The following is a 72,089-nucleotide window of genomic DNA, read 5'->3' on the forward strand; positions in this document are numbered from 1 at the left end:
CGCTCTCGCTCTGCCGATGCTGTGTTCTCTTACGATCCGCACGTCGCTCACCGTAGTCTTAGCATGTCTTAGTCTAGAACCAGTTGCGATTCCACCCCCGCTACAAGCTGCTGCGTTTCACACATATTCGTATAAAATTATACATAAAACCGAAAATTCATGGAACATATTTATTGGAAAAACAGTAGCATACAACGTACAGGTTCTAGGAGCCGATGTAAACTAAACGATGTAAACTTTTGTATCTGGTCGGCGCGGTGTGGGCATGGAGGCCATTTTACTACCAATTTAGAGCTCTGGCAAATTGTCGAGATAAGAATTTATAAAAAAAATCGCGTACGAGTAGGGAAAGGATACTACGAAACGGGACAGATCAGCATATATACGTACACGAAGAAGATCACCAGTCAGATCTTTGTTGGCTGCGGTATCGCCCATTGGCGAGAACGCCCACCCTACCATGATCCTTTAGGGCCACCTAATCATCGTCAGGATCCCTCCAACAAAGATTTCGGTGGGTCAAACGGGGCCGCATGGTTCCGAAATAATCTATTTAGCCTTGTTTAATTTCGAAACTAAGTTTATTTAAGCAATCCATAATTATTTTTTAATTGCCTATATGCGGGGGGAAAAGAGTATCATATGGGCGAGGTAGGGTATAATGATCTTAATTCTATAAAAATGATTATGAGAATGCATATATAGGTGCAAGAGTTAGGTTACGTATTCATCATAGGAACAAGAAAACTTTAAACTTCATTACTTTAACTTGGTCAGTTCAAAACCACGGTATATGGAAAGTCGCTCAAAGGCATGAGTAATACGTCTATAAAAACCATGATCATGGTTGAAGGCCAAGGAATAGTTACCGCACATTCATTTCTTTTTCAGATGGCTTACTTGTTTCATGATAATCACTTACGAGACTTTGCCTCCCACGCAGAAAGATCTTTCGTTGTGTGTTGGATGAGGTGATTTGATGGGTGGATGAGGATGATGATGTGTGTGATTTAACATAAGACTAAATCCGAGGCGGGGTTCCAACTCGAGGTCTGTATGTGGCACAAGATTATACCGGGCGCAGGTAACATCAGCTGTCAGCTAACATCAGCTGCCAGTGGTCAATGACCACGGTCCATCTACTGCGTGAGGTTATGTACCCTGGTACGCAGGGATCGATCGTGGGGCGACTGGTGGATTTGAAGAGTCACTCAGCTCATCGCCATGGGCCAAACTTGTCCAGGTGAAGTGTACAGATCACACCGATCTGGTTTATTGGAGGAGCAATTCCATACCCTCGGCTACCGCCTCAGCCCCGCGTCGAACGGTGGGGTTCAACCGGGGGTACGTTACTACGCGCACGTGACTAATACAGGTCTCCGGGAATACCCAATCCGTAACTTCTAGACCAGCGTTTCAATACGTAGGTACTAGTGGTGCTAATCCTATTCGGAAAGCACAGAACATTTTTCAACGGGTCGCTGTAGCTTGGTGGATAACTACCTAAACAGAATTGCACCACTATTTGTTCCAGTCCCACCTGAACGATAGGCGGCCAGGGCCGAGGGCGACGCGCCATCTAGCGGAAGTCCAGGGAGGCTCGATGGTGTATAGCGGCATCGGGGGAAGCTGGAGCCGGTACTGTGGATGTAAGAAAGAAAATAGGATTAGTTATATGTATTAGTAAAGATAAAAAGAAATAAATAGGAGTGAAAAGAATTAGAAAACGTGGAGTGGATTATGGAATTCGTAGAGCGTGGACGGAAGAGAAACGTCGAATCAGCACCGTTGAAATTTTTTGCGTTAAATATAAAGTTTGAAGTGAGTAAAGAAAAAAGGCGGGTGAGCAAATAGATGTTAATGCAGGAAATTTTACACATAGCCGTCACGGAATATAGCCACCAGAACCGGGCCAGAAGGTTTCCTGGATAGGAACACGGGAGGTCGAGAGTCGGCTGCAGAGAAGAAGCCTCCGGAGGAACCTGAGTGAGTTCGTTCCAAGTGTCGTGTGTGTGAGCCGAAAAGCGCGGGACGTGAGAAGGGGGCGAGAAAGAGGACGACGTTGGTGCCAGTGTGATCGTAACCAAATTGCACGTTCGTTGCAGCGCCTTCCAGTGCGTGCCACACGTTTGATCTCGTGCATCACGAAAAAACCCTGAAACCCTACACACACACACACACACACACGTATACACGAACATATAGGTGTATGTGAACGGAAAGTGAACAGACGTGTTTCTAGTGTACCTCCAGTGATCATCAGGAAAAAACAAGCCTTAGACCCTCCTGAAAAAGGTAAACAAGTAAGCGCGTGGATTACATTAGGAAGGGGTACGTACCGAGCCTGGCCCAAGCGTGAAGGGCAATCCCACAGCGCAGAAACCAGGTGAAATCGGGTGCTCCAGCCAGGGCTGAGGGGCGGAGGGGAAATCCAGTCCCGCTATCTCTCGCTCTCTCCCCACTGGGACCACAAAAACAAAGTTTTTTCGCGCGAACTTCACTCCACATCGTTCTTCCATTCTCGGCGACTCGAGCAGCTGATCGATATAGCAGCAGTGTTAGATAGTGCGCAAACTATCAGCTGTACTATCGGCTACACAAATCTTGTAGCAACCAGCCGCCGACAAGCATAAAACCAAAAACAAAGAAGAAGAGGGAAAAAACAAAAAAGTCGGAAAGGTGCATACTTCCAGGCGGAAATTATTTGTTCTGGTAAGGAGTAAGCGATACCTGCCTACATCTAGGCCAAAATTAGCTAGCACAAGTCTAGGTAGGGGAAAGGGCTGAAGGTCGCGGATCCGACTATTTTCCAACCCCTCCGCCTAGGCGGCGCCCCGGAAAAAGGGGCTCTGGGGACCGAAAAAGGGGCGGTATATCCACCATCGACCAGAAGCCAAGGGAAACCTGTGGCCAGCGCGGGATCCCCTATCGCCTGGCCTGTTAAAGCAAGCGGCATGGAGGTAGGAAACCCCTTTGGAAAAAGCGCAGCGATGGCAAGATCGCCCCCTCAGCCAAAAGCCACGCCATTGGCACAGCAGCTGGCCTGATCGCTTAGCAGCCCTACCACGGCACCAAAGTCCCTGGCGGACGCGGTACGCCAAATAGGGTTGATCTTGAAGCACCTCTCGACCCTGTTCACCGGCCAGAGGCACATCAACCAGCGGATGAGAGACAGCCTAACACAGCTTGTGGCACCTGCAGGAGATGGCAGCCGACCTCACCAGCCAAGATAATGGTAAGGTCCCCGAGCGCAAAGAGGCAGACACGCAGACGTCGCCAATAGCGGCAAGTAGGAACGGCAGAGGGCTCGGCACCCTGGAGAGGAGTCAAGCGACACCAAAACGTGCAAGGGAACCAACAGCAGGACAGAGGCAGACACCGCCGAAGAAGTTTAGGCCACGGGAGCGAACGGACCGCGAACTTGAAACCCAACGGTCCCCAATTGGGAGCAGTTCGGTAGGAACTAGAAAAAAACAGACCACGAAAAAAACGCGACCAGACGCTGTAGTGATAGCGAGCGTAGGAAACATCACTTACGCGGAATTATTAAAATCAGTGAAAGGAGATGCAACGCTGAGCCATGTGAGCGGTGATGTGGAAAGCATCAGGAAGACAGCTAAGGGAGATCTGCTGCTGCGCCTCAAAAAAGCCCCGAGTCACAGCGCGGAGGAGGTCAAATCGGCGGTCGGAAATGCACTGGGGGCCAAGGCAGTGGTACGGGCTCTGACCGAACAAACAAGGCTCGAGTTAATGGATCTAGACGAGATAACAACGAAGGCAGAGATATTGGAAGCATTGAAGCGTGCCACAAGGGAAACCGAAATCCCCGAGGAAGCGGTAAGGTCCTTAAGAGCCACCAGAAGCGGGATGCAGATAGCCACCCTATCCCTCCATGCAGTCGCCGCCAACAAACTCGCTGCAATGGGGAAGATAAGGGTCGGCTGGGTAAACTGCCGTATCAAACAAATGGTGTCGCCAAAACGATGCTACAAGTGTTTGGAGTTCGGGCACATCTCGGTAAACTGCACCGGAGAAAAGGGCCACAGAGGAGCGTGCTTTAGATGTGGAGGCAGAGACCATGAGGCCAGAAATTGCAGCAAGGACCCACACTGCATACTCTGCGCTCAAAAAACGGGTAGCCGCACGGACCATGCCTCAGGAAGTTTTAAGTGTCCAGCGTACCGCGAGGCAGTTAGAAACCTCAAATGTTAAGGATCATCCAACTGAACCTTAACCATTGCAGGGTGGCCCAAGACCTTCTCACCCAATCCGTTACAGAGCTCAACACGGACCTGGCACTGCTGAGCGAGCCCTACAAGACCGTGAGATCCAACACGTGGGTTATGGATCAATCGGGGAAAGCGGCAATCTGGATGTGCGGCAAACCGGCAAAACAGCATCTAGACGAAGTTAAAAGATCCAAAGGATACGTACGAGGGAGGCTGAAAGACCTATGGGTATACAGCTGTTACCTACCACCCAGCTGGTCACTCGAAGAGTTCAGCGACACAATCGATAACTTGGCAGATGACATCAGAGCACACTCGCCGTCGCTAGAAGCTGGGGACTTCAACGCCTGGGCAACGGAATGGGAGTCAGCAACAACGAATGCTAGGGGCCGTGTCCTAGTGGAGGCTTTTGCCTCCCTGGACATAGTCCTAAAAAACGCTGGTTCCAACCCAACATTCAGCAGAGCAGGTACCACATCCATCATAGACCTCACCTACATAAGTACTCGACTTGCAGCGAGCACGTTATGGCAGATCAGCGAACAGTACAACGCTATCCTCTGCAGTATCCAGACCAGAAGAGCCACCCAGAGTATCGCTACGAGGGGGCACTACAAAGAAAACACGCTGAACACACCAGCCTTCAGGGCAGCCCTAGCAGGACTAGCCGAGGTGGAAGGCGAAGACGATCTAGTGGCACAAGTCATGGGACAACTCGAAAGGGCGTGCAAAGCTAGCATGGAGCGCAGCAAACCATTTAAAGGCCATAGGCCGGTATACTGGTGGAACCAGGCAATTGAGGAGGCCCGCCACGCATGCATAGGCGCCAGAAGAGCATACCACAGATCCCGCGGAACAGCAGACTTTCAGGCTCTCAAGGAAATCTACACCCGAAGAAGGAAGGCACTGAAGAAGGAAATCAAAAACAGTAAAAAACGAAGTTTCCTAGATCTCTGTGACGAAGCCGAAAACGATCTCTGGGGTACGGCCTACAAGGTGGTCATGAAGAAGACCGGCGCATTCAAGCACGCGGCACCAACGGGAGCGGAAAAAATAGAGGCAATCGTCAAGCACCTATTCCCAGCGCAGGACACGCAGGTAGACAGGATCACGAGTACGGGACACCAAGTACCCCCAGTGACCCCGCATGAGTTGGCAGAACTAGTAAAGAGAGTGCCAAACTGCAAGGCACCAGGACCAGACGGCATCCCAAATCGGGCCCTCAAGCTGGCTATTAGCCTGCACCCGACGATCTTTGCGCAGACCTATACCAAATGCCTCACCGATGGGTGCTTTCCTGGAAGATGGAAGAAGCAAAAGCTGGTGCTGATACCAAAACCTGGGAAAGACACGGAGGACCCATCGGCATACAGGCCTATCTGCCTCCTGGACGGCGCAGGTAAGATGCTGGAAAGCGTAATCAGCGCAAGGTTAACGGAGGCAATCGAGGCCGCTGGTGGACTCTCCGACAGCCAGTACGGCTTTAGGAAGGCTCGCTCAACCTTGGATGCGCTAGACAAGGTGTGCGGCACTGCCAGAAAGGCCTTGGAAGGCACACGATGGCTCGGCGGGGCCAAAAAATACTGTCTGGTGGCAACACTGGACGTGAAAAACGCATTTAACTCGGCATCCTGGAGCAGGATAATGTCCTCCCTGCGCACACTCGAAATCCCCGGATATCTACAGGCGATGGTCAGTGACTACCTGGATAACAGATGGCTGATTTACGACACGGAAGATGGCCCTCGGTCATACTCCATCACGGGAGGGGTCCCACAAGGATCCGTACTGGGACCTCTACTGTGGAATACCATGTATGATGGAATTCTTCGCCTCAACTTCCAACAAGGAGTCGAAATCGTGGGATTCGCAGACGATGTCGCGGTGACGGTCACGAAGAAAACCCTGGCGGAGACCGAGAGCTGTATGAACGAGGCAATCGGAACCATAAGCGACTGGCTAGACCTGGCAGGGCTCAAGCTAGCCGAGCACAAGACGGAAGCGGTTCTCATCAGCAGCAGGAAACAGGTGGAGACGGCGAGGATAACCGTCGGAGGAGCCTCAATTACCTCAAAACGAGCGATTAGATACCTGGGAGTTATGCTGGACACCAGGCTGTCGTTTAGAGAGCACCTGCAGCAGACACACCAGAAGGCACGCGGCGTAGTCATGGCGGTTTCACGCATGATGCTGAACCACAGAGGCCCAAAGTCAACGAGTAGGAGACTGTTATTTAACGTGGCCAAGTCATCCATACTATACGCAGCGCCAATATGGGCCCAGGCCACGAGGACCAGGAGCTACACTAGGGGCATTGAGTCGGACTTCAGACTCGGAGCCCTGCGGGTGACCTCGGCGTTCCGTACTGTCTCCACAGAGGCAATAATGGTAATAAGCGGCATACCACCAGTAGAGCTCGCAGCGAGGGAAGCCAGCGAAATCCACAAGGGAAGAAAGGCCGCCAACACACAGGCAGACGCTAGAACGGTTAAGACCAGGGCGAGGGCTGAATGTCTCGAGAGCTGGCAACTCAGATGGGATAATGCTGAAACCGGCCGTTGGACCCACCGACTAATCCCCAACATTGCAGCATGGATGAATCGGCGGCATGGAGAACTTACGTTCTCGCTGACACAAGGTCTCAGCGGCCACGGGTGCTTTAAAGAGTACCTCCACCGCTTTGGCCACGAGGAAGACGGGCTGTGCAGCTGCTGCGGAAAAATAGAAAACGCTGAGCATGTCCTGACCGCATGCGCCAGATTCTCAGAGGCCCGCAGGCGAGCAGAAGGCACCCTAGGGGTGCCCATTACAGTGGAAAGTTTGGTACCTAGGATGCTGGAAAACCAAGCAAATTGGACGGCGATATGCAGTCTTGCATCAGAAATCGCTTCGGAATTGTGGCGGCTTGAACGCACACGAAACGAGCGGCCGTAATAGGCTAGCCAGCCTTGCGAAGCAATGCTTCACGGCAGTCCCGCAAGTCTGGTCCATATATATAGTGACATATCCATAATTCCCCACATCCCATACACATTATGTTTATGTACCATTCATCCACCCCATCCACACAAGTAACAAGACCCCACTCAAGAATCAATAACTGTTTCTTCCCATACTCCAAGCTAGGGCCCCCCATAATATAAACAATGGACCACATTGTTTCATCACATTGTTTCAGAATCACGCCACTCTAGACAAATCGATTCTTTAGAATCACGCCACTCATGAGGACCAATCAAAGCTAGACATAAAACCAAGGAGTATCACTTTCCTAGCTCCGTCATGTAATGCAACACCGATCGCCAGCAGTGGATGCCTTTCATCAAAGCCGACGCATCCCCAAATATCGATCCAGGCACGAAGATGCAGCCGAGGAAAGCAACGCCCGAAGCCAGAGTCGGGAGTTCCAAGAGAAGGGCTCATGGAAACTAGCCAGCAGCAGAGAGATCAGTTCCGTTTGAGACAAGCAGACCCAAAGTCAAGTCGGGGAATTCATTTAAATCTTGTGACATAAAGATATTTAAGTTGTAAAATAAAAGTCTTTTTTAAAAAACTTAAAATCGAGTTGCGGATATTTAACTGGCGCAGTCGGTAGGATTTCGATTAAAATTAACTCCTATATTTCGGTAATGGTCAGCTTGTGTAATTTCTAATTACTGTGATCACGTAATCCCGGAATCGTTAATAAAATTGTGAAATCCGCCAAAGAACCTATGTGTTACGAGCACATACGATTTGCAAAACTAAAATTAAGTGAACTGAAGTAAGCGGAGATAGTGATCCACCAAGAACAGTGAAACACTAAATACAAAATCAAAAAACTTACAAGTGAACCAAAATAAAGTTAAAAACTACTGAAAACAAAACAAAACCCAATCAACACCAACAACATGGCGTTACCACCACTATCATTGAGCGAAATCCACTTGAACCAGGCACTGCTGTCGATCATCCAAATACCTGCCTATGACGGTTCATCTGGACAGCTAAGCTCATTTATCAAACGAATCGAATATGTATGCGGATTATATCCAACTGAAGATCTTCGCCAACAAAGGATCCTATTTGGAGCGACCGAGATCCAACTGTCAGGAGAGGCACAACGCATATCGCAAATGATACAACCCAACACGTGGCTCGAACTGAAGACGGCGCTGATCAACGAGTTCAAAAATCACACACCATATGAAGAACTCTTACGACAACTATACACCACCAGATTCAACGGCAGTCTTCGTAAGTTTATAGAAGAATTAGAGATAAAAGCATTATTAATAAACAATAAGCTAAACTTAGAAAACATACCAGAAAATAATGTCATTTATAAAAATGCTTTGAATAACACAATTAAAGATTTCATTACTCGAAAACTTCCTGACAGAATGTTCATGACCTTAGCAAGAAAAGATATTACTACATTGTCTAATCTTAAGAAGGCAGCACAAGAAGAAGGATTATACGAAACTAGTATAAAAGATTCAGGTACAAATAAAGATCAATCGAAATCATCTCAATCAAATCGAAAGAATTTTTGAAATTATTATCCAAATTATAATACTACTAACTATCACAATCAAACTCAGAATTCATCTGGAACAGGTCAAACTAATCGAATAAATCAAAATCAAAATTCCCAAAATTCTGGATTATATAATGAGTTCAAAAATTCTTTCAATCAAGGTAGGGCTCAGAATCCATTCAATCAGCAAATATCTCAAAACCAAGCTAGTGGGAGTAAACCCAACCAACCTACTAAAAGATCGAGGGAGAGCCAAAGTGGCCAAATGAAGATGGACGTAAATTTTCATCAAGCCGCCTCGGAAGAAACCGAGGAGGACCCTATATAAACATTACCATTAATAAAAGAACATTAAGGTGTATCGCTGACTCGGGATCATCGATCAACATTATGAAAGAAAATTATACAGATTCCGAGATAAAAGACGATAACCTTACAGTCCATAGCATCAATGGACCTGTCCGTTTAACCAAAAGTATAATGAGGAATGCGAACAAAACATGTCCTTCCGAACAAAAGTTCTACATACATAACTTTTCCGAGAACTATGATATTTTATTAGGAAGAGAATACTTGATGGCAAGTAAAGCCATCATCGATTACAGAAATGACACTGTAACATTAGGAGCTAGGTCGTACCCAATCATTCAGGGTGGAGAAGCTATTGAAGCCGGCAAGACCGCACAGAAGTGCATAGATCCCTCTACAAAAGAAGAGAAGATCGCACATAAGTGCCTTGACCCATCTCCAGAGGGAGATCAATACTTCGCTTCCGCTCTAGACAGTGAATTAAGGGAATGTAATCAATTAAGATTAGATCGTTTAAACGACGAAGAAAGCGAGGCATTAAAGAAGGTCTTATATGAGTTTAAAGATGTGCAGTACAGAGAAGGTGACAATTTGACTTTCACAAGTACAATCAAGCACGAGATCAAAACTCAACATGAAGACCCGGTCTACAGACGACCATACAAATATGCCCAGATACATGATCAGGAGTTAAACCAGCAAATCAAAGATATGATCAGGCAGGGAGTAATTCGAAAGTCGAATTCTCCTTACTGCTCGCCCATATCTAGATTCCGAAGAAGATAGATGCTTCAGGAAAGCAAAAATATCGAATGGTAGTAGACTATAGAAGTCTAAATGAAATAACAGTTAAGGACAAATTCCCAACTCCACGAATGGATGAAATCCTAGACAAACTAGGTAAATGTCAGTATTTTACGACAATCGATTTATCAAAAGGTTTCCATCAAATACCCATGGAACCTAGCTCAATCCCCAAAACTGCGTTCTCCACTAAGCATGGACATTACGAGTTTACTCGTATGCCCTTTGGGCTAACCACTGCCCCAGCTACCTTCCAAAGATGTATGAACAATCTGCTAGAAGAGTTAATCTTCAAAGATTGCTTTGTATACTTAGATGACATCATTATATTTTCCACTTCATTGCAAAAACACTTGTTGTCACTAAGGAGAGTATTTGGAAAGTTGAGAGACGCCAACTTGAAGCTACAAATGGATAAATGTGAATTCATGAAAAAGGAAACTGAATTCCTAGGTCATGTAGTCACTACTGAAGGAATAGTACCAAATCCAGGCAAAATCTCTGCCATTGTCAAATTTCCAATACCAGAAACGACTAAACAAATAAAGTCATTCTTAGGTCTGTGCGGGTTCTACAGGAAATTCATTCCTAATTTTGCAAACATAGCAAAACCCATGACACTCAAACTAAAGAAAGGAGCTGTCATAGACCCCAAGGAAGAAAAGTACGTCGAGGCATTTGAGAGACTAAAAGTACTCATCACCTCAGACCCTATCCTTGCGTTCCCAGACTTTGACAAATGTTCACGGTAACAACCGACGCTAGTAACATAGCATTGGGAGCGGTTTTGTCACAAGAACACAAACCGATCTGCTACGCTAGCAGAACCCTAAATGAACATGAAATAAACTATTCAGCCATCGAAAAGGAATTATTAGCGATCGTATGGGCAACCAAGTATTTCCGTTCATACCTGTTCGGTAGAACATTCGAGATACAAAGCGATCATAAACCCTTGATTTGGTTGAACAACCTCAAGGAGCCAAATATGAAATTACAAAGGTGGAAAATAAAACTGAATGTGTTTGATTTTAGAATGAAATATCTACCAGGCAAAGAAAATCATGTAGCTGATGCCTTATCAAGGGTAAAGATTAATGAAAATCTCCTTAGAGAAGCTTCCAATAGCGTTGGTGCAACTGTACATAGCGCACAGGAAGACAATCTAAATCACATTGCTATCACGGAAAGACCAATTAACTATTACAATCGGCAAATTGAGCTAATAAAAGGCAATGAAGATAAGGTAGAAACAATTCGTTATTTTCACAAGCTAATCACCAAGATCACGTATAAGGAAATGACTAACACCTTAGCGAAGGATATAATAAAGGAATATCTATGCACCAAAAAGAGCGCATTATATTTCCATAACGAAATAGATTTTCCTCCATTCCAAAAAGCCTATTTAGAAATCATTAATTCTAACAATATAACCAAAGCTATTAAATCAAGCACGAAACTCCTAGATATTCAGAATTACGCTGAATTTAAAGAAACCATATTAAAGAATCATAAAGGCTTACTCCATCCAGGGATAGAGAAAACCGTCAATTGGTTTAGGGGAAAATACTATTACCCGGATTATCAAAAACTAATCCAAAACATCATAAACGAATGTCCTACTTGTAATATTGCCAAAACAGAGCATAGAAATACGAAGTTGGCATTCGAAACTACACCGGAAATACTGAACATCAGAGAGAAATACGTCATAGATTTCTATATGGTTGGTAACCAACCTATCATGTATTGACGTATACTCGAAGTTTGCCACTCTTGTAGAAGTAAAAAGTCGTGACTGGTTAGAAGCAAAAAGAGCCATCATGAAAGTTTTTAATGAGATGGGCAAACCAATTGAAATGAAAGCCGATAAAGATTCAGCTTTTATGTGCACAGCATTGCAAGAATGGCTGAATGCGGAAAACGTCAAAATTGAGATCACTTCCAGCAAAAATGGAATATCTGACGTAGAAAGATTTCATAAAACAGTAAATGAAAAATTAAGAATAATATCTAGCGAGGATAACCCAGAAGATAGATTCACGAAGTTTGAATTAATTCTTTATACTTATAATCATAAAACCAAACATAATACCACAAATAGGACACCAGCTGATATATTCATTTATGCAGGCTCACCTGATTATGACACCCAACTAAATAAAGTGAATAAAATCACTCAATTAAATAAAAACCGCATAGAGTATGAAGTAGATACCCGCTATAAACTATCACCTCTAGTTAAGTCTAAGGTAACAAATCCTTTCAAAAGGACGGTCGAAATTAGACAGGTAGACGAAAAACATTATGAAGAAAAGAATAGGGGTAGGAAAATAACTCATTATAAATCAAAATTCAAGAAAAAGAAGAAATCAAATAGAAGCAAATATAATAATTCCAGAGAAACCGAGGAAGTTAATGGAATCGGCGATCTTCAACACAATTAAAATCCTCATCTTCCTCATAATTACCATCGTAATGGCACAGGGCAAAAACATAGAAATAAATCCTATAAAATCCCAAAACGGATATATGATATTCAAAACTGTATCGATTAACATACCTATCAATTACGAATACCATTATCTAACTGTTAATGTAACTAAAACCGAAGAACTATACCAAAATTTGTTATTGTAAGCCACTAAATTCCAGGACATGATCCAACTAAAATATCTAGTAGACAAATTGCAAAGAGAAATGAACGGGCTAAATATAACCAAAATAAATAAAAGAGGCCTTATCAATATAGTAGGAACAGCCTACAAATATCTCTTTGGAACACTAGATCAGGAAGATAAAGTCGATTTGGAACAAAAAATAGAAAATTTAGCCAGCCACAGCATTCAAATGAATGAACTAAAATTAGTAATAGATGCAGTAAATAGCGGAATAAACGTTATAAACAAACTAAATGAAGAAAAAGACAGGAATCAACAAATAGAAATTGTTATATTCAATCTACAACATTTCACAGAATATATCGAAGATATAGAACTAGGTATGCAATTAACCAGGCTCGGTATATTTAATCAAAAATTATTAAAACAAGACTACCTGGAACAAAAAAATTCTGTAAATTCGATACTAACGAAATTTTAATAATTTCCAACATTCCCAAAGACATTACAAAAGTACCAATCTATAAAATCGTTCCGTATCCAGACGAATTAAATAACATGTTAACAGATATGACACACGACAAGTACTACATACAAAATGAAGAAGTATTTGTTAAAGAAACTAAACTGAAAACCAATGACAATTGTATAAAAGGAATTTTAATGCAAACTCCCTCTAAATGTCCATATTCAAAAACTTTTCAAAACTTTCAAATAAACTTTATAGAACCCAATATACTAATCACATGGAATCTTCCAAAAACAACGCTAAACCAGAATTGTGTAAACCAAGAAATCATAGCGGAAGGAAATACCATTATAAAAATCTACAACTGTTCAATCCAATTAAATGAATTTACAAAATCAAACACAATGTTAGATTTTGCCCAGAACGTTTATGTCAACAACAACATAACTAAAATAAAACCACTGTAGTATGTCCAAACTAATGAAATAATTATGCAATACACCAAATATAGTAACCTATTACAAATAAGTCTACTAATTTCATTTGTCATAATTATATTAGTACTACTAAGTTATGTAGCTGTTAAATTTAAGAAAACTTCTAAAAGAGTCACGGTTAAATGTATTAACCCTATAATAGAAGCAGAAGAGGAACCAACCTCAGCCACCGCACTTGACACCCCGTCACTATACCCGAGGGTAATCGCCTAGGGACAGGCTAATAACAAACGTTGGGGGAGTGACATCCATAATTCCCCACATCCCATACACATTATGTTTATGTACCATTCATCCACCCCATCCACACAAGTAACAGGACCCCACTCAAGAATCAATAACTGTTTCTTCCCATACTCCAAGCTAGGGCCCCCCATAATATAAACAATGGACCACATTGTTTCATCAACATTAGAATCACGCCACTCTCGAGAAATCGATTCTTTAGAATCACGCCACTCATGAGGACCAATCAAAGCTAGACATAAAACCAAGGAGTATCACATTCCTAGCTCCGTCATGTAATGCAACACCGATCGCCAGCAGTGGATGCCTTTCATCAAAGCCGACGCATCCCCAAATATCGATCCAGGCACGTACGCCACCGACACGAAGATGCAGCCGAGGAAAGCAACGCCCGAAGCCAGAGTCGGGAGTTCCAAGAGAAGGGCTCATGGAAACTAGCCAGCAGCAGAGAGATCAGTTCCGTTTGAGACAAGCAGACCCAAAGTCAAGTCGGGGAATTCATTTAAATCTTGTGACATAAAGATATTTAAGTTGTAAAATAAAAGTCTTTTTTAAAAAACTTAAAACCGAGTTGCGGATATTTAACTATATATATGCTATATATTTTTATGTTTAACATTTATATTCTTTACTTTTTATATATATATATCATATTTTTACTATGAATAAAAAAAAAAAAAAAAAACAAATAAAAAAAATACACGAACATCTATAAATTTAGGGCTGACCGGCCACGGACAGCGATCGCCCCCGTCGCTTGAACGCACACAAAAATAACATAATCCACACGCCAACACCTTCCACATTAAATGTTATTTTGTTCCTTGTGTTGTCCTTTATATGGTATTTAGTATTTATTCTTAGCTTATGCAGTTTAATGTAACATCTTGGCCCTCTACCATTCACGAACCGAAAACTGCAATCAGCTGTTGCAGTTGCAGAAGATTAACCCTTAGTGGGTGACACGGGGTTCCGTTAGTCCACCGTATTTGGTCGGGCGATTTGTGGTAATCTAATTATTGTCTATTGCTTATGTCCCGGGGACCCTTAACAAGAGCTCTTGGTAGGTTAGTCTCCATAGCGGCCTAAATTAAATCAAGAAAAGGTGGATCCACTCATCTACACATGATCCACTACCTATGGGTGAGGGAATCCCTGGCGGTTGAACAAAATTTCAGCAGATATTTCTCTATTTACCAAGGTGTCGAACGTTGTGGTGTTTTTGTTGTTAGTGATAATTTTGCGTATATATAGTTATTTATGAGAAAGATGAAGTTGGCAATCGATTATTATTGAAGCTATACATTGAAAAATGATGCAGTAAATTAAAATAGAGGGAGGAAGCGTGGCGTAAGCTATGGATTAGGCCAGCCGAAGCCGTTCCTGAAGAGGGTGGCCCAAATAAACGTTGTGTTTGGGCACAGGTAGGGCGGGCGCGCGAAGTGATAACACCCAAACTTCACCCACTTGACAGCCGTCTGTTTATTGTTTTCTTTGACTTTGAATTTGTTGTTAGGTTCGATGTCCTGAGAGGTAATAAGTCTCCATCTTTGTCTACATTTGGCGGGCAAGGGGCACCACCCAGCCCTGGGGTTCGACAGCTAGCCGGCGTTGCCCTCTGGGAAACAAGCAAAATGTAACAAATGGCGCACAATCATTTTCCGAATTCACATGCATCTGGACTGACGCAGGTTCGGAAGGTATTTTAACAAATGTCACTCGGAATAGTAAAGGCAGATGCGTAGAAAAAAAAAAAAAAGAGAAGACGACAGCTTGCAAAGTGCAGTTCAGCTGTCCCGGCAGAAGTCGCTGCTGCAGGCTTAAGGTGACCGTAAAGCTGGTCCTTAATGGCGCGGAGTGATTGATGCTAGGGAATGATAGACGGTGGCAGTTAACGTAATAGAAGATGAAATATGTGATAGGGACATACGAATTACAGTTGAGCATTTTGTCACTATTCGATGTCGCAAGTGAACGTAAGTTAGAGTAAGTCATGTTGGTAAATGTTCATTGTAGTTTCTCACCTGTTTGTTGAAAAAAAGCCGCTTTCGTGTTTTGGACCTGTGGTCGGTCTGCCGACATGTGGTGAGGAATAGGTGGCCCGGGAGTCGTAAAGACAACCCGCGATGCATCTGTTGTCGTCATGGCAGGTCGGTATGATGGATGACACGAGTAAATCACAAGCAAAGTGAGCTCATGCACCGTGAGGCTTCTCGTTTATCGGCCATCGCTTAGAGCAATGACTAGAGTAGGTGACAGGCCACACAAGTGGTGTTCGTAATTTTAGATATCCGAAGAAGAAGAAGAATTGTTAGGACATTTTTTTGTTAGGTTTTGTGTTGTGTTGAATGTGTTTGATGTTTGAGCGTATTAGTTGTCGACCGAATATACATATATGTTATTATTTATTTATTTATTTAAATATTTAATTGCATATATATCGTTAACAGCACAAGTTGGCGCCATATTTATATCGGTATTTATTTATCTGAGTATTTATTGGCCCGAAGCGGTGTGTTATTTATTTTTGCTAGTTATTTATTTGGGTATTTATTTATATATATGTCTATATATTTATATTAGTTTAAGAGAGATTTTTTTGTTTTGTATATTAGTGTTGCTCGGCACAGATGCCACAAGGGGGTAGTCGACCGTATCATACGCGATCACGCGTAAACGAAACAGTGAACCAGGTAGGAGAAGCGCCCGGAGCGATTTTCAATCAAGATTGGGAGGATATCACACGAGTGTGGATAAAAAATTTGGTTGCTCTAGCTTTTATAGTCTCTAAAATGTAGGAACTCATATTTTGCAATAGGCAAAACAGACCATGAAACCTGTGTGTTAGAGAGAGACAGAGCGAGAAAGAATGAAATTGTTTTCTTGATTCTGGCTATAATAATTGTACGAACTGGTTCAGATTTTGCACTCTAGAAGATGTAGTCATCCTCTGCGTTTTCTGTTTTCTCGTATCTTTGAAATTGTGGATGCCACAGATTTTCGCTCTTTGTGGGGGTGGAAGTGGGCGGGGCATAGTTTTGAAATATACTTGTTGCAGTGACATATCACAGAGGTCCGGATATAGAATGTCGTTGCTCTAGTCTTTGAGCACTAGGCGCTGATAGGGACGGACAGACGGACGGACGGACAGACAGACAGGGCTCAATGGACTCGGCTATTGATGCTGATCAAGAATATATATACTTTATGGGGTCGGAAACGATTCCTTCTGGACGTTACACACATCCACTTTTACCACAAATCTAATATACCCCAATACTCATTTTGAGTATCGGGTATAATAGCGTATCAGCGAGATGTTGCCTACAGGAAATGGAAGCGATATGAAACGGACTACTTCCGTTTAAGGTAAAAAGACTTAAGAGCAAATGTAAAAAAAGTATAAGATCTGCTAAGCGTAGTAACTATAAATCTAAGTTCGAAAATTTCTCTACCATTAAGAAAAGATGGAATGAAATTAATAGTATAGGATTAGGCAAATGCAAACAGACGACTGAGCTGATTATAAATGTAGAAGAACTTAAAAAAAAGTTCTCAATAATTGATGTACCTGAAGCGACAAGTAACACGTACCTGAATAGCATTCCACTTGGTGATAATAGTTTTAGCTTTGTTTGTGTCCATCAATGTGATGTCCTTGCATGTATACTTAATGTGACGTCCAATGCTGAAAGTCTCGATAACATCAGCCCGAAATTTGTGAACATTGTACTTCCTAAGATTTTGTCACTTATATCTTTCACGTCCTCGTTTCCAACTGTATAGAAAAAATTTTACCGATCCGAAAACTTAACAATAACTTTAAGCCCATTTCAATACTTCCGTTCCTCTCAAAAGTTCTAGACAATCTCTTGAAAACTACCTGACTAACTACTCGCTATTAAATCATAAGCAGTCAGGTTTTCAAAAAAAATTAAGTTTTATAAGCGCTGTAACGGATATTGTCGAAGATATTCGACAGCAACTTGATAAGAACTCGTTTACGTATTTAACACTTTTAACACTCGACCACAGTAAGGCGTTCGACTCAGTTATTCATAATATTCTTTGTGCAAAACTGACCAACTTACCCAACTTCTCAGGGACTGCAGTCAATTCTGTGAAATCGTACCTAACAAATAGATTGCAGGCAGTAGTATCCGGCACATATCCTTCCACTTTTAGGGTTCTTATACGGGGAGTCCCTCAGGGAACAGTTCTAGGCCCCTTATTGTTTCTTGCTTGACTGTGAAGTACATTTATATGCTGATGACGTCCAAATTTAGTCCTGTTAATGAAATAAATCTTTGTGGCAATATGTCTAACAAAATGCTTTCCCTAATCGAGAAATGGGCAAAAGAGGAAAATCTAAAACCTAAAAAATCAAAATGTATTGTTATTGCCAAATAACTGATTGATACAAAAAAACTCGAGAATGTATACATAGGAAATACTCCTTGTTGAGTCCAGGAACGTGAGAATTGCGGATAAAACACAATCGCTAATCTTCATAGGTACTTGGGCGTTGGTTGCGTTTTATTTCCTATTTGCAAAAGGAGGTTAATACATTTTATTCTTATATGTAGGTAATATATCTACGCACACTTCGTCTTTTCTCCCCGCTCTTTTTTCGACTGCTCAAACTAATGTGACCTTCTTGTCTTTTCATATTGTGACCATTTTTCTTCTTGTCTTTTCATAGTGTGGCCATTTTTCTTCTCTCTTTTTTCTTTATGTAGGGTATCTGTGCCCTTGCTTAAAACTAAGTATATATAAGCTAATTTTTCTCAACAACATCCCCACCACCGTGAATCAAGCACGTGATTCACAATATGTCTAGCTTTGCCAGCATACAGGTTGGGCGGTGTAGAACTCCAGCCGTCGTCTTTACAGTGGCTGAGCGAACCTGTCCGTCGCGTCCAGGCGTGACTGCTAGAATAACTCCCTTTTTCCATTGAGATCGATGAAGATTCTTATCACAGATAAGAACAATGTCCATTTCAGCGAGTGGTGGCACTGGGTGATGCCACTTTGTCCGTCTGCATAGGTCTGGTAGGTACTCATTGAGCCACTTATTCCAAAATGAGTGTGAGATCTGCTGAGCGATGCGCCATTCCTTTCGAGTTGGCTGGTACTTCTCCTCTTGTGGATGTGGTGTCTGACTAGAATTGGGAGAACCTAAAAGAAAGTGATTAGGGGTTATCGGATCGTCTGTGGGGTTATCCAGAGCAATGTGTGTAAGTGGTCTGGAAATTACTATGTTTTCAGCGTTACACATAAGGCTATACAGTATGTCTTCTTTCAGGTTTTTGTCATGCTGTGCGTGTCCTATGGCCCTCTTCACACTTCGTACCAATCTTTCCCAGCACCCACCTGCATGGGGGTTTAGCGGGTAATTAAACAGCCATTCGATCTGCTTGGTTGACAACTCGTTCGCTATTCTAATGTGATCGAGGTCCTGTAATTCTCTTTTCAATTCACGCTCAGCTCCCACCAAATTAGTACCATTGTCAGATCGGATTCTTACTGGTCTTCCGCGCCGCGCCATGAAGTTATGCAATACTCGAAGACACGTATCTGTTGTCAGGCCCCTGGCCATTTCCAAATGAATTGCTCTTATTGTAAGGCATGTAAATATGCATATCCAGCGTTTCTCGGTACTCCTTCCTCTTACAACCAGAAACGGTCCCATATAGTCGATTCCAACATATGAGAATGGGCGTACGTACAGAGAGAGTCTGTCCTTAGGAAGTTCTCCCGTTAATGGCGTTTTTGGTGAAGCTGCTATAATTGTGTTTTCATTCTGGTGTTTCCATAGCTCGTGATAATGTCGCACGATCAACTTTGTAACGTGATGCCCTTGGGGCATTTATATTGGACGCCTGGTTTCTTCTCCAACCGAACATGCGTTATTAATACGCCCATTCATGCGAATCACTCCTCTTCCGTGTATGATCGGAGACAACTTCCACAGCTTGCTGTTCCTTTCGATGGACTGTCCAGTCAATAGCGCCACCCGCTCATCATGAAATGCAACATCCTGTACATTGCGGATCACTATGAGTACAGCTTCTTCAATTTCAGCTACATCAAGGTAAACTTTTCGTTTGTTCTTACGATCACACATCCTGTAGACGCAAGCGACAACTCGCATCAGCCTTGTAAATGAGGAGAACCTTTCCAGCAACTCCCTGAATACGATATTGACAGATCCATCTGAAGCCATCTCATTGATTGATAACGTAAACTTGCTTCTTAGTTCCAGTTCCGTGTCACCAACGTCTGAAGTTCCTAGATTCCATTGACTTGCGTCCTCTTGAAGGAATTGAGGGCCTCTCAACCAGGAGGTTTCTCGAGCTCCAGATCTGAGTTTGGTGCCAAAGTCTGCCGGGTTATCCTCAGTAGGCACCCAATGCCAATCTTCCAACCTTGTGGCTTCAAGTATCTCGTCAATTCTGTGTCCTACATATGGCTTATATTTTCTGTGATCTGATTTAATCCATGCTAAGACAGTCTTGGAGTCGGACCACATGTGGACACATTTTGGGTTGACGTCGTGACCCTCAAGAATACATTTCCTGAGACGAGTTCCTAGCACTGCCGCCTGTAGCTCGAGCCTGGGTATGGTCGATAGTTTCATTAGGGCGCACTTGGTCTTTCCCCTTATAAATGCGGACTTCCATCCAGATTTCGTACGTATGCGCCAGTATCAAACTGCTGCATAAAATGACTCACTCGCATCGCAAAATATGTGTAGTTCAATTGGTTCCCCAAAGAACTCTTCAGCGTAACATCGGTGTATCCTTATCTTGCATGCTTGGCTTAGGCTGCGCAACCAACAATTCCATTGCTTTATATCGTCGCCCTCAATTGGCTGGTCCCACTCCGTTCGCTTTTGCCATATTGACTGCAGAAGCAGTTTAGCGATCAGGGAATATTCAGCTAGAATTCCAAATGGGTCAAACACAGACATAACCACTTGCAATACTTCTCGCTTAGACGGTATTCTTGATTCTGAAAAGATTGATGCGTCAATTTTGTTAAACGAAAGTGAGAACCCAAATTCGTCGCTGCGTGTACACCAGTACATTCCCAGGACCTTTTGATAATGCGAAGATTCATCCCTATCAAGAGTTATGGGTTCAGCTACTTGTTCGTTACCAAAAACCTTGTTGAAGAATTTCGAATTGGACACAAACTTTCTCAGTTCGAATCCTCCCTTTTTGTGAATGTCAACTATCTCCTTCACGACTCTCACAGCCGATTCTTCGGATGAAAAACAATGCACCAAATCGTCCACATAATGGTTTTTAATAATGGCATTCACCGCATCTGGATACGATTCCTTAAATTCAAGTGCGTTTCTATTTTTCACGTATTGAGCAGAGGCCGGTGAACATTTGGCTCCAAAGGTCATGACCTGCATTTCATACTCCTTCATCTCGTCGCCTGGATTCTTCCTCCATAGTATGCGTTGGGCACATCGATCCTCCTTTCGTATTATGACTTGGTGGAACATTTCTGCTATGTCAGCACAGACTCCAATCGGTTTCTGTCTGAACCTCGTAAGAATGTCCGTTAAGGATTGATACCCGTCGGGGCCAGTCATGAGCATGGAGTTTAACGACACTCCATCGACTTCTGCAGCCGCGTCGAAAACAATTCTCAACTTGCCGGGCTTGTTAGGATTTAAGACCCCAAAATGAGGCAGGAACCATTCTTTTTTCTTGTCCACTTCCAGTTCATTGCTTGTGAGATGCCGAATGTATGACTTTTCTTCGTATGCTTCCATCAGGTCGCAGTATTTTTTGTAATACTCTGGATCATGTATAAATTTTCTTTCCAAAGACAATTGTCTCTTTATTGCCATTTTCTTGCTGTCAGGCAAGACGACGTCATCCACTTTCCATAGTAATCCCGTTTCAAAACGGTCACCAATACGTTTTGTCGTGGTTGATAGCAATCGGTTCGATCTCTCAGTTTCTCGACCTTCTACGTGGTTCTTCACAATCCGCACATCCATTTCCGAATTCGTTATGTAGTCTCGCACCAACTGTTCAATGTGCTCGTCATTGTGTTTAACCAGATGTACGGCCTTTACATTACTCATGGGTCCTGATTCTCCGCGACATTTTCCATACGCAACCCATCCCAGATTGGTTAATGCAATGGCTGGCCCAACGTATCTCATAGATCTCATTTGCTTTGGAGCTATCAAATGTAGGTTATCTAGTCCGATTAGTATTTCAGGTCTACCATTTCTATAGCCTTTCACAGGAATACTCTTTATGTGTGGGTATTGCGAACTTAGCTCAGACATGTTTACGGATTGCTTCGGCAGCCGTAAATCCTTAATAGTCCTTACTCCGTTTAGTGCATAGACCTTGCCTCCACGTTCATCAGATATTCCAATATTAAATCGGCTGACCAATTCCGTTGATGTCTTTTCTCCAAACCATTGCAATGTCAGACTTTCTGTGGGTCCATGTTAAATAAACTCGGCTGCCAGGCTTTCATTTATAAAGGCTACTGCCGTCATCCAAAAAGGCGTGGCACCTTACTATTTTATTTTTAGCATGAAGATTAACAGGCAATATCTTAAACAAAATCATTGAGCTAGCCTCCACCATTCACAGTAATAGTTCTATATGTTTTTTTCTTTAATTATTTTTATTTGCTTTATTTTTTAACGAATTTTGATTTCGATTTTAAATATCTCAGCCACACTTACTCAGTATTATTTTATTTTAATTGGGTCGCGATCACCAAAATGCTTGAATAAAATATTACAAAGCTCACTGACATGGTTTTCTGCGTTAGTTTCCTTTAATAATTTATTAACTCCTTTGTGGACGTCGATGTGGGAAACGAGGGATTACCGTTCTGCTTGTTGCTTTTTTATACCCGATACTCAAAATTAGTATAGGGATATATTACATTTGTGGTGAAAATGGATGTGTGTAACGTCCATCGTCGGTCGTTTCCCACCCCATAAAGTATAAATATTCTTGATCAGCATTAATAGCAGAGTCGATTGAGCCCTGTCTGTGTGTCCGTCCCTATGAGCGCCTAGTGCTATGAGTGATCAAAGACTATAAGATATATAAGACTGTGATATGCCACTGTTACAAGTATATTTCAAAATATCGTCCCGCCCTTTTCCGTCCCCACAAAGGACGCAAATCTGTGGCATCAACAATTTCAAAGATACGAGAAAACCAAAAGCGCACAATCATAGAAAATGACTAAAATTTTTAGAATGCAGAATCTGAACCAGATTGTATTATTATTATAGCCAGAAGAAAGAAAACATGGTCGGCTCTGCCAATTGCTAAAAGTGAGTTTCTAGATATCAGAGACCATAAAAGCTAGAGCAACCAAAGCTCATTATGGCTGATCTTCCGAAGGAACCATCTCATGCCTTTGACATCACAGGCGTGGACTTTTGTGGGCCGTTTTTCTGCAAGCCAGAGGCACGCAACAAGGCTCCAATCAAGTGCTACGTCTGCGTCTTGATTTGTTTTGCTACCAAGGCTGTTTTTCTGGAGCTGATAAAGTTCTTATCTACAGTTGGACTAAAGCACTTCATATGTTCCAGACAAATGGGGCGTTAAATTTGGTCACACAACGCAAAACACAACGGTAAAGCGTCTAGTCATTAGCGATGACCATCAGAAGGCGCTGCTGGAATGGCCCTCGTGGTTCGCTGAGCCTGACGTCACGCAGCTAAACTTCGACCGCCTGGATGGCTGGCAGCGCGTATCGTACCTGCAGCAGCTTTTCTGGTCCCGGTGGAAGGAGCAGCAGCGCTCAAAGTGGTGCATCCCGCGTCGCTGTGCTGAATCATCATCACGAATCACCAAGCGCGCCTTCAACAAGCTGTGTCTTACAGATGCTGTTGAAAGTCAGGCCTTCAACGGGGAGAGTATATCGGGTCAAGCAGCATAATTATTGCCAGTTGCCAGGTGCGGCTCAAAGGGAATGCATTTGTTGTTGGTTGTCATTTGCAATGCCCACTGTAAAAATCATTTGTTATCGCATATCGTCGGCGACTGGCCCGAACATACTCCCTCCGTTGGGAGCTAGTCTCTCAACAGATTCCTTAAGGGGCAGCAAACATAGCCGACTGACCGCCCTCCTGATGTTTCCTGAGGATGTCTTCAAGCCAGCGACGCGACACACTCCGTCCTTGCCCATAACGACATCGACCACTCTAGCCAGTGGCCAACGCATTGGAGGAAGATTTTCGTCCTTCACCAGAACGAGATCGTTTTTACAGATGTTTTGCGCGGAGGTACGCCACTTCGCACGCTCTTGCAAAAGAGTGAGATACCCTTCGCGCCAACGTCTCCAAAATATTTGTTGTAGTTGGGTGACCCGCTGCCAGCCATCCAGACGATTGTAGTTCAGCTTCGTCAGCTCAGGCTCGAGGATTTGCTCATGGGGGCCGCCTAGAAGCAGATGAGCAGGAGTCAAAACGTCTAAATCATCAGGATTTTCTGAAAGCGAGAGTAAAGGGCGAGAGTTAAAAATTGAGTAGAGAAAAGGTCCACAGTAATCTACTCCAGTGACTTCAAAAGCTCGAGATCCTTCCAAACGTTCCTTAGGTAGGTCTCCCATGATGCGTTCAACCATGCGCGGCCTAGGCCTGAAGCATCTCACACACTTGCTGACGACCCTTGTCACTGCTTTAATACCTCCAATGGACCAATATTCCAGCCGAATTTTGGATAGCAGGGCGCGAGGTCCGGCATGGAGGTTCCTTTCGTGAAAATGTCTTATCAGCGCAAAAGTAATGGAATGTCCCTTTGGCATAATCAGTGGGTGCTGAGCGTCAAATCCTAGCGATGAGTTGCGAAGACGACCTCCAATTCTAAGTAGTCCAGAATGATCGGTGAACGGGTTGAGCGAACTAATAAAACTGGTCTTCATGACTTGACCATTGCGTCGAATCTCCTTTATGTCCATTCACAGTTGAATATGTCGAATCAGAAGATTCGTTTCTTGCCGAATATCAGAAACGGTGAGTCCTGGATGCCTAAAACGATCTATAAATTCATCAAGTCCACATTGGTGATGTCGTCTACATTTTTGACTACGATGGCCGTACTTTAGGCAATTGAAGCATAATTTTCTTTCCCTTACATGCTGCCATTTTTTCTCAAGTTCTAACTGGGCAAATGAGTTACAGTTTTCCAAGTCGTGTTTCCCATTGCAGGCGGAGCACGCCTTCATGGTTACAAGTCCGATGTCGTTTGCATGGAATAGTCTCGACTTTTCCTTCTTTGGCTTGAACGTCGCCTGATCGTCAACTAATCCTGTGTCTTGCACCTCTTCGGCCAATCCCTGAAGCCATAGACTAAAATGACGGATCGATTTTTCATTTCCGAGTTGCTTGGAATGGTGTGCCCACTCCAGTCTCTGTTGCACTGGCAACTTTAAGATTAACTCCTCCATTAATGTTGGGTTTTTTAACTGCTGATGCGCGTTAGCTGCTTCTAAGAATGAAGCCAAGTTTTGTACTTTCATTTTTAACTCTACTAATTGTTCCAATCTCCCTTCGCGAATGCTCGGAAATTCTCTAACGCGACTAATCTGGCTTTTTACGAGTTTCTCCGGTCTACCAAAATTTTGTTTAAGGGTCTCTAAAATATTTGAAACGTTAGAACTGTGAATAAGCAAACATTCGACGGTCTCCCTAGCCTTGCCCTTTATTGCCTTTTGGAGGCGTAACAAATTTTGCCTGTCACTGTATCCGTACTCTGCAGTGGTCATAGTGAAAGCTTTGTTGAACATTGGCCACTCTTCGGGAGCACCATTAAACTCCGGTAGATCGTAAAATTTTCTTTGCGTTTCCTGAGAAGGAACCGGTTGCCTTGGTGATGAGACTGAGTCTGATATCACTGAGGGCTCAGCCGTGGTTGATTGTGGTCCTGGCTCGCCAGTTGTCCTTCCTCTAATACCAAGGGATCGCAGAAGTATATTAGTTTTTTCCATTTGAATTTGATTCATCCGCAGAACTTCCATTTGGAACTGCTGCATTTGCTTTGCATTGGCCCGCTGACCTTCTTGCATTTGGCGCCACATCTCCATCATAACGTTAACAACGCCATGTGATTGGGCTTCTTTTGATGTGCCGGCCCCGGCCCCCTCCATATTTGAGGCTTCACCTTGCGCGGATTCTCTTTCCACTTTTCCCATCTCAACGTTGTCCTCGTCCCCACGTGCGCACCCACGTTGGCCTCCGTGTTCTGCAATGTTTATTATCCACCCACGAGCGAGATGACCGTCTCCTTGTGGGTTCCGTCGCTTCTCCAATGTCCAGTATATTTCAGTGCTTGCACCACGAGTCTCTGCCCGTCTTCATACAAACTCCAAGAACTCTAGCGTCATTGGCTTCCATGAATCGAAATAAAAGATGTTGAGTCCAGGAACGTGAGAATTGCGGATAAAACATAATCGCTTATCTTCATAGGTACTTGGGCGTTGGTTGCGTTTTAATTCCTATTTGCAAAAGGAGGTTAATACATTTTATTCTTCTATGTAGGTAATATATCTACGCACACTTCGTCTTTTCTCCCCGCTCTTTTTTCGACTGCTCAAACTAATGTGACCTTCTTGTCTTTTCATATTGTGACCATTTTTCTTCTTGTCTTTTCATAGTGTGGCCATTTTTCTTCTCTCTTTTTTCTTTATGTAGGGTATCTGTGCCCTTGCTTAAAACTAAGTATATAAATTAAATAGCTGCGGTAGCGGATTGCGTTTTTAAAAAGTTTTTATTTAACTTCTAAGTTTACAGATATAGATTTAAGTTGAGGGTCACAAAGGATTCCGGACAAAGGGTTTGCGCGATCTTAGTTTTTAGCTCGACTTTTCGGTGTCGCTTCTGGATCAAGACTGACTTGAACTTTTTGATCTTTGCATCGTCGATCCCTTTCGGGAATAGTTTTTCTATAAACATTTCAATTGATTTCGCCATCCCGAGTATTGGATTTCGTCATCCAAAGAGAGAACTGTAAAATGCCTAAAGTGCAGGATCTGCAGAAAGCCGGGTGTGAGATTGTTTATGAGAAGCCGGGTGTGGGCAAACATTGGTTTTCCATTTAGGCGAGTGTCAAAGATTGGGATTGTGGCGGGAGCCATTGAGATTGTACATCTTAGAAATCAATTAGGCGGAGGCCCAAGATTGAAATTGTTTTCGTTTTGGAAAGCCAAAGATTGTTTACAACTCGTATAAGAGCTCAATAGAATTGGGTACGTTAACTCCCCCCATTCTTAAATGTTTCGTCCCGATACATTTTGAAGTTCTGATAGAGCTCTAATTTCTTCTGACAGTATTTGAATGCTGCTTTCCACTATTTCTTCTGACGGTATTCTTATTGATTTAATAAGTACAAATTTGGTTAGTTTATAGCCGAAGTAAAATAACATTATCAATATCAAAATGATTAAAAATAATGTTGTTAATGGTAAGGCCGTATTAACTAATGTTATAAGGGGATTTAAAATATTAACATTATCAAAAGAAAATTGCTTAGCATTCGATTGTATATAATCAACTAATTCAAAATCGCTATATCTATGATGCGATATATATCTTAGAATTTTACCCTTATCATTTATGTGGGTTATATTATTTATTAAAATTGTGTTGTTGAATATAAGGAGATACGAACCTAACAAAGTAGTATTGTCTACGATATTTTTGCCTGAAACTAATATGGCACCATCCTGAATGATGTCTATTTCTTTGTTTTTTTCCCTTTTTTTAGTGCAGTTGGCTTTAAAGCCATTAAGTAAATTGGTGAAACAGGTCTTCTTTAAATTTATTTGTGCGTAATTGTTAAAAGTTTCACTTTTAAAATTATTCATTAAATAGTATTTCTCCTTACATTCACAAACTTTTTCACTTATAACTAACATTCCATCATTTTGTGAGATGGCTCTTGCATGGTAAAACTTGCAAATATCTTTAATTTGAGGATATTTTATATAAATGATTATTAAATCTGCACTTCGAATTATTTTAACCGTTGCAATGTCCAGCAGATCAGACAGTTCAACAGGATGTTTTTATACCCGATACTCAAAATGAGTATTGGGGTATATTAGATTTGTGGTAAAAGTGGATGTGTGTAACGTCCAGAAGGAATCGTTTCCGACCCCATAAAGTAAATATATTCTTGATCAGCATCAATAGCCGAGACGATTGAGCCCTGTCTGTCTGTCCGTCCGTCCGTCTGTCCGTCTGTCCGTCTGTCCGTCCCCTTCAGCGCCTAGTGCTCAAAGACTATAAGAGCTAGAGCAACGATGTTTTGGATCCAGACTTCTGTGATATGTCACTGCTACAAAAATATTTCAAAACTTCGCCCCGCCCACTTCCGCCCCCACAAAGGACGAATATCTGTGGCATCCACAATTTTAAAGATATGAGAAAACCAAAAACGTAGAATTGTAGAGAATGACCATATCTTTAAGACTGCGGAATCTGAATTGGATCGTATTATTATTATAGCCAGCATCAAGAAAACAATTTCATTTTTTCTCGCCCTGTCTCTCTCTAACACACACGTAGCATAGGCGGCTTTGCTTAGAGTAAAACATTAGCGCCTAGATCTCAGAGACTACAAAAGCTAGAGCAACCAAATTTTGTATCCACACTCCTAATATATCGGACCGAGACGAGTTTGTTTCAAAATTTCGCCACACCCCTTCCGCCCCGCAAAGGACGAAAATCTGGGGATATTCAAAAATCTCAGAGACTATTAAGGCTAGAGTAACCAAATTTGGTATCCGCACTCCTGTTAGATCTCACTATAAAACGTATATCTCAAAGTTTTGCCCCACCCCCTTCCGCCCCCACAAAGGACGAAAATCTGTTGCATCCACAATATTGAGGATACGAGAAAACTAAAAACGCAGAATCATAGATAATGATCATATATATCAGATTGCTGAATCTGGATCAGATCAGATCATTTTTATAGCCAATAGGAACAAATCAATTTGCAGTGGCTACGCAGCGCCCGACGTCACGCTCGGACTGATTTTCTGTCTCTCTCGCACGCACTCTTTGTCGTGTCGTTTAATATTAGCGGCGTCTGCCGGAGCAGAGCCATACTGACTTAGTATCGGGTATAACCGTTGAGTTGCGGTGTCCGCAGCAACTCACAACGTTCCCCCTCGTTCATGCTTATAAATGTCCTCTATTTCGTTTTTATTTAAAATTTTTGTATTGAAAATGTTTACTTTTAAGAGGGTTATGGTATCAACTAAATTTAGTAGGTCAAAAGTTATTAATTTTAAACGATGCTTTCTCAGTATCGTTTCTTCATTGAAGATGACATTTTTTAATGAATTTGATAGCAATTCAATTTCTTTGAAAAATTTGGAATTTATTACAAATTGTTTATTATTATTTTCAGTTAATTCATTTACTTTATTTTGTATTTTCAAAAAGTCGTCATGATCAGGGCTGCCTGCTATCCATTTCCAAATGGTACCTAATTCATTAATTCCCCTTTTATTCCGTTTTGGAACTAATTCTGAAATCATTAATTTTAATAGACTTAAGTCCATTGATATTTCCCACTCATCGTCTGAATTAATTGATTTGTTGACATATTTGGATTCTATATCAATTATCTCTCTATAAAAACTCAAATTAGTAATATGGAAAAGTTCAGCGTATGTTTCATAAGTGTAAACGTCTCTGTCGTCTTTGAGCAATAGATAGTCACTATGCGTATAGTAAATTACTTCCGAAGTCGTCAATATAACAAAAGTCAGTATAAGTATATTCGCATACATTTTCTGGAAAAAATATTTAATATTTAATGTTATCTTTATGTATAATTCTGTTTCTATTGTTGATTACAATTTTATTCGGTCGATTTTCCTTAACTACCTGCTTTTTGTATCGGGATTGAAGTTTATTTCTTTCCCCGAATTTCTTTTCATAAACTACTTCTCCTAATTTATAATCTTTGTTACGTAGCTTAAGCATTTTGGTCTGAGCTTCCTTAAGTAATATTGGATTATTTTTGTGCTCTATATTGTTATACAATATGTCATATGGCATTTGATTGGTCGTTGAATGTATCGTCAGGTTATATTTCAGTGCCGCCCTTATTATTATTTCTGAATAATCTGTTAGATTTAGTTCATCCTTGATGCACCGCGCTATTTCTGTTAGTGTGGAATGTACCCTTTCTACCTGACCATTTGAGGTGCTGTGTCTGGGATCAGCATAATAAATAGTTAAGTTACTTCTTTGTATGAATGATCTAAATTGTGCTGAAGTAAAGCTTGGTTCGTTGTCAGTCATTAATGATGTTGCTAACGGAAAGTGTTGCAAAATTTCCATTACCTTATTTTCAATGTTTAATTTACTTTGAATTTCCTTGACCACCAAGTATTTGGAATAAGAATCTATACAAGTTATGAATGTTAGGTTTTGGGCATAGTATATGTCTAAGTGTAATTGATCTCCTTCTTTTGCTGGAATGGGAGCTTCCCCAATTGGAATTTTTACAGGGTGTCTGTGATATTTGTTTTTGTTACAGATCTCACAATTTTTGTTATAGATTCTTTTAATTTTTTGTGCAGGTTTGGCCAATAATACAACTTAGTTATTTGTTTGTAATTTTCGTCTAGTCCTCTATGGGCTCTGCAATGTGTTTCTTCTATAATTATAGCTTTATCTTCTGAATTTACTACATCTTGGAGGAACTTTCTCGTGAAGAGAAATTTATTTATGAAGTTTTCCTTTAGCTTATTTTGGATAAGGTATAAATCTTCTAAAGTGCAGTGTATTCCTGTGGTTAAGTGAGGCTGAATAAATTCCTTTAAAATGATTAGCAGATTGTCAACCGTATCAAATTCAATAATATGTCGGGTATTTTCATAAACTTTTACGAACTCATGAACTGTGAATCTCCCTTGCGCTAATAGTAGCTGCTGTTTAAATTGGTTTAAAGGCTTGCTAGTCTCTTGAATGACGTTTTCAAAACTACTCTCTGCTGAATGCTGAGTATTTATGTCTGATTCTGATTCTGTCTGGTCGACATCACTATCTGTCATATGATTTATTTTAATCCGAGATAAAGCGTCCGCTACTACGTTAGTTGAGCCTGGCTTATAAATGATTTTTGGTGTGAAACTTTCTATGAAGTAATACCAACGTTTCATTTCAACATTTGGATTTTTTTGCGACATTGCAAAGGACAAAGGTTGGTGATCTGTATGTATTTCAATTCCACTCACTCCGTATAAATAATTTCGCAAATTTTTTAATTCCCATACAATAGCTAATAATTCCTTTTTATTAGTAGCATATAATTGCTCGGTTTTACTTAAAGTTTTAGAAATAAATGTTATGGGATTCCCATCTTGCGACAAAACTGCACCTGTGAATTTGTGATGTGAATTTTTTATTGTAATCTGGTTGTACTAATTCAATATGTGCTATTAAACTGTCCTTTAAATTATTAAATGCTCCAATTGCTGGTTCATCCAGCTGTATTAATGTTTTCTTGGATGCCCTTCGTGAAACTTTCCCATTTACTCCACTCAGATATTTTGTTAATGGTTTGGCAATTGTGGCATAATTTCGGACAAATTTTCTGTAATACCCTGTTAGTCCTAAGAAGCTACGTACGTAGCTCTCTGATATTTTTAGGAATTGGATAGTTTTGTATTGTGGAGATTTTGTCTGGATCTGTTTTAATGATATTTTGGGAAACAATGTATCCCAGAAATTTGGTTTCCAATTGAAAGAATTTAGACTTCTCTAGGGAAATTTTCATATTAGCGTTTTGCAATATCTGTATTATATGACTTAGATCTTTATAATGTTGTTCTATAGTTTTTGAAAATATTATTATATCGTCCATATAGACGTGACAAGTTTTCCCAACTTGTTCTCTAAGTATATCGTCCATTGCCCTTTGGAAAATCCTGGGAGCGTTTGTCAATCCCATAGGCATTCTTAGAAATTCATATTTGCCGTTATTTATGGAAAAAGATGTTTTTTCAATATCTGATTCCCTCATTAAAATCTGATAGAATCTTGACTCTAAATCAATGGCCGAGAAATACTTTGCCTTACCTAAATTGGCAAGGATTACTGAAGGATCTTGCATAGGGTATCTATCCGGTATGGTGTTTTCATTAAGTTTCTTAAAGTCTATTACTAATCTATGCTTAGGAGTTCCGTCCTCATTTACTCCCTTCTTTGGTACTACTATTACCGGTGAATTATATGGGCTTTTACTAGGTCTGATTATACCTTCATCTAACATTTTACTTATTTCGTTATTAATGAAATCGTTAACCGAATAAGCGTATGGATACTGTTTGCCATATACCGGTCTATCATGTTCAGTGTTAATCTCTCCTTTTATATCCGTTCTGAACGGTAACTGTAAATCTATATTGGCATGGTCTTCTTCGATGATAGATACCATTTTCTCTCTGAGATTTTCTAAATTGTCCTCTTTGTAGGTTATTGTGTTATACAATTTCATTTTTTTCAATTCCGAATTTGCATAACTTTGTATGTCGGATATTTCTACGACGGCGCGTTCAGGATTTTTGCATCCCAAACTTTTAAATTGTTCATTGTCGGATAATTCAACGACGGCGTGTTCAGGATTCTTTAATCCCAAACTATTCAAACTTTTAGTGTCGGATAATTCAACGACGGGGGGTTCAGGATATTTGAATCCCAAACTATTGACGGATAATTCTTCGTCGGCGTGCTCAGGATTTTTTGATCCCAAGCTATATAAACTTCCTTCTACCTTTACTGAATCACTTTTCATTTCTTTTTCTTCTTCAAAATATTTTTTTATTATATATTCCTTCAATGGAAGGATGGTTTTTTCTTCTATAAAGGTTAATTTGTTTAAAGAAAGGACCTCGTCATATATTAGTTTCTCTTCATTGTCTTTATAACTTAAAGTCCCCTTTCCTGTATCAATAACAGCTCCGATTTTCTTTAATAGGTTAAATCCTATTAGTAAATCTGCCCCCATTCCATCTATTTCGTAAAACACTTGTTTTGTGTTGAAAATAGTTATATTATGGAAATATTTAGTTATTGAAAACCCATTTACTGTAGCAACTTTCTTATAAATTGATAATTCTTTTTTATTTTCGTAAATTCCCTTTTTTATATAACAGGAAGTTGCTCCCGTATCTATCAAAACTTTTAATTCCCTGTTTATTTTTTTATCTACTCTTTTTAAGTAGGGCAGACCTACTTCGGGGGCTGATCTAAAAAATGGTCCTCCTCAATGTTATTTATCCGCATTGCTTTATTAGCCGGTTGTTCCGCCGTTTCATTTGGTTTACGTTTCTGCGCTTGATTTGCGTTATATTGATTATTCGGTACTACGTTTGCCCTAGAATGCTGAGCTTGGTTATAATTGTTATTATTTCTCCTATAATAACCATTAGTATTCTCCCGATAATATCTATTATTATTATTATTATTATTTCCCCTGAATTGATTGCTGTTCTGTCGGTTCTGGATTTGTAATGATTCGTCTACATCCATTGGTACTGGGGCCTGATTTTGTTGTCTATTACCCAAGAAATAGGGTTGTCCCCATGACATGTTATTCCTCTGAAAATCCCTTTTTTGGTCGAATGGTGAACTATTAGTCCTTGGTTGTCGTTGGTTGAATCTTAATGTATTGTAACTATTATTCCCTGAATTTCTGGGGCCACTGAATTGGTAGGCAAATTGGGCCCGAATGTTATTTGATTGCAATTCCTGTACCTTTGCCAAGGCATTCGGTAAATCTGGGGGATTCAATGAAAATAGGATTTCTGCAATGCCGCCGTTTAGGCCAGTGACAAAAATGCGTAAGGCATTGTCTCAAATTTTTTTTTTTTATTCTTTTGTGATTTCACTGTCCTTTCCGTGAGTCATTATTGTCTTATTTATTAACAAGGTCATTTTCTTGTTAACCTCGTTATAGAAATCTATTATTGAAAGGTTCCCTTGTCGGAGAACGCTTAACTCCTGTTCTATTATGTAAATTGGTCTCTTGTCACTGTAAACAAAGTCAAGTCGTGAAAGTATGGCATCAAAATTTAAAACTGTCCCGTGGTTGGTCAGTGCGTCATGTGCTGGTCCTGTTATTTTGTTTCTTAAAATTGTTAAGGCAATATAATATTGCTTACTTCCTTTCTTATATAATTTCACTGCAGTTTCTGCAGCTTTCCTCCATCCTACGTATTGGTTCAATCCACCTGGACGGTTTTCTAAGGGTTAAACTACAAAGAGAGTGAGAGCGCTCTAACTGCGATTGCCCACTCGGAGAACTGCGTCGTTTCATGCTAGGGCGGCGTAACCTCGTTTCCGATCACCATGAAGAGTCTTCGTTTGCGTTTCGACGAAATCACAACGACAATTAGCAGTTGCAGCCGGCCGCGCTTAAACCCGTATTACCCATTACATACATACATACTCTATACGCGATTAAGATTAAAGTTTAAGTTGATTGAAGTCCAAATGAATAAATATCGAATTGTCTATATCGTGTAGTACATTATTAAACGCAAAGATTCCCCAGAGCATTTCTGCTCAACATTGAAATCTCGTATCGAGGATTTCACAACATTTTTGGTGGCCCATGGGGGGAACCGCGTTTAATTCGTACTATACGCATCTGATTCTACCTCGTTCCGCGTTCAGTTAAATGTACAAATAAAATCATATTTTACCGGCTGCAACTGTAAACGGCAAACACAACGCAAACCAACGGTTTATCCAACAGCCGCTATCTCTCGCACGAAGCAGGGACAAAGAAGACCAGACGATAGCTCTGCGCCTGGACAGTAGCACACAACAACAACACAAGCCGACGGTTAGACAGCAGCCTCTCTCTCGTGCAAAGCAGAGACCAAGAGACCAACGAGCGTTCTGTTGCTGCACATCATCTCTAGACACAAGGCCTCAACTCAACGCTCACAGTAGCACAGTTTCTGCTCTCCGCTCGGACAACACCAACAACAACGACTCGCAAGTTCTCTTAAGCTACGCTTTAAGCAAAGAGAAGCACTCCCGAGTACCAGAGTAAGTGTTTCGTTGTGGGTATTTGTACAAGGTCAAAGAGAGTGCAACTAAGGGTGAGAAAGGTACATACACATATAACAGCAACATGTCAACAGCCGAGTCCCACGACCTCGAAGCCGATCCTCAGGTGGAGATCGACAATCTCAGTGTTATTCAGACAAATCTCATTGCGAGGGTTAATCAAACGGTGCGTAATTTCAGAAAGGATGGCGCAGATCGGAAAACAAAAGCTTATTTTCAAACGCGCTTACAAACTTTGCAACGGTTCTTAGGTGAATTTGAGCAAAATCATCAACGTTTGCTAATACTTCGATGTCCAAGTACGCATAGTTATGTGTCCAGCGAAGTGGCCTTTCGCTTTGATGAAGACTATACAACGGCATTCAGCATCATATCAGAGGCCTACGAAAATGTATGTCCAAGAGCACCACCGGTACAGCAGAATCCGGAGCCAGCAAATCCATCCGTATCATCAGTGCAATTGCCCAAGCTACCTGTACCGACATTTACAGGCAAGTTTGTGGATTGGCCGGCATTTCACGATGCATTTGTTCAACTCATCCATAACAACCAGAAACTGTCCGACGTCCAAAGGTTTCATTTCCTGAAGCAAGCTCTTCCCTCGGATCGCGACGAGGATATTCAGCAGATGGCGCTTGCGGGAAATAACTATGCAACAGCTTGGAGTCTCGTCCTCAAGCGATACGACAACAAACGGCTGCAGTTTATGTACCATATGAACGGTTTGTATGACTTGCCACAGTTGACAAAGGAGCAGTCTGCTGATATAAAACATATGCTTAATGTTGCGACGGTTTGTCTCAATGCTTTCAAGAATCTAGATGTTCAGCATTGGATGGCTCATCATCTCACTTCCAGACTGCCAAGCACGACACTGCAAGCTTGGGAGCTCCATCTCGGTAGCTCTGCCGAACTTGCCACCTTTTCTCAGCTACAATCATTTCTCAACGACCGTCTCGTCAGCATCGATGTGTTCGAAAACCGAGGCCACTCCACGACGCGGACACCTGTGCCGCAGCCTGTCAATCAAAGGCACCCGAAGAAGTCAGTTGGCAACGTAACATACAAGGGCAACAGTTTCCATGCCAAGACTGCGGTTGCCGAACACACTCGCTGCCCTCACTGTAGCGACAGTCACAATCTTCGGCATTGCCCGGACCTTTTGTCCAAGGACTGCTTTGCAAGGAAAGCCATCGTCGATCATGCAAAGGCATGCCTCAACTGTCTGAGCCGTTCCCATGCACTTTCAAAATGTACCAGTAAAAGGAACTGCACGCAGTGTGGTCAAAGACACCATACACTGCTGCACTTCCCAACTCCTGCTCAGGTGGCAACACAGCCTCACGCAGCCTCCCATAGCGCTCGTTCCGGTAACTCCTGGCAGTATACAACGAGCGACTCATCTGGCAGGGCTACACCTACACAACTCTACGCTAGGACCCCACTTCCTACTCAGAGCACTGCACAGCCTCTCCCAGTTGTTCCCAACACTAGTTCCGGTGGTCATCCACAGTCTGCAGCGACCGACTCGTCTGTGAGAACACACTCTGCGCAACTAGTCTCCGCTACGGCAACGCATCACGAACCCAGCACTGTCCTTCTGGCCACTGCCCTGGTCACAATCCACAACCCCCACACTGGTCAATCAGCGGTGGTACGTGCGTTAGTGGATTCAGGCTCGGAAGGAACCCTCATTACAGAGCACACAGTGCAGGCTCTCAACCTCAAGCGGCATCCAATTTCGGCAGAAATTGCTGGAGTTGGGACCACCTCCAAGAACAGGTGTACCTACACTACAGAATTGGCATTAAGTTCTTGTACTTCGCAGTTTTGTACTACCATTGATACTGCGTTTATACTTAAAACGCTTACATCGCAATTACCTTCAAAATCCATCAAATTGCAGCAATGTCCTCATTTGAACGGAATAGAACTCGCCGATCCCAGGTTCTACAAATCACAACGGATTGATCTTCTGCTGGGAGCGGACGTAATCCCACAGATCCTGCTTTCAGATATCCGCAGAGGAAAGGAGAACCAACCAATTGCACAGCACACCCAGCTGGGCTGGATAGTCTTTGGTCGAGCCACTTCCACACGCTCACACGCTGTCACCATTAGATGTCACCACAACAGGCTAGAGAATCTCGTCCAGAAATTCTTCGAAATGGAGCATCTCGGTTCTGCAAAACAGCTCACACCAGAAGAGCGATGGTGCGAGGAGCATTTTAAACGAACTCACATCCGTCAACGAAACGGCAAGTATTTGGTACGGTTACCACTTAAGCGTTTGTTTGACCCTTCGCAGGTGCTAGGCAAATCACGTCAAATCGCGATTAATCGATTCCAAATGCTTCAACGAAGATTCCAAAGGCAGCCGGAGCTGCAAGCCAAATATTCGGAAGTCATGAAGGAGTACTTTCAACTAGGCCAGGTGACCAAAGTAACAACCAAGGAGCAGCAGCATTGCATCATTAGCAAGGAGAATGGAATCGAGTCCACATGTTGCACCTTGCCTCATCACGCAGTATTTAAAGAGGAAAGTGTCACTACTAAGGTTAGAGTAGTATATGACGCCTCCTGTAAAACGTCAAACGGAAAATCGCTCAATGACGTCCTATGCACCGGACCAGCGCTCCAAAACGATCTAGCCGGCGTGGTCCTGAATTGGCGTTTCCATCGTTTTGTTTTTGCTGCCGACATTCAGAAGATGTATAGATGCATTGACATGAATGCAGAGGATTCGCAATATCAACGCATCTTTTGGCATGACGAACACAACCAAGTAGCTGAGTATTATCTCAACACAGTTACGTTTGGAACCGCTTCAGCTCCTTACACAGCCATTCGCGTCATACATCAACTGGCGCAGGATGAACGAGACCGATACCCACTCGCGGAAAGGGTCCTTCGACACGAAATATACGTGGACGACGTACAAAGCGGAGCTTCCACTCGCGAAGGAGCATTAGAAATTCAAAATCAATTGATCGGAGCCTTACGATCAGCAGGAATGGAGCTTCGAAAGTGGTCTGCGAATGACGCTTCTCTGCTACAAGACATACCTCCAGACCATTTATCTCATAAGACATTATTAGAGTTTGAGTACCAAGATCCCGTTAAAACCTTAGGCCTCTATTGGCATCCACATCAAGACTATTTTGGGTTCAAGATAAATTTTGAAATCAGTCACGCACATACTAAACGTTCTTTACTTTCCACAGTCGCCCGACTGTACGACCCATTAGGTTTCATCACGCCCTGTGTCATGACCGCAAAGGCGATACTCAAGGACTCATGGATGGCCCGCATCAAACGCAACGATGGCAGCCTAGCACAACTGGACTGGGATGAACCGCTGCCAACCGAACTGCTTGATAGATGGCAGGGATTCATACAGAACTTGCCATATGTCGAGCAAATTCAAGTACCACGATGGCTGCGCTTCAACATCCACGAGCTTGCGTCATTACAGCTACATGTTTTCTGCGATGGATCATCACTGGCGTATGCAGCATGTGCATATATTCGTGCAGAGCTACCAAACGGAATGATTCAAACTCATTTGCTAGCTGCACGCAGTCGAGTCACACCCACGAAACCGATCACAATTCCACGAGTCGAACTTTCGGGTGCGCTGCTGGCAGTTAAACTGGCAAAATGGATCCGGGACCAACTTCGCACTGCAGGACCACCTATGGCAACCTTCTATTGGTCAGATGCTACTATCGTTTTGTTTTGGATAAATGGAGATCCCCACCGATGGCAAACCTTTGTGTCAAATCGCGTTGGACAGATTTTGGAGCATAGTACATCAACCCAGTGGAGACATGTACCTACTGCGGTAAACCCAGCGGACTGCGCAACTCGTGGCTTAACACCACAAGAGTTAGCAGTACATCCATTATGGTGGTCTGGACCATCATGGCTACAGCAGCCGGAAAGCCAATGGCCGGCAAACGGAGTTCCCAGTCAGGACATCGACAGGACTATAATCGAGGAGAAACCGTCAGTTTTGTTCCAAAATGCTGTGCAAGTCTCGGAGGCTCCAGAAGCCTTCATCCAAAACTCGTCCTCATACGACAGGTTAATATCAGTCATGGCATATGTTCTACGGTTTATACATAACATTCAAGCCAAAGGGGACAAACTGTCTGGACCACTGAGTGTGCAGGAGCTCGACAACGCTTTAATTCATCTCGTTCGCAGCATTCAACAGGAGGTCTACGCGACAGAGATATTGAGGTTGAAGGGAAACAAGGCACTATCGGGCACACACAAGTTGTGTCAATTATCCCCATTTCTAGATGACCAACAAATTCTACGAGTCAGAGGTCGACTGCGAAATGCAATGCACCTTCCGATAAGCCAGCGACAACCAATGATCATTCCCAATCATCATCATTTTACCGATCTCGTCGTGCGTAATGCCCACCGTCTCGCACTCCACGGCGGCACCGAATTAACGCTGGCCACTATTCGACACAAATTCTGGATAGTCAACGGAAAACAAACTGTCAAACGCATTCTTCGACAATGCGTCCGATGTTTTCGTCACCGACCGAAACCAGCAGCACAATTGATGGCCGATCTTCCCCTACATAGAGTCAATCCGCCAACTCGTGCATTCATCGCCACCGGAGTGGACTATACAGGCGCGTTCGAAATTCAAGCATCCAGATTCCGTGGACACACAAACTACAAGGCGTATATCGCAGTGTTCATCTGTTTGGCTACAAAGGCAATTCATCTTGAAGCGGTCACGGGCTTAACCACCGAACACTTTCTCATGGCCCTACAACGTTTCATCGCGCGTCGGGGCTACTGTCAACACATGTATAGCGACTGCGGCACGAACTTCATTGGTGCCGACCGGGCTCTTCAAACCTGGCAAATACATTTGAAACGAGAGCTACCCACAACTGTAATACCTGCTTTAGCGGCCCGAAACGTCCAATGGCATTTTAATCCACCGCATAGTCCTAATTTCGGAGGCCTTTGGGAGGCAAATGTAAAGTCTGTCAAAACACATCTCTATCGAGCCTTTTCAGGATATAAAATGACCTACGAACAACTTGCTACCGTGCTAACACAAATTGAAGCCTGTTTAAATTCCAGGCCATTATGTCCACTAAGCGCGGAGCCGGAGGACCTAGCTGTCCTCACCCCGGCACATTTTCTTATTGGAGATTCATTATTAGCACCGCCGGATGTAACGACAAGGGATGTTCCACTCACAGTCCAATTTCTGGAAGGACAGAAAATGATCCGGCAATTTTGGAAACGTTGGAGTTCGGATTGGCTATCACATCTTCAAGCCCGTCCAAAGTGGCGACATGAAACCGACAATCTACAAGTCAGCGATCTAGTAATTGTCAAGGATGACCGACTGCCACCCAACGAGTGGAAACTGGGAAGGATAATAGAAGTTCACCCTGGAGCTGACAGTTTAGTCAGAGTCGCAACTGTTAAAACAGCATCAGGCGTATACAAACGATCGGTCTCTAAACTATGTCGGCTACCGTTGCCACAGACCTCAGAATAATCCTACCACCGTTGCTAGCTCTATTCGACCATACATGTACCATAACGAACACTTTATTTATTCACAGAGCATTCACATGTGACATCCTTTGGTTTCTAATACTGGTCCCAGTATTGGGGGCGGCATGGACGGTTTTCTAAGGGTTAAACTACAAAGAGAGTGAGAGCGCTCTAACTGCGATTGCCCACTCGGAGAACTGCGTCGTTTCATGCTAGGGCGGCGTAACCTCGTTTCCGATCACCATGAAGAGTCTTCGTTTGCGTTTCGACGAAATCACAACGACAATTAGCAGTTGCAGCCGGCCGCGCTTAAACCCGTATTACCCATTACATACATACATACTCTATACGCGATTAAGATTAAAGTTTAAGTTGATTGAAGTCCAAATGAATAAATATCGAATTGTCTATATCGTGTAGTACATTATTAAACGCAAAGATTCCCCAGAGCATTTCTGCTCAACATTGAAATCTCGTATCGAGGATTTCACAACACCACCATTGAAAATTGGTAGGGATCCTATTACCTTTAATGTGGTGTCATCTTTTATTGTCTCGTCTATTGTTTCTGCCTGATAATCTAATACCTGATCGGATTTAGTTTCTATTTGTTGTTTCAAATTTACTATTTGCTCCTGTACTTATGAAATTTGAAGTGCTATCAATTGTTTGACCAGATCTGCAGTGAGATCGGTCCTTGTTTGTGAGTTAATCATTTTTAGTTTTCCCAACTCTTAAATTTTTCTTATATGTTTGTTTTTATATTCTTGACCACCGCTGGGCTTAAACCTAATTGAACTTATATATTTAGTACTACAACTTTCGCTCACGAACTATCCGGTAGGGGTCGTCCTTCTTAGGGCCTTCCTTCTTGGTTTGGCTGACAGATCTTCGAACGGGTCTTCCTTCTTGATTTGGCTGACAGATCTTCGAACGGGTTTTCCTTCGTAAATTTCTTTGTTGTTTAACTGGGTCTTCTGGGGGTCTTCCTTCTTTGGTTTAGCTGATAGTTTCACTTTCTTTGTGTTTTGTTTTGATTGGTTTTTCTTAAAGATTTTGTTTTTTTTTGGTTTTTTTTGTATTTTTGAATTGTCTTGATTAGCTTTTCTTGTATTTATTTTTGCACACCCTAAGCTCCGGTTTGTTTCCTTTTTATCTCACTTTTTCTTATCTAATATCTCACAATGACTCCGCGTTTTAATATTGAAGGATTTATTCCATTAATTAATTGTCCTTCGGGTTTCGATACGACGCAACACTTTTATTATTCGGTGCTTTTTATACAACGTCGCCCCACGTTGGGCGCCAATTAAATAACTTCGGTAGCGGATTGCGTTTTTAAAAAGTTTTTATTTAACTTCTAAGTTTACAGATATAGATTTAAGTTGAGGGTCACAAAGGATTCCGGACAAAGGGTTTGCGCGATCTTAGTTTTTAGCTCGACATTTCGGTGTCGCTTCTGGATAAAGACTGACTTGAACTTTTCGATCTTTGCATCGTCGATCCCTTTCGGGAATAGTTTTTCTATAAACATTTCAATTGATTTCGCCATCCCGAGTATTGGATTTCGTCATCCAAAGAGAGAACTGTAAAATGCCTAAAGTGCAGGATCTGCAGAAAGCCGGGTGTGAGATTGTTTATGAGAAGCCGGGTGTGGGCAAACATTGGTTTTCCATTTAGGCGAGTGTCAAAGATTGGGATTGTGGCGGGAGCTATTGAGATTGTACATCTTAGAAATCAATTAGGCGGAGGCCCAAGATTGAAATTGTTTTCGTTTTGGAAAGCCAAAGATTGTTAACAACTCGTATAAGAGCTCAATAGAATTGGGTACGTTAACTTATATAAGCTAATTTTTCTCAACAACACTCCTATTTCCTACGAAGATTGTGCTGTTAATCTGGGGATAACATTCAGTAGTACTCTGTCATGGAGAAAACATATATCGAAGGCAACTGGACGTACATATGATCTGTTGCGTCAGCTCTCAGCATCTAAAACTTTTTTGCAGACAGCCTTAAAGATGCACAACAGCCACATGAAATCACCTTTGTCTCAATTCCTCAACGGCGCCGTGGAGCTGTGGCTGCAGACCAATCGCGAAGCAATCGACCAAGAGCATCCTTTGGAGCTCGAGAGTGATGACCAACTAGACGAACCCAAGAACGGCAAAGCCAACAAAATGGATAAGAAAAGCAAGAAGGACAACAAGAGCAAGCGTCTGGATGCCTCCAAGAAGGACGACCTCAAGATCAAGGAAGCTGCTGAAGTCGCACCCACCCGCAAGGAGGACGAAATCGTTCTCTTCAGCGCCGTCCACCACGAGCATCATGCCAATCGCAACGGCGAAATAGTCGACGACGACGTGGTCATTGTCGACCAGTTTCATGTTGCATAGGTCGGTCTCTAGGTCGAGGTATAGCGAATGGGGAAGATGATGTCTGGGAAGTTGGCCACTTGCTTGATGTCGAACACCTGGCTGACGGCCAGATTGATTTGGATACGAGCTTGAACACGCAGAGTGGTTCCCATTTTCGGCTGCACATCGAGGAAGCACTGATGCTTCTCCTTCTCTGGCGGCGAAATGCCCTCCACCTGTGTCCGCAGGCTCTCGTCGCCGAGATAGAAATGGGGGAAGCTTAGCATGATGGGGGAATCGTATTGACACAATGCTAAAGTCATTCTCGTCCCCACTCTCTTTTATGGTGTCGAAATTTTTGGTCATTGTCACGCTCGTGACTTGCGCACATTAGTAGTAGGCTTTAATTCAATTGTCTGTTATGTCTTTAATTTAAGTTGTTTTGACCATGTTTTACACCTGTCCTGTAAAATACTTGACCTCAACTTACTTCATGGATAGATTTTAGAGCCTTAATATACTTTCATAAAAATGTGACCACCCAAGAACCGATTTACCGCAACCGCAAACTTACCCCCGCTACATCACAAAGATCAAACTATTATCTATGCCCTCGAATTCAAATGCTTTGCTCGAAGAGGCAGTTCTTCATTAACGCTTATGGAAAAATCTTCCCCATAGCATCAAAGCCATTAGAACCATTATTGCCACAATCAAGAAAACAATTTCATTCTCTCTCGCTCTGTATCTCTCTTACGTCCAGGTTTCATGGTCGGCTTTGCCTATTGTAAAATGTGAGTTGAAGGATCTCAGAGACTATAGATCAACCAAATTTGGTATACACACTCCTGGTAAATCTCACTATAAAACGTATAGTTAAAAATTGCATGTCTCTTTCGTACGCACTCTTTGTCGTGTCGTTTAATATTAGCGGCGTCTCCCGGAGGAGAGCCGTACTGACTAAGTATCGGGTATAAATGTAGAGTTGCGGTCTCCGCAGCAGCTCACAACGTTCCCCCTCGTTTTACATTGCAACTGTGCAATGTTATTCTCTTATAACCACAAGTAGCAATGACTCCATCAAACACTGCTAGCACGGTACGTTTGTAGTAGGGAAATTTCGACACTAGATGCCACTTTTAAACAAGCGGCGATATTGTTTCTAGGTTCATATAAAATCAGCGATTATTGCTACGTAGGCCAACAATAGTCTTATCATTAACAAATTTTAGCTTTCCGATAAACTCACTTGTGGCATCTATGTCATACACCATGGTTAATTGGTTTTTCTGTCGGTTAAAAATTTTCTTAATGTTATAAGTGTACGAGCTAAGTCCCTCCAACAGTTTTCCAGTGGAATCCGTCTACACAATTAAGACCTTCCTTAATCCGCTCGATGTAGTTCCTTGCTCGTTCGTTTTATTTCGTATGTCTCTTAAATCTAGTGATCATAATTCAGATCGTTTTGGCTCGATACTATTGATACTATCGATTGCGCTTCTTTATACGTACATAATGTAACGCGCCAACTTCAAATTAATTCACAATTTTAGTACTATTTACATATTAATTCAAATATTCAAATTGTTAACCTTTATAAAGTAATTTAATCCTATATTCTATTAAGGGGCGTCAACATTCTCCCCACCTTGGAAGCTCCTTCCAACATTAAGTTCATCGGCATCTGTAGGCAGCGGGCAGAGCTTATATACGTTGCGCTTAAATAATCCAGTCTTGGTCCTGAGTGTTACAACCCGAACTGCACCATCAGCTCCTGGGTGTAACTCTGCAACTCTTCCCAGCAGCCATTGTCCGGGCGGAGCGTTGTCTTCCGCAATAAGGACCAGTGTACCAAGTTGAATGTTGTTGGCTACATTGCTCCACTTTGTCCGCTTCTGCAGCAACGTCAAATATTCCGACGACCAGCGGTGCCAGAACATGTGGTGTACCATTAGAATGCGTTTCCAATGGTTGCTCATGGACAGTTTCAACAGTGCGTCGTCTACTGGTTCTACTAACGCGTTCAGGGGTCGGCCAACCAAGAAATGACCGGGAGTTAGCGCCTCGAAGTCATTCGGGTCCGATGACAAGGGATGCAGAGGTCTAGAATTCATCACCGCTTCTACTTGTGTGATGGCAGTCGCAAGATCTTCGTAGTTAAGTGCTGTGCTGTTGGTGCATTTCACCAGCAGCTGTTTGGCCACCTTCACGGCGCTCTCCCATAATCCTCCAAAGTGAGGGGAGCGTGGGGGGATGAAGTGAAACCTGACTCCTCGCTGGCTGCATTCGTCGTCAATGAGCTTCCGACTTGGCGAGTCGAAAGCTCTGTTGAGCTCTCGTGACGCACCTACAAAATTGGTGGCGTTGTCGCAATATAGGTCAGAACTCAATCCACGTCTTGCAAAGAACCGTTTTAGCGCCGCGATGAACGCATTTGAGCTTAAGTCCGACACGATCTCTATATGGCAAGCCTTTGTTGCAAAGCATACAAATATGCACAGATACACCTTTACTGGGCGTTTTCCTCGCATGTGAAAGTGCATCCATATTGGTCCAGCAAAGTCCAGTCCAGCGCGCTCGAAGGGGTAGATATTGCCTCGCACTCGGTTAGCTGGCAGCGCTCCCATCAGCTGTGTTGCAGCGAGCGGCCGACGACGAAAGCATGGTATGCAGCCACGGATCACCCTGCGGGCAAGTTTCCTGCAATTGATTACCCAATATCTCTGTCGCAAAAAGGCACATAGCGATTGTGCCCCGGCATGTAAATTCTTTCGATGTGTGAGTTCAACAAGCGCCTCTACCACTTTATGGTTGCTCGGCATTAAGATGGGATGCCTTGTGTCAAATGGCAATTCGGCATTGGACAACCTTCCGCCGACTCGAATAATAGTTATTCCCTCTTCCTCTTGTAAAAACGGGCTTAAACTCTGAATTCTCGCTGATTTGATCACCTTTCCCTCTTTAAGCTTAATGAATTCCTCATGCAAGCTCACCTGCTTATTATATACAATATAGCGCAATCCGCCCTCCATTTCAGCTGCAGTAAGGTTGCCTGTTTCATTTGAGTTTGATCTCAACGATATTCTACGCCAGCGAAAAATATAGCTAAAAACTCGCTGCAATTTGAGGAAATCATTTGCAAATTTGCATCTCCCCACGACATCTAACTTCTCATTACTTTCTACCTTTCCACGTGTCAGCGAGAACTTACATTTCCTCTCGTCTGGAACTGTTTGTATTTCCTCACTCCAATTAAATTTGGTCCAGTCATCTGCTGCGTCCATTAAAAATTCTGGACCGTTCCACCACATCGTTGACTTGCTCAATTCGGTTACCAATAATCCCCTAGATACAATATTTGCAGGGTTTGATTTGGTGTCGACCTTGAACCAATCCTGTACATGTGTGAGCTCTTGTATTTGAGCCACCCTATTGGCAACGAAGGTGGTCCATCGACTAGCATGTGACGACAGCCAATTTAACACAATTGTGGAGTCCGTGATTTAGTTAACCTTCTCTACTGGTATGTGAAGACAGGCGCATACCTTTGCCATTAGCTTGGCCACTAACAATGCCCCTTGTAACTCTAAGCGTGGCAATGATGTTACCCTAACTTGGGCTACTTTGGACTTGGCCGTTACCAGTCGCACCGAAATTCCTCCCCCTTCATCTCTAACACGAGCATAAATTACGCCGCCGTAAGCTCTGTTGGATGCGTCAGAGAAACCAAACAGTTGCAAAGTGCATGGGTCGGCCGTAATTGGAATTGAGGATCGCGGAATTGAAAATTTGTCAATTAGTTTCAGTTCTTCTCTATATCGAAGCCATTGAGTTGCGTAGCTTGCTGGTAACTCCTCGTCCCAATCCTGCTTTAGAAGCCAAAGTTCCTGAACAAAGATCTTGCCCAAGATCAGCAAGGGACTCAAGAACCCTAACGGATCAAACACCTGAGCCAATTCGGACAGCACTGATCGCTTCGTGGCGATTGCGGAGACCTTTATGTTAAAGCAAAATTGGAATTTGTCCTCTAGACTTGACCAATATATCCCCAAAGTTTTAGCTGCGTCCTCTGTTTTTAGCATCAGGGGCTCTAGGCTGGTGTTGTTGTCCATTCCTTGATAATTGCTGCGCCATTTGTGCAGCTCGAACTTTCCTAGCCCTAATAATTCGGTCACTTGTTCTTTCAACTTTGTCAGTTCCTCTTTTGATTCGGCTCCACACAGCATATCATCCATATAGAAACTTCGCTTTACTGCCTCTCTAGCTAACGGAAATTTTTCCGCGTACCTATCGACCAAGTAATAGAGGCAACGTACTGCCAGGAACGGCGCCGAATTTGTTCCATAAGTGACCGTGTTTAGGCGTAGCACCTGGATAGGATCCGAAACGTTGCATCGCCATAGAATGCATTGATAGTTTCTATGTGGTTCCGCAACCAATATTTGACGGTACATTTTCTTTATGTCGGCCATAAGGGCGTATCTATAGAAACGGAACCTGGTCAAAGTCTCGAACAGATCAGGCTGCAACGTTGGACCAACCAAGGTTGCGTCGTTCAGTGACCTGCCGTTGCTAGATCTACATGAGGCATCAAATACGACTCGTAACTTGGTCGTCAAACTCTCTGGGCGAATAACCAGATGATGTGGCATAAAGTATTCGACCTTTTCTTGTCCGGCGGGCTCTATTGCCTTTAAATGCCCTAACTGGCGATATTCTTCAATAATTTGAACATATTGTTCCTTCAGCGCTTGGCTACGATTTAACCTCTTCTCTAAATTCAAGAACCTGGTAAGTGCGATTTGATAAGTTTCGCCTAACTCAACTTTAGGATTCTTAAAGGGCAGAGCTACCACTAAATGTCCTGAGGCCTCCTGCTTAACATGCGTCACAAAACAATCTTCGCACTGTTTTTCTTCCTCAGTGAACTTATCTACTGTTTCAGGGACTTCTTCACACTTCCAAAACCTTTGTACGAGCTCTTGCAGCTGATCATTTTTCGACACCTTTCGTTCAATGTCAGTTGCTAACAGTGCAACTTCAGAAGATTTCGTGAATTCACCTACGACGACCCAGCCTAACAGAGACTTTTGAAGCCTTGGAAGGTGTGCTCCTAGTTTTATTTGCCCTGCTACAATTAGCTTGAAAAACAATGTGACTCCAACTAGCATGTCAATATCTTCCCCGGACTGAAATGTAGGGTCGGCCAGCGTAACTCCCTTGGGTGGAACCCACTCCGAACAAATTCCTGAGCTTGTTGGGTTATACTGAGTTATTTCCTTCAGCACACAGAAGTCCTCGGTAGTCATATATCTGGTGACTCTAGATTTAAAAGTCGCTTGCACCTCTCCCATAACTTGAGATGTTGCATTTCCAATACCACTGAGTTGTATGACTGAGTCGCGCATTTCTAGGCCCAGGGCCGAGACTATCCTAGCCGTCAGAAAATTTAATTGACTACCGGAATCTAACACGCACCTGCAATTGCGATATGCTCCGTCTATAGCTTTGATTTGAACTACAGCGGTCGCAAGAAAGTTGGTGGATGATCTAGACAATAGGGAGCTATGCAGTGACTTTGGCTCTTGCAACTCCTGCCCTTTGAGCCCCGGCTCATTGGCAACAATATCTCTCGATGCAGAAGTTCATGATGCGGCTTGCTGCAAATCCTACATCGCGGACCATTACAGTTTCTAGTTGTATGTCGCTTGCTAAAACAAATCAGGCACAGCGAATGCTTCTTCGCCTCATGGTAACGTTGTACTGGTGATAGTTCGTTAAACCTTTGACACCCTTTCAATCCATGGGTCCCAGGACAAACGTAGCAGCCATTGCTGCCTATTGTTGCAGCTAAGGTCGCATTTTTCATCTCACCTTTACCACTGGGTCGGGCTCCATTGCCTCGCCGAACTTCCCTATTTGCCATATTGACTCCTCTGTTTATCAGAAACTGCGATAACAATGACCACGACGGTAACTTTTGGCAATCCCACTCAACTTCCCACCTATCCATTGTATCTTCATCAAGCTTTGTGCGAATCAGATGGAAAATTACTGCATCCAGAATCTCCTTATCGTCGCTTAACGACTTGAGTGCTACTAATTGGGCATTTACATTGTCTACCAGCACTCTCAGTCCCTCTGAGTCGGGTCTTTTTAGCCGCCTTAAGTTGAATAGCTCCTGTACATGTGATTGCAGAATAATTGCCTTATTTTCATAGCGATCTTTCAATAATCGTAGTGCCTTGCGATAATTAGGCCCTGTTAATTCCAAACCCTCAATCGCACTTAACGGTCCAGCTCCTAACGATGCTCTCAAATGAATAAATTTAGACAACTCATCCAATTCAGAGTCTGATTCTATTAGAGTAGCAAAGGTGTTGTACCAGCTGGTCCATTCCGTAAACTTTCCAGCGAACTCAGGCAGCTTTAGCTTGGGAAGTCTCGATGAACGAGACACCTGTGTGCTATTTAGAAGATCACCTACATTGGACTGCCGCCGTCCCCTATTTCCAAGACAGCTTAGTAACTTGGCCTTTAATTCGCAATAAACCTCTTCAGCTTCATAGCGGCTTTCATATTCGCTGGCGTCCTCGCTATCGTGTTCAATTTTAGCCTGAATGTTGCAGAACTGATTAAAGTTTGTCTCAATTAGACTTAACCTGGCTTCCAGCTCCGCAGCCGTCATGGAGTCGCTATTTTTTTCGATATAGACCTTGTTACGGACAAAGGAATTTGTGGAGATAATGTTTTTTATCCCCAATCGGCCGACTAATTATTTCGAATTAAACAAAACTCGGCGCAGAAATAAAATTACGATATGTTCTTTAATGCGTGACATCCAAATTGCAAGTGTGGCTTGCCTGCCCTTTACATTGCCGGTCCGATCGCTAAGCGCAGCTTCGCTCGGCCGACGTCGGTAGGCAGACGCAAAGCGGAGATAGCGAAGAGCGAGCTGGCAGAGAGCGTTAAGCAGGGCAAGCAAGCGCAAAGCTTTAACAAACAAATGAGTGACATAGACATAAGTAACAAACAAAATAAGCGGCTGAGGGCCAAGAATTAGGTGCTATTTGGCAAGCAGCTAATCGGCTGGGTTCTGCTCCGAACAGAATTCATTAACGCCGTTCGAGAAGTGAGCACCTCCGCATCTTTACCCTTTCTAGGTGCCATTTGCACTGACTATTTACACCGGTGTTACCCTTGACAATTTAACAATAAAAAATACTCAATATTGGCATGAGTAAGTAACACGGTACCAAGTTTAGCCACTCTATTCAATAATCGGCTAACTTTAAATTCTCACTACACTGCCCAATTCAATAATTGATCAACAATTGACCACTGTGCGCCACTGTACCAAAATGTGTACTTGCGCCCCAACGAACCGGCAGGCAAAGAAGAAACGACTACAAAGTTAAATCAATGTCAAATAGCAATTACTGTTCTTTAGGTGCCGGCTTGTAACTGCATATACATATATGCAAGTATGTATGTGCCTTGTTTCAACGTATAGCAGTGCACGCAATAGGCTGTATGTGTGTATGCAGATACCTAAGCGCTCAAGCTAACTGTAATTGTAATCTGCTTTCTACACGAGACCCCGCTTACAGAACAATTAAAGCGCAGAAGTCTCAAAGCCGCGACCACTTGACACTAAAACAATTGTATTGTTTTAAGATTTTTCACACACATCGAATTGGAACTAAACATGCCTGCAAGAAATATTAGATGCTCAAAGCAGTTCACACTCACAATTCGATACCGAAGCCGCTGTCGCACTCGCCGTCAGCCAGACTCAGGGTGAAATATTTATTGAGTTCCAGTCGTGAACTCCATCCGGTAATTGAACCTTCTCCAAAGGTCCCTGCTCGGGCGCCAAATGTACGAGCTAAGTCCCTCCAACAGTTTTCCAGTGGAATCCGTCTACACAATTAAGACCTTCCTTAATCCGCTCGATGTAGTTCCTTGCTCGTTCGTTTTATTTCGTATGTCTCTTAAATCTAGTGATCATAATTCAGTTCGTTTTGGCTCGATACTATTGATACTATCGATTGCGCTTCTTTATACGTACATAATGTAACGCGCCAACTTCAAATTAATTCACAATTTTAGTACTATTTACATATTAATTCAAATATTCAAATTGTTAACCTTTATAAAGTAATTTAATCCTATATTCTATTAAGGGGCGTCAACAATAAGCAACTACATACATTTCCTATTTAACTGGTACTATAGAGTGTAGAAGTAGCTTAGTGAAAGTCCTAACCGCCTTAAACGTGCCCCAAATTGTTGCCGATGTTTTGAATAACAAATAACCGGAACTGTTCAAAATACACACATAAGAAACCATACCAGCACTTATTACACATACTTGGCCACTTGCATCATTAATGGTTTATATCGTATTACCGTCCTTTTTTGTTAGGAAACCTTACTATTTCGACTACGATAGAGCACATAACCATAACATAACATAACACACCGTCAACAAAATCTTGTGCGCTAAGAAAAATGAAATTAGCACAATTTTACAATACCTTAAAGTTCAAAATATTCAGAAATTGACTGCAAATTTAGCGATTTTCATTAAATAGAGAAAATATGTAAGCGACAGCACTAGGTTTTGGAGTGAGGCTTACTTCTGTAAAGATTCTGGTGAAAGCCGCAAATTCCTTGACCTGACAGCTCTTGCACTGCAAATGCTATTATTGCCGTGGTCAAATGCAAAAATTGAGCGGGTATTAAGCCAGGTTAATCTGGTTAAGACAAAACTAAGTAATTCCGTGAAACTTAGCAGGAACAATAGCATTCTGTGCTTAAGGTAAAGTTTTATTGTCAGTGAAAGGCGATTCATATTTTTTATTTAAATATACAGGTATGGCTTGCAAAGACTTGGAAAATGCTTATTTGACTACGTTGTTCCACATAATTACCTACGCTTGATTGGTACGACCATGTCGCACGAATGCGAATCAGAAGCTAGCCCCACAGAGCTGGATGAATTAATTTAATTTCTTCAACTTTTTTCGCGTATTTTATACCCGATACTCAAAATGAGTATAGGGGTATATTAGATTTGTGGTGAAAATGGATGTGTGTAACGTTCAGAAGGAATCGTTTCTGACCCCATAAAGTAAATATATTCTTGATCAGCAAAAATAGCCGAGACGATTGAGCCATGTCTGTCTGCCCGTCTGCACGTCTGTCCGTCCGTTCTTCTGTCCGTCCCTATGAGCGCATATTGCTCAAAGACTATAAAAGCTAGAGCAACGACATTTTATATCCGGACTCCTGTGATAAATTACTGTTACAAATATATTTCAAAACTTCGCCCCGCCCACTTCCGCCCCCACAAAGAGCAAAAATCTGTGGCATCCACAATTTCAAACATATGAGAAAACAGAAAACGCAGAATTGTAGAAGATGACTATACCTTCTAGAGTACAAAATCTCACCCGATCGTTTAATTATTATAGCCAGAATCAAGAAAACCATTTCATTCTCTCTCGCTCTGTCTCTCTCTAACACACAGGATTCATGGTCGGTGAAAATTCGGAAGACTTTTTCCAAAATAAATTATCCGTCTGAGTCAACGGGCTCTAGTTGCAATTTTTTTGACTTTAAATTGTCAGGTAATAGCAGAACAATAAAACAAGTGGTCTACTTCAAAGCATTTATTCGACTGGTCGCAGACAGAGAAAGCAATAACTCCCCGACTCCAACGCAGAGCCGATCTTGCATGCTCAGAGAGCAGTACAAGAACGCTGCGTGTGAGAACAAAAGCTCAGCTCACAACATCGCACACGCCAAGCTGCTTATGTAGTAGTGTAATTAAGTTCTCCTGCTGCAACAGTCAGCTATGCTTATTGCAAAATGTGAGTTCAAGGATCTCAGAGCCTATAAGAGCTAGAGCAACCAAATTTGGTATCCACACTACTGTGATATCGGACCGTGACAAGTTAGTTTCCAAATTTCGCCACACTTTGTTTTAATATATCATCGAATCTCTTTACTTTGATTTTACTTTGTGTTAATCACCAGTGTTTCGTTTGTAAACAAGTGTTTAATAGCCTACACTCTCTCGAAAGCATAAGCGGGCCTGCTGCTCGCATTGTTGCTCTCACTCTCTCTGGATTGCCTATACTCTCCCTCTTTGTGGACTATTCTTTTGTGTCTCTGCTTTGGTGAGCTTACTGCTCGTTTCCTGCACTTCGTTGGATCATCTGCTCTAAATTATTGCCGCTGCTGCTGATTGTCGGGCTCGCTCTGCTGTCTGCTCTCCCATTTTACCTGCGCTCTTCCTCTGTACTTTTATTATTCGTGCACAGTGATTCTACTGCTGTCAATAATGGCAATTGTTTGTAGTGCAAAGAAATGTGAATTCGGTGGTGTAATCATTGGTGATTCATTCCTTAGCTGCTGGCTGTGCGACAATTTTGCCCACATAAAATGTGCTGGTGGCGGGAATTTTGGCCGGCTAAATGATCTGATCTCGAAACGTATGGGACTGTCTTGGTCATGTCTGGCTTGTCGGGAGATTGCGGCCGAAATGCGCACATTCATGAGACAGACTCGAACTGGGTTTCTGGATGTCCAGAAACAATTTGTGCCTCTCAATAAGAAGCCTTTGGATCGCAGTTTCTTGGGCTCAAACTCTTAAGCAAATCGCCTAGATGGAAAATTGCTCATAATGATACCAATCTCTTGCAACCTTATCCGATTGGTACGCCTGCCTCCCACCTTCATCCATCGGAAGCATTTGTTACTCATGTCATGTGGTCATGCCTCGCCGTTATCTGTAAATCCGCCAACGGCGGCTCCGGTGTTCTTTACACCGAGCAATGTGCTTCCTTCAAGCATCCAAGTTCCCAACATCTCTGCAGTTTCTGCTGCCATCACTTCTGACGTGGTGAGTGCTCCTAGTGCGGGTGTGTTGGTTGCTGGTGATGTCCTGCTCCAGCCGTTGTTGCCAAGTCTTCTGCCCCAGGACCGAGATCTCTTTTAGGAGTGGCTTCACCATCACTATCTCGCTCGGGACTTCAGCTTAGAGCAGTGGTCCCTCGGAAAGCAATATTTGATGCCATCGCTTTTACCGAAACCTGGCTTAACTCTTCTATCAATGATCATGAAATTTTCATTGATAATTACACTATTTATAGAATGGACCGCCCATATTTTGCAGGTGGGGTTCTGATTGCAGTCAAATCTGATTTCTCATCTGAGTTAATAACATCCATGGAATTAAATTTGTTGCAGTCAAAGTTCGAGTTGGTTCGGCATTTTTCTATTTAACCTGCTCCTACATTCCTCCCAGGTCTGATGCTGAGATTTACTCAAACCACTTCTCAGCAATTAATACTGTCGTATCTGCATTAGGTTGCAATGATCAAATTATTGTCATAGGGGACTTTAACCTCCCATTTCTTTCTTGGCTGCCTTGCGATGACGCTTACCTGTTGTTTCCCAATTGCCACAATGACTTTATCAATGGGCTAACGGATATTTGCCTTGTCCAAATTAATGCCGTTAATAACATTAGGGACAGACTTCTTGACCTTATGTTTGTTAACGATGCTTCTCTTCCTACGGTATCCAGAGCAAGCCCAATATCATTCCCTGAAGATCCTTACCATCCAACATTGTCGATATCCCTTGAGTGTACCCGATCTGGCTGTGCTGACAGTTCCATGGCTTCTTGCCACATAAAGTGTTTTCCCAAAACAAACTTTATCGATTTAGATCTACATCTCTCACGTGTTGATTGGTCGTTTCTTTATTCATTACCGAACATAGATGCAACTGTTAACTCGTTTTATAGCTTTACTTACTCCGCCCTTAATACATTTGTTCCAGATATCACTGTACCTGTATCGTCCAAGCCTCCCTGGTTCTCCAAGTATTTGTCATACTTAAAAATAATAAATCCAGGCTCTATACAAAGTACCAAAAGTCGGGCTCCACGTTGGCCTTAGCTCTATACTCCTCCGCTCGCTCTCTGTTCCTTGCCGTTAATAGTCAGTGCTATAATCATTACCTTTCACAATGTAGTACAAACTTTCGTAGTGCTCCTAAAAAATTCTATTCGTAAACTCTAAGCGTAAGTCAAACGCTTTTCCTCCGTCCCTTCATTACCAGAACAAAACAGAAGCTTCTGCTGTTGGTATTGCAAATTTATTCGCTACCTTTTTCCAAACAACGTACTCGTCTCATATTTACAACGCATCCACTCCGTATCCGTACCAGCTACCTCACGCTAACAGCATTTTTCTGTCTATTTTCGAGGAAAGCGTTGTTTTGCAAGGTTTGTCATTTATGGACATATCGTTTTCTGCGAGTCCAGATAAGGTACCAAGTTGCATTTTAAAACACTGTACCCAGTCCCTTTGCAAACCCTTGACCTTTCTCTTCAACCTCTCTTTGGAACAGTTTTGTCTCCCTATAATTTGGAATGAGTCCTCCATCATTCCGCTTCACAAAAAAAGGTTCAAGATCAAACATTGAAAACTATCGTGGTATCGCAAAGCTTCCCGCCATCCCGAAGCTTCTTGAGTTCCTGATCACCCGGCAACACGGTTTTCTCAGACATCGTTCAACATCGACTAACCTTCTTGAGCTTTCTAACCTAATACACCGTGGTTTTCAAAGTGGTTTGCAGACGGATGTAGTTTTTACCGACTTCAGCAAGGCATTCGATTCTGTGAACCATGCTCTGCTTATTCACAAGCTCTCTTTATTAAGGTTACAGTACTAATCGTCCAAATCAGAAAACACAGAATCGTAGAGGATGATTATATCTTCTAGAGTACAATCTGAACCAGATCTTATAATTATTATGGCCAGAATCAAGAAAACAATTTCAGTCTCTCTCTGACACACAGGATTCATGGTCTGTGAAAATTCGGAAGACTTTTTCCAAATTAAATTATACGACGGAGTCAACGGGCTCTAGTTGCAATTTTTTTGATTTCAAATTGTCAGGTAAGTTGTCAAAGTATTTATTCGACTGGTCGCAGACAGAGATAGCAATAACTCCCCGACTCCAACGCAGAGCCGATCTTGCATGCTCAGAGAGCAGTACAAGAGCGCCGTGTGTGAGAACAAAAGCTCAGCTCACAACATCGCAAACGCCAAGCTGCTTATGTAGTAGTGTAATTAAGTTCTCCTGCTGCAACAGTCGGCTATGCTTATTGCAAAATGTGAGTTCAAGGATCTCAGAGCCTATAAGAGCTGGAGCAACCAAATTTGGTATCCACACTACTGTGATATCGGACCGTGACAAGTTAGTTTCAAAATTTCGCCACACCCCCTTCCGCTCCCGCAAAGAACGAAAATCTGGGGCATCCACACATCTCAGAGACTATTCGTATTCGCTTCTAGCTCTTGCTTAAGCTGCATTCTCCGCCCTTTGCTTAAATATCATACAACATTGCTGTCACTTTGTTTTAATATATCATCGAATCTCTTTACTTTGATTTTACTTTGTGTTAATCACCAGTGTTTCGTTTGTAAACAAGTGTTTAATATAAATACAATATTCGCAACGTAACGCATCGGACTGGTGCAGGCAATTTGTTATTGTTTTTGCCCAGTCTGCTTTTCGTTATCGCTTCTTCGGAAAGCATGCTCTCTCGAAAGCATAAGCGGGCCTGCTGCTCGCATTGTTGCTCTCACTCTCTCTGGATTGCCTATACTCTCCCTCTTTGTGGACTATTCTTTTGTGTCTCTGCTTTGGTGAGCTTACTGCTCGTTTCCTGCACTTCGTTGGAACATCTGCTCTAAATTATTGCCGCTGCTGCTGATTGTCGGGCTCGCTCTGCTGTCTGCTCTCCCATTTTACCTGCGCTCTTCCTCTGTACTTTTGTTATTCGTGCACAGTGATTCTACTGCTGTCAATAATGGCAATTGTTTGTAGTGCAAAGAAATGTGAATTCGGTGGTGTAATCATTGGTGATTCATTCCTTAGCTGCTGGCTGTGCGACAATTTTGCCCACATAAAATGTGCTGGTGGCGGGAATTTTGGCCGGCTAAATGATCTGATCTCGAAACGTATGGGACTGTCTTGGTCATGTCTGGCTTGTCGGGAGATTGCGGCCGAAATGCGCACATTCATGAGACAGACTCGAACTGGGTTTCTGGATGTCCAGAAACAATTTGTGCCTCTCAATGAGAAGCCTTTGGATCGCAGTTTCTTGGGCTCAAACTCTTAAGCAAATCGCCTAGATGGAAAATTGCTCATAATGATACCAATCTCTTGCAACCTAATCCGATTGGTACGCCTGCCTCCCACCTTCATCCATCGGAAGCATTTGTTACTCATGTCATGTGGTCATGCCTCGCCGTTATCTGTAAATCCGCCAACGGCGGCTCCGGTGTTTTTTACACCGAGCAATGTGCTTCCTTCAAGCATCCAAGTTCCCAACATCTCTGCAGTTTCTGCTGCCATCACTTCTGACGTGGTGAGTGCTCCCAGTGCGGGTGTGTTGGTTGCTGGTGCTGTCCTGCTCCAGCCGTTGTTGCCAAGTCTTCTGCCCCAGGACCGAGATCTCTTTTAGGAGTGGCTTCTCCATCACTATCTCGCTCGGGACTTCAGCTTAGAGCAGTGGTCCCTCGGAAAGCAATATTTGATGCCATCGCTTTTACCGAAACCTGGCTTAACTCTTCTATCAATGATCATGAAATTTTCATTGATAATTACACTATTTATAGAATGGACCGCCCATATTTTGCAGGTGGGGTTCTGATTGCAGTCAAATCTGATTTCTCATCTGAGTTAATAACATCCATGGAATTAAATTTGTTGCAGTCAAAGTTCGAGTTGGTTCGGCATTTTTCTATTTAACCTGCTCCTACATTCCCCCCAGGTCTGATGCTGAGATTTACTCAAACCACTTCTCAGCAATTAATACTGTCGTATCTGCATTAGGTTGCAATGATCAAATTATTGTCATAGGGGACTTTAACCTCCCATTTCTTTCTTGGCTGCCTTGCGATGACGCTTACCTGTTGTTTCCCAATTGCCACAATGACTTTATCAATGGGCTAACGGATATTTGCCTTGTCCAAATTAATGCCGTTAATAACATTAGGGACAGACTTCTTGACCTTATGTTTGTTAACGATGCTTCTCTTCCTACGGTATCCAGAGCAAGCCCAATATCATTCCCTGAAGATCCTTACCATCCAACATTGTCGATATCCCTTGAGTGTACCCGATCTGGCTGTGCTGACAGTTCCATGGCTTCTTGCCACATAAAGTGTTTTCCCAAAACAAACTTTATCGATTTAGATCTACATCTCTCACGTGTTGATTGGTCGTTTCTTTATTCATTACCGAACATAGATGCAACTGCTAACTCGTTTTATAGCTTTACTTACTCCGCCCTTAATACATTTGTTCCAGATATCACTGTACCTGTATCGTCCAAGCCTCCCTGGTTCTCCAAGTATTTGTCATACTTAAATAAATAATAAATCCAGGCTCTATAAAAAGAACCAAAAGTCGGGCTCCACGTTGGCCTTAGCTCTATACTCCTCCGCTCGCTCTCTGTTCCTTGCCGTTAATAGTCAGTGCTATAATCATTACCTTTCACAATGTAGTACAAACTTTCGTAGTGCTCCTAAAAAATTCTATTCGTAAACTCTAAGCGTAAGTCAAACGCTTTCCTCCGTCCCTTCATTACCAGAACAAAACAGAAGCTTCTGCTGTTGGTATTGCAAATTTATTCGCTACCTTTTTCCAAACAACGTACTCGTCTCATATTTACAACGCATCCACTCCGTATCCGTACCAGCTACCTCACGCTAACAGCATTTTTCTGTCTATTTTCGAGGAAAGCGTTGTTTTGCAAGGTTTGTCATTTATGGACATATCGTTTTCTGCGAGTCCAGATAAGGTACCAAGTTGCATTTTAAAACACTCTACCCAGTCCCTTTGCAAGCCCTTGACCTTTCTCTTCAACCTCTCTTTGGAACAGTTTTGTCTCCCTATAATTTGGAATGAGTCCTCCATCATTCCGCTTCACAAAAAAAGGTTCAAGATCAAACATTGAAAACTATCGTGGTATCGCAAAGCTTCCCGCCATCCCGAAGCTTCTTGAGTTCCTGATCACCCGGCAACTGCAACATCTATGTTTCAGCTTGATATCTCCGTCACAACACGGTTTTCTCAGACATCGTTCAACATCGACTAACCTTCTTGAGCTTTCTAACCTAATACACCGTGGTTTTCAAAGTGGTTTGCAGACGGATGTAGTTTTTACCGACTTCAGCAAGGCATTCGATTCTGTGAACCATGCTCTGCTTATTCACAAGCTCTCTTTATTAAGGTTACAGTACTAATCGTCCAAATCAGAAAACACAGAATCGTATTGGATGATTATATCTTCTAGAGTACAATCTGAACCAGATCTTATAATTATTATGGCCAGAATCAAGAAAACAATTTCAGTCTCTCTCTGACACACAGGATTCATGGTCTGTGAAAATTCGGAAGACTTTTTCCAAATTAAATTATACGACGGAGTCAACGGGCTCTAGTTGCAATTTTTTTGATTTCAAATTGTCAGGTAAGTTGTCAAAGTATTTATTCGACTGGTCGCAGACAGAGATAGCAATAACTCCCCGACTCCAACGCAGAGCCGATCTTGCATGCTCAGAGAGCAGTACAAGAGCGCCGTGTGTGAGAACAAAAGCTCAGCTCACAACATCGCACACGCCAAGCTGCTTATGTAGTAGTGTAATTAAGTTCTCCTGCTGCAACAGTCGGCTATGCTTATTGCAAAATGTGAGTTCAAGGATCTCAGAGCCTATAAGAGCTGGAGCAACCAAATTTGGTATCCACACTACTGTGATATCGGACCGTGACAAGTTAGTTTCAAAATTTCGCCACACCCCCTTCCGCTCCCGCAAAGAACGAAAATCTGGGGCATCCACACATCTCAGAGACTATTCGTATTCGCTTTTAGCTCTTGCTTAAGCTGCATTCTCCGCCCTTTGCTTAAATATCATACAACATTGCTGTCACTTTGTTTTGATATATCATCGAATCTCTTTACTTTGATTTTACTTTGTGATAATCACCAGTGTTTCGTTTGTAAACAAGTGTTTAATATAAATACAATATTCGCAACGTAACGCATCGGACTGGTGCAGGCAATTTGTTATTGTTTTTGCCCAGTCTGCTTTTCGTTATCGCTTCTTCGGAAAGCATGCTCTCTCGAAAGCATAAGCGGGCCTGCTGCTCGCATTGTTGCTCTCACTCTCTCTGGATTGCCTATACTCTCCCTCTTTGTGGACTATTCTTTTGTGTCTCTGCTTTGGTGAGCTTACTGCTCGTTTCCTGCACTTCGTTGGATCATCTGCTCTAAATTATTGCCGCTGCTGCTGATTGTCGGGCTCGCTCTGCTGTCTGCTCTCCCATTTTACCTGCGCTCTTCCTCTGTACTTTTGTTATTCGTGCACAGTGATTCTACTGCTGTCAATAATGGCAATTGTTTGTAGTGCAAAGAAATGTGAATTCGGTGGTGTAATCATTGGTGATTCATTCCTTAGCTGCTGGCTGTGCGACAATTTTGCCCACATAAAATGTGCTGGTGGCGGGAATTTTGGCCGGCTAAATGATCTGATCTCGAAACGTATGGGACTGTCTTGGTCATGTCTGGCTTGTCGGGAGATTGCGGCCGAAATGCGCACATTCATGAGACAGACTCGAACTGGGTTTCTGGATGTCCAGAAACAATTTGTGCCTCTCAATGAGAAGCCTTTGGATCGCAGTTTCTTGGGCTCAAACTCTTAAGCAAATCGCCTAGATGGAAAATTGCTCATAATGATACCAATCTCTTGCAACCTAATCCGATTGGTACGCCTGCCTCCCACCTTCATCCATCGGAAGCATTTGTTACTCATGTCATGTGGTCATGCCTCGCCGTTATCTGTAAATCCGCCAACGGCGGCTCCGGTGTTTTTTACACCGAGCAATGTGCTTCCTTCAAGCATCCAAGTTCCCAACATCTCTGCAGTTTCTGCTGCCATCACTTCTGACGTGGTGAGTGCTCCCAGTGCGGGTGTGTTGGTTGCTGGTGCTGTCCTGCTCCAGCCGTTGTTGCCAAGTCTTCTGCCCCAGGACCGAGATCTCTTTTAGGAGTGGCTTCTCCATCACTATCTCGCTCGGGACTTCAGCTTAGAGCAGTGGTCCCTCGGAAAGCAATATTTGATGCCATCGCTTTTACCGAAACCTGGCTTAACTCTTCTATCAATGATCATGAAATTTTCATTGATAATTACACTATTTATAGAATGGACCGCCCATATTTTGCAGGTGGGGTTCTGATTGCAGTCAAATCTGATTTCTCATCTGAGTTAATAACATCCATGGAATTAAATTTGTTGCAGTCAAAGTTCGAGTTGGCTCGGCATTTTTCTATTTAACCTGCTCCTACATTCCTCCCAGGTCTGATGCTGAGATTTACTCAAACCACTTCTCAGCAATTAATACTGTCGTATCTGCATTAGGTTGCAATGATCAAATTATTGTCATAGGGGACTTTAACCTCCCATTTCTTTCTTGGCTGCCTTGCGATGACGCTTACCTGTTGTTTCCCAATTGCCACAATGACTTTATCAATGGGCTAACGGATATTTGCCTTGTCCAAATTAATGCCGTTAATAACATTAGGGACAGACTTCTTGACCTTATGTTTGTTAACGATGCTTCTCTTCCTACGGTATCCAGAGCAAGCCCAATATCATTCCCTGAAGATCCTTACCATCCAACATTGTCGATATCCCTTGAGTGTACCCGATCTGGCTGTGCTGACAGTTCCATGGCTTCTTGCCACATAAAGTGTTTTCCCAAAACAAACTTTATCGATTTAGATCTACATCTCTCACGTGTTGATTGGTCGTTTCTTTATTCATTACCGAACATAGATGCAACTGCTAACTCGTTTTATAGCTTTACTTACTCCGCCCTTAATACATTTGTTCCAGATATCACTGTACCTGTATCGTCCAAGCCTCCCTGGTTCTCCAAGTATTTGTCATACTTAAATAAATAATAAATCCAGGCTCTATAAAAAGAACCAAAAGTCGGGCTCCACGTTGGCCTTAGCTCTATACTCCTCCGCTCGCTCTCTGTTCCTTGCCGTTAATAGTCAGTGCTATAATCATTACCTTTCACAATGTAGTACAAACTTTCGTAGTGCTCCTAAAAAATTCTATTCGTAAACTCTAAGCGTAAGTCAAACGCTTTTCCTCCGTCCCTTCATTACCAGAACAAAACAGAAGCTTCTGCTGTTGGTATTGCAAATTTATTCGCTACCTTTTTCCAAACAACGTACTCGTCTCATATTTACAACGCATCCACTCCGTATCCGTACCAGCTACCTCACGCTAACAGCATTTTTCTGTCTATTTTCGAGGAAAGCGTTCTTTTGCAAGGTTTGTCATTTATGGACACATCGTTTTCTGCGGGTCCAGATAAGGTACCAAGTTGCATTTTAAAACACTGTACCCAGTCCCTTTGCAAACCCTTGACCTTTCTCTTCAACCTCTCTTTGGAACAGTTTTGTCTCCCTGTAATTTGGAATGAGTCCTCCATCATTCCTCCGCTTCACAAAAAAAGGTTCAAGATCAAACATTGAAAACTATCGTGGTATCGCAAAGCTTCCCGCCATCCCGAAGCTTCTTGAGTTCCTGATCACCCGGCAACTGCAGCATCTATGTTTCAGCTTGATATCTCCGTCACAACACGGTTTTCTCAGACATCGTTCAACATCGACTAACCTTCTTGAGTTTTCTAACCTAATACACCGTGGTTTTCAAAGTGGTTTGCAGACGGATGTAGTTTTTACCGACTTCAGCAAGGCATTCGATTCTGTGAACCATGCTCTGCTTATTCACAAGCTCTCTTTATTAGGGTTACCGTACTCAACGTCCAAATCAGAAAACACAGAATCGTAGAGGATGATTATATCTTCTAGAGTACAATCTGAGCCAGATCTTATAATTATTATGGCCAGAATCAAGAAAACAATTTCAGTCTCTCTCTGACACACAGGATTCATGGTCTGTGAAAATTCGGAAGACTTTTTCCAAATTAAATTATACGACGGAGTCAACGGGCTCTAGTTGCAATTTTTTTGATTTCAAATTGTCAGATAATAGCAGAAGAATAAAACAAGTGGTCTACTTCAAAGTATTTATTCGACTGGTCGCAGACAGAGATAGCAATAACTCCCCGACTCCAACGCAGAGCCGATCTTGCATGCTCAGAGAGCAGTACAAGAGCGCCGCGTGTGAGAACAAAAGCTCAGCTCACAACATCGCACACGCCAAGCTGCTTATGTAGTAGTGTAATTAAGTTCTCCTGCTGCAACAGTCGGCTATGCTTATTGCAAAATGTGAGTTCAAGGATCTCAGAGCCTATAAGAGCTGGAGCAACCAAATTTGGTATCCACACTACTGTGATATCGGACCGTGACAAGTTAGTTTCAAAATTTCGCCACACCCCCTTCCGCCCCCGAAAAGGGGGCATCTCAGGCATCTCAGAGTCTCACCACACATCTCAGAGACTATTCGTATTCGCTTTTAGCTCTTGCTTAAGCTGCATTCTCCGCCCTTTGCTTAAATATCATACAACATTGCTGTCACTTTGTTTTAATATATCATCGAATCTCTTTACTTTGATTTTACTTTGTGTTAATCACCAGTGTTTCGTTTGTAAACAAGTGTTTAATATAAATACAATATTCGCAACGTAACGCATCGGACTGGTGCAGGCAATTTGTTATTGTTTTTACCCAGTCTGCTTTTCGTTATCGCTTCTTCGGTGTGCACTGTTCTCGCGCATCAGCGTTTGCATAGCCCACACTCTCTCGAAAGCATAAGCGGGCCTGCTGCTCGCATTGTTGCTCTCACTCTCTCTGGATTGCCTATACTCTCCCTCTTTGTGGACTATTCTTTTGTGTCTCTGCTTTGGTGAGTTTACTGCTCGTTTCCTGCACTTCGTTGGATCATCTGCTCTAAATTATTGCCGCTGCTGCTGATTGTCGGGCTCGCTCTGCTGTCTGCTCTCCCATTTTACCTGCGCTCTTCCTCTGTACTTTTATTATTCGTGCACAGTGATTCTACTGCTGTCAATAATGGCAATTGTTTGTAGTGCAAAGAAATGTGAATTCGGTGGTGTAATCATTGGTGATTCATTCCTTAGCTGCTGGCTGTGCGACAATTTTGCCCACATTAAATGTGCTGGTGGCGGGAATTTTGGCCGGCTAAACGATCTGATCTCGAAACGTAACCTAATCCGATTGGTACGCCTGCCTCCCACCTTCATCCATCGGAAGCATTTGTTACTCATGTCATGTGGTCATGCCTCGCCGTTATCTGTAAATCCGCCAACGGCGGCTCCGGCTTTCTTTACACCGAGCAATGTGCTTCCTTCAAGCATCCAAGTTCCCAACATCTCTGCAGTTTCTGCTGCCATCACTTCTGACGTGGTGAGTGCTCCTAGTGCGGGTGTGTTGGTTGCTGGTGATGTCCTGCTCCAGCCGTTGTTGCCAAGTCTTCTGCCCCAGGACCGAGATCTCTTTTAGGTGTGGCTTCACCATCACTATCTCGCTCGGGACTTCAGCTTAGAGCAGTGGTCCCTCGGAAAGCAATATTTGATGCCATCGCTTTTACCGAAACCTGGCTTAACTCTTCTATCAATGATCATGAAATTTTCATTGATAATTACACTATTTATAGAATGGACCGCCCATATTTTGCAGGTGGGGTTCTGATTGCAGTCAAATCTGATTTCTCATCTGAGTTAATAACATCCATGGAATTAAATTTGTTGCAGTCAAAGTTCGAGTTGGTTCGGCATTTTTCTATTTAACCTGCTCCTACATTCCTCCCAGGTCTGATGCTGAGATTTACTCAAACCACTTCTCAGTAATTAATACTGTCGTATCTGCATTAGGTTGCAATGATCAAATTATTGTCATAGGGGACTTTAACCTCCCATTTCTTTCTTGGCTGCCTTGCGATGACGCTTACCTGTTGTTTCCCAATTGCCACAATGACTTTATCAATGGGCTAACGGATATTTGCCTTGTCCAAATTAATGCCGTTAATAACATTAGGGACAGACTTCTTGACCTTATGTTTGTTAACGATGCTTCTCTTCCTACGGTATCCAGAGCAAGCCCAATATCATTCCCTGAAGATCCTTACCATCCAACATTGTCGATATCCCTTGAGTGTACCCGATCTGGTTGTGCTGACAGTTCCATAGCTTCTTGCCACATAAAGTGTTTTCCCAAAACAAACTTTATCGATTTAGATCTACATCTCTCACGTGTTGATTGGTCGTTTCTTTATTCATTACCGAACATAGATGCAACTGCTAACTCGTTTTATAGCTTTACTTACTACGCCCTTAATACATTTGTTCCAGATATCACTGTACCTGTATCGTCCAAGCCTCCCTGGTTCTCCAAGTATTTGTCATACTTAAATAAATAATAAATCCAGGCTCTATAAAAAGAACCAAAAGTCGGGCTCCACGTTGGCCTTAGCTCTATACTCCTCCGCTCGCTCTCTGTTCCTTGCCGTTAATAGTCAGTGCTATAATCATTACCTTTCACAATGTAGTACAAACTTTCGTAGTGCTCCTAAAAAATTCTATTCGTAAACTCTAAGCGTAAGTCAAACGCTTTTCCTCCGTCCCTTCATTACCAGAACAAAACAGAAGCTTCTGCTGTTGGTATTGCAAATTTATTCGCTACCCTTTTCCAAACAACGTACTCGTCTCATATTTACAACGCATCCTCTCCGTATCCGTACCAGCTACCTCACGCTAACAGCATTTTTCTGTCTATTTTCGAGGAAAGCGTTGTTTTGCAAGGTTTGTCATTTATGGACACATCGTTTTCTGCGGGTCCAGATAAGGTACCAAGTTGCATTTTAAAACACTGTACCCAGTCCCTTTGCAAGCCCTTGACCTTTCTCTTCAACCTCTCTTTGGAACAGTTTTGTCTCCCTGTAATTTGGAATGAGTCCTCCATCATTCCGCTTCACAAAAAAAGGTTCAAGATCAAACATTGAAAACTATCGTGGTATCGCAAAGCTTCCCGCCATCCCGAAGCTTCTTGAGTTCCTGATCACCCGGCAACTGCAACATCTATGTTTCAGCTTGATATCTCCGTCACAACACGGTTGTCTCAGACATCGTTCAACATCGACTAACCTTCTTGAGTTTTCTAACCTAATACACCGTGGTTTTCAAAGTGGTTTGCAGACGGATGTAGTTTTTACCGACTTCAGCAAGGCATTCGATTCTGTGAACCATGCTCTGCTTATTCACAAGCTCTCTTTATTAGGGTTACCGTACTCAACGTCCAAATCAGAAAACACAGAATCGTAGAGGATGATTATATCTTCTAGAGTACAATCTGAGCCAGATCTTATAATTATTATGGCCAGAATCAAGAAAACAATTTCAGTCTCTCTCTGACACACAGGATTCATGGTCTGTGAAAATTCGGAAGACTTTTTCCAAATTAAATTATACGACGGAGTCAACGGGCTCTAGTTGCAATTTTTTTGATTTCAAATTGTCAGATAATAGCAGAAGAATAAAACAAGTGGTCTACTTCAAAGTATTTATTCGACTGGTCGCAGACAGAAATAGCAATAACTCCCCGACTCCAACGCAGAGCCGATCTTGCATGCTCAGAGAGCAGTACAAGAGCGCCGCGTGTGAGAACAAAAGCTCAGCTCACAACATCGCACACGCCAAGCTGCTTATGTAGTAGTGTAATTAAGTTCTCCTGCTGCAACAGTCGGCTATGCTTATTGCAAAATGTGAGTTCAAGGATCTCAGAGCCTATAAGAGCTGGAGCAACCAAATTTGGTATCCACACTACTGTGATATCGGACCGTGACAAGTTAGTTTCAAAATTTCGCCACACCCCCTTCCGCCCCCGAAAAGGGGGCATCTCAGGCATCTCAGAGTCTCACCACACATCTCAGAGACTATTCGTATTCGCTTTTAGCTCTTGCTTAAGCTGCATTCTCCGCCCTTTGCTTAAATATCATACAACATTGCTGTCACTTTGTTTTAATATATCATCGAATCTCTTTACTTTGATTTTACTTTGTGTTAATCACCAGTGTTTCGTTTGTAAACAAGTGTTTAATATAAATACAATATTCGCAACGTAACGCATCGGACTGGTGCAGGCAATTTGTTATTGTTTTTACCCAGTCTGCTTTTCGTTATCGCTTCTTCGGTGTGCACTGTTCTCGCGCATCAGCGTTTGCATAGCCCACACTCTCTCGAAAGCATAAGCGGGCCTGATGCTCGCATTGTTGCTCTCACTCTCTCTGGATTGCCTATACTCTCCCTCTTTGTGGACTATTCTTTTGTGTCTCTGCTTTGGTGAGTTTACTGCTCGTTTCCTGCACTTCGTTGGATCATCTGCTCTAAATTATTGCCGCTGCTGCTGATTGTCGGGCTCGCTCTGCTGTCTGCTCTCCCATTTTACCTGCGCTCTTCCTCTGTACTTTTATTATTCGTGCACAGTGATTCTACTGCTGTCAATAATGGCAATTGTTTGTAGTGCAAAGAAATGTGAATTCGGTGGTGTAATCATTGGTGATTCATTCCTTAGCTGCTGGCTGTGCGACAATTTTGCCCACATTAAATGTGCTGGTGGCGGGAATTTTGGCCGGCTAAACGATCTGATCTCGAAACGTAACCTAATCCGATTGGTACGCCTGCCTCCCACCTTCATCCATCGGAAGCATTTGTTACTCATGTCATGTGGTCATGCCTCGCCGTTATCTGTAAATCCGCCAACGGCGGCTCCGGCTTTCTTTACACCGAGCAATGTGCTTCCTTCAAGCATCCAAGTTCCCAACATCTCTGCAGTTTCTGCTGCCATCACTTCTGACGTGGTGAGTGCTCCTAGTGCGGGTGTGTTGGTTGCTGGTGATGTCCTGCTCCAGCCGTTTTACCCAAGTCTTCTGCCCCAGGACCGAGATCTCTTTTAGGTGTGGCTTCACCATCACTATCTCGCTCGGGACTTCAGCTTAGAGCAGTGGTCCCTCGGAAAGCAATATTTGATGCCATCGCTTTTACCGAAACCTGGCTTAACTCTTCTCTCAATGATCATGAAATTTTCATTGATAATTACACTATTTATAGAATGGACCGCCCATATTTTGCAGGTGGGGTTCTGATTGCAGTCAAATCTGATTTCTCATCTGAGTTAATAACATCCATGGAATTAAATTTGTTGCAGTCAAAGTTCGAGTTGGTTCGGCATTTTTCTATTTAACCTGCTCCTACATTCCTCCCAGGTCTGATGCTGAGATTTACTCAAACCACTTCTCAGCAATTAATACTGTCGTATCTGCATTAGGTTGCAATGATCAAATTATTGTCAACATTGTTAACCTCCCATTTCTTTCTTGGCTGCCTTGCGATGACGCTTACCTGTTGTTTCCCAATTGCCACAATGACTTTATCAATGGGCTAACGGATATTTGCCTTGTCCAAATTAATGCCGTTAATAACATTAGGGACAGACTTCTTGACCTTATGTTTGTTAACGATGCTTCTCTTCCTACGGTATCCAGAGCAAGCCCAATATCATTCCCTGAAGATCCTTACCATCCAACATTGTCGATATCCCTTGAGTGTACCCGATCTGGTTGTGCTGACAGTTCCATAGCTTCTTGCCACATAAAGTGTTTTCCCAAAACAAACTTTATCGATTTAGATCTACATCTCTCACGTGTTGATTGGTCGTTTCTTTATTCATTACCGAACATAGATGCAACTGCTAACTCGTTTTATAGCTTTACTTACTACGCCCTTAATACATTTGTTCCAGATATCACTGTACCTGTATCGTCCAAGCCTCCCTGGTTCTCCAAGTATTTGTCATACTTAAATAAATAATAAATCCAGGCTCTATAAAAAGAACCAAAAGTCGGGCTCCACGTTGGCCTTAGCTCTATACTCCTCCGCTCGCTCTCTGTTCCTTGCCGTTAATAGTCAGTGCTATAATCATTACCTTTCACAATGTAGTACAAACTTTCGTAGTGCTCCTAAAAAATTCTATTCGTAAACTCTAAGCGTAAGTCAAACGCTTTTCCTCCGTCCCTTCATTACCAGAACAAAACAGAAGCTTCTGCTGTTGGTATTGCAAATTTATTCGCTACCCTTTTCCAAACAACGTACTCGTCTCATATTTACAACGCATCCACTCCGTATCCGTACCAGCTACCTCACGCTAACAGCATTTTTCTGTCTATTTTCGAGGAAAGCGTTGTTTTGCAAGGTTTGTCATTTATGGACACATCGTTTTCTGCGGGTCCAGATAAGGTACCAAGTTGCATTTTAAAACACTGTACCCAGTCCCTTTGCAAACCCTTGACCTTTCTCTTCAACCTCTCTTTGGAACAGTTTTGTCTCCCTGTAATTTGGAATGAGTCCTCCATCATTCCGCTTCACAAAAAAAGGTTCAAGATCAAACATTGAAAACTATCGTGGTATCGCAAAGCTTCCCGCCATCCCGAAGCTTCTTGAGTTCCTGATCACCCGGCAACTGCAACATCTATGTTTCAGCTTGATATCTCCGTCACAACACGGTTTTCTCAGACATCGTTCAACATCGACTAACCTTCTTGAGTTTTCTAACCTAATACACCGTGGTTTTCAAAGTGGTTTGCAGACGGATGTAGTTTTTACCGACTTCAGCAAGGCATTCGATTCTGTGAACCATGCTCTGCTTATTCACAAGCTCTCTTTATTAGGGTTACCGTACTCAACGTCCAAATCAGAAAACACAGAATCGTAGAGGATGATTATATCTTCTAGAGTACAATCTGAGCCAGATCTTATAATTATTATGGCCAGAATCAAGAAAACAATTTCAGTCTCTCTCTGACACACAGGATTCATGGTCTGTGAAAATTCGGAAGACTTTTTCCAAATTAAATTATACGACGGAGTCAACGGGCTCTAGTTGCAATTTTTTTGATTTCAAATTGTCAGATAATAGCAGAAGAATAAAACAAGTGGTCTACTTCAAAGTATTTATTCGACTGGTCGCAGACAGAAATAGCAATAACTCCCCGACTCCAACGCAGAGCCGATCTTGCATGCTCAGAGAGCAGTACAAGAGCGCCGCGTGTGAGAACAAAAGCTCAGCTCACAACATCGCACACGCCAAGCTGCTTATGTAGTAGTGTAATTAAGTTCTCCTGCTGTAACAGTCGGCTATGCTTATTGCAAAATGTGAGTTCAAGGATCTCAGAGCCTATAAGAGCTGGAGCAACCAAATTTGGTATCCACACTACTGTGATATCGGACCGTGACAAGTTAGTTTCAAAATTTTGCCACACCCCCTTCCGCCCCCGAAAAGGGGGCATCTCAGGCATCTCAGAGTCTCACCACACATCTCAGAGACTATTCGTATTCGCTTTTAGCTCTTGCTTAAGCTGCATTCTCCGCCCTTTGCTTAAATATCATACAACATTGCTGTCACTTTGTGTTAATATATCATCGAATCTCTTTACTTTGATTTTACTTTGTTTTAATCACCAGTGTTTCGTTTGTAAACAAGTGTTTAATATAAATACAATATTCGCAACGTAACGCATCGGACTGGTGCAGGCAATTTGTTATTGTTTTTACCCAGTCTGCTTTTCGTTATCGCTTCTTCGGTGTGCACTGTTCTCGCGCATCAGCGTTTGCATAGCCCACACTCTCTCGAAAGCATAAGCGGGCCTGCTGCTCGCATTGTTGCTCTCACTCTCTCTGGATTGCCTATACTCTCCCTCTTTGTGGACTATTCTTTTGTGTCTCTGCTTTGGTGAGTTTACTGCTCGTTTCCTGCACTTCGTTGGATCATCTGCTCTAAATTATTGCCGCTGCTGCTGATTGTCGGGTTCGCTCTGCTGTCTGCTCTCCCATTTTACCTGCGCTCTTCCTCTGTACTTTTATTATTCGTGCACAGTGATTCTACTGCTGTCAATAATGGCAATTGTTTGTAGTGCAAAGAAATGTGAATTCGGTGGTGTAATCATTGGTGATTCATTCCTTAGCTGCTGGCTGTGCGACAATTTTGCCCACATAAAATGTGCTGGTGGCGGGAATTTTGGCCGGCTAAACGATCTGATCTCGAAACGTAACCTAATCCGATTGGTACGCCTGCCTCCCACCTTCATCCATCGGAAGCATTTGTTACTCATGTCATGTGTTCATGCCTCGCCGTTATCTGTAAATCCGCCAACGGCGGCTCCGGCTTTCTTTACACCGAGCAATGTGCTTCCTTCAAGCATCCAAGTTCCCAACATCTCTGCAGTTTCTGCTGCCATCACTTCTGACGTGGTGAGTGCTCCTAGTGCGGGTGTGTTGGTTGCTGGTGATGTCCTGCTCCAGCCATTTTACCCAAGTCTTCTGCCCCAGGACCGAGATCTCTTTTAGGTGTGGCTTCACCATCACTATCTCGCTCGGGACTTCAGCTTAGAGCAGTGGTCCCTCGGAAAGCAATATTTTATGCCATCGCTTTTACCGAAACCTGGCTTAACTCTTCTCTCAATGATCATGAAATTTTCATTGATAATTACACTATTTATAGAATGGACCGCCCATATTTTGCAGGTGGGGTTCTGATTGCAGTCAAATCTGATTTCTCATCTGAGTTAATAACATCCATGGAATTAAATTTGTTGCAGTCAAAGTTCGAGTTGGTTCGGCATTTTTCTATTTAACCTGCTCCTACATTCCTCCCAGGTCTGATGCTGAGATTTACTCAAACCACTTCTCAGCAATTAATACTGTCGTATCTGCATTAGGTTGCAATGATCAAATTATTGTCAACATTGTTAACCTCCCATTTCTTTCTTGGCTGCCTTGCGATGACGCTTACCTGTTGTTTCCCAATTGCCACAATGACTTTATCAATGGGCTAACGGATATTTGCCTTGTCCAAATTAATGCCGTTGAAAACATTAGGGACAGACTTCTTGACCTTATGTTTGTTAACGATGCTTCTCTTCCTACGGTATCCAGAGCAAGCCCAATATCATTCCCTGAAGATCCTTACCATCCAACATTGTCGATATCCCTTGAGTGTACCCGATCTGGTTGTGCTGACAGTTCCATGGCTTCTTGCCACATAAAGTGTTTTCGCAAAACAAACTTTATCGATGTAGATCTACATCTCTCACGTGTTGATTGGTCGTTTCTTTATTCATTACCGAACATAGATGCAACTGTTAACTCGTTTTATAGCTTTACTTACTCCGCCCTTAATAAATTTGTTCCAGATATCACTGTACCTGTATCGTCCAAGCCTCCCTGGTTCTCCAAGTATTTGTC

At 42.7% G+C, this 72,089-nt stretch overlaps 2 protein-coding genes across 2 annotated transcripts; both read right to left on the reverse strand.

Annotated features, from left to right (window-relative positions):
- Positions 1-24,593: 24,593 nt before the first annotated feature.
- On the reverse strand, positions 24,594-26,450 carry LOC117186740. The gene is made up of 2 exons (XM_033387908.1): positions 26,262-26,450; positions 24,594-26,201 (listed from the first exon to the last, which is right to left on the reverse strand). The coding sequence occupies exon 2, from the start codon at positions 25,896-25,898 to the stop codon at positions 24,666-24,668; it is 1,233 nt and encodes a 410-aa protein (XP_033243799.1). The 5' UTR covers positions 25,899-26,201; positions 26,262-26,450; the 3' UTR covers positions 24,594-24,665.
- A 17,644-nt stretch (positions 26,451-44,094) lies between these two features.
- On the reverse strand, positions 44,095-50,902 carry LOC117186376. Its single transcript, XM_033387089.1, has 2 exons — positions 49,819-50,902; positions 44,095-49,441 (listed from the first exon to the last, which is right to left on the reverse strand). The coding sequence occupies exons 1-2, from the start codon at positions 49,874-49,876 to the stop codon at positions 48,225-48,227; spliced, it is 1,275 nt and encodes a 424-aa protein (XP_033242980.1). The 5' UTR covers positions 49,877-50,902; the 3' UTR covers positions 44,095-48,224.
- Between the last annotated feature and the right edge of the window lie 21,187 nt (positions 50,903-72,089).

The sequence above is a fragment of the Drosophila miranda genome, chromosome XR (assembly GCF_003369915.1).
Source record: "Drosophila miranda strain MSH22 chromosome XR, D.miranda_PacBio2.1, whole genome shotgun sequence".
Classification (NCBI taxonomy): domain Eukaryota; kingdom Metazoa; phylum Arthropoda; class Insecta; order Diptera; family Drosophilidae; genus Drosophila; species Drosophila miranda.

Coding starts and splice junctions, on each gene's coding strand:
- LOC117186740 (XM_033387908.1), bottom strand. CDS start 25,898: ATGGGAAAAGTGGAAAGAGAATCCGCGCAAGGTGAAGCCTCAAATATG.
- LOC117186376 (XM_033387089.1), bottom strand. CDS start 49,876: ATGGCACCTAGAAAGGGTAAAGATGCGGAGGTGCTCACTTCTCGAACG. Junction 49,442..49,818: donor TTCTCGAACGGCGTTAATGA/ATTCTGTTCGGA, acceptor TTATCTCCACAA/ATTCCTTTGTCCGTAACAAG.